This window comes from Pelophylax lessonae (genome assembly GCF_965119305.1).
Source record: "Pelophylax lessonae genome assembly, chromosome: 2".
NCBI lineage: Eukaryota > Metazoa > Chordata > Amphibia > Anura > Ranidae > Pelophylax > Pelophylax lessonae.
In genome coordinates this window covers 722,715,742-722,787,830 of record NC_138769.1, presented here as the reverse complement: position 1 = coordinate 722,787,830, position 72,089 = coordinate 722,715,742, and the positions used below count along the sequence as shown (strand labels likewise).

Below are 72,089 nucleotides of genomic sequence, written 5' to 3'. Positions count from 1 at the left end.
GGAGGGGCGGTGTCTGAAAGAGAAAAAAAAAAAAGGCAGCTTGGTTGCGATGAGAGAGTGCGGACGCCACGTTACTTGCTGGCACTTCCGGGTGACATCATGGGGATCTTTGCTCCGAGATGTGCCTTCATCAGCAGTGGGCGGGGTCTGAGGGGAGGGCTGGGGAAAGTCACGTGATATTTGGGTTGTGGAATGCCAGGCTGCGTCTGGAGGGGGCCGATCAGACAGAGACACTACAAGTGTCAGCAGAGCTGCGATCCTAGGGGAGGGGCGGAGTCTTAACTGGCTATACTGTGTATATATACTGTACTAGTATGAATATTACTGATAATACATACATACTCTGTATAATAGTATGTACATACCTTCATGCTACACGTCTATATCCAGTTTAATAATAAAATAGAATATAATAAAATATGTTTATATTTTGAAAATTATTATTAAAATAATAAAAATAAATAATAATAATGCATATATATATATAAATACATTTAATACAATAATGCTGCACATTATTATGGTCCTGTATTATAATAGTGTGCAGAATTATTGTATTAAATGTATTATAATAAAAAAATCTATATATATATATATTTAAAATAAAAAAACATACACACACATATATATTATATATATTATTTATTTACCCTGGGTGATAATGTATGCATACAGTATATATGCTATAAATTATTATTAATATACTGAAAAATAGTAATAATAATACATACATATCCTGTACAAAAATATACTGTATTTCTCTAATTTAAAATAATAATGATAAACAAATATCCTGTATAAAAATAATAAAATATACATATCCTGTAAATTATTATTATTAATATGCTGAAAAATAATAATACACATGAATAAACATATATATATATATATATATATATATATATATATATATATATATATATATATACATACTGTACATGTATTGTGTATTATAATAATGAAAATAATATTATATCCTGTGAAATAGTATTAGCAATAATATAAAAATACATATATAGCCTGTATAAAATAGTAATAATAATACATACATATCCTGTACAAAAATATACTGTATTTCTCCAATTTAAAATAATAATGATAAACAAATATCCTGTATGATAATAATAAAATATACATATCCTGTAAACTATTATTATTATTAATGTACTGAAAAATAATAATACACATGAATAAACATATATATATATATATATATATATATATATATATATATATATACATACTGTACATGTATTGTGTATTATAATAATGAAAATAATATTATATCCTGTGAAATAGTATTAGCAATAATATAAAAATACATATATAGCCTGTATAAAATAGTAATAATAATACATACATATCCTGTACAAAAATATACTGTATTTCTCCAATTTAAAATAATAATGATAAACAAATATCCTGTATGATAATAATAAAATATACATATCCTGTAAACTATTATTATTATTAATGTACTGAAAAATAATAATACACATGAATAAACATATATATATATATATATATATATATATATATATATATATATACTGTACATGTATTGTGTATTATAATAATAATAATGAAAATAATATTATATCCTGTGAAATAGTATTAGCAATAATATAAAAATACATATATATCCTGTATTAAAATAGATACACATATATATTTAAATATATATATATATATATATATATATATATACAGTATATATATATATAGTGGGTGCAGTATCGCACTCTGGCTGCCAGATGGTGCCCTTTCTGGTAATCTATCATTGTATTATAGAAGCATTGTAATACTGCTGTGTGGCCGCTCAGGCAATGTACATAGTATCTCTTGTGCTTTGCAGGAGGTACAGTACTACATTTGGGCAATGAGTGGCACATGGCACACCTTGGGCAATGATACATAGTAGATATCATTGTTTTATAAAGAAGGTGCAGTACTGGACTTTGGCCACCAGGTGGCACACCTTGGGCAATGATACCTAGTAGATGACGTATTATATAGAAGGTGCAATATTGCTCTATGGCCGCTAAGTCAAATTACAGTGATGTGGTTCAGCTTGCACCAATGCTTCTGACATTCGTACAACAAATGTTTTATAAAAAGACCGCTTAGTATGACTTTTCTGTTTGAACAAGCCTGCTCATTCCCAAGCTTTTTTTTTTTTTTTACATAAAGTTCCACCTTAATTAATTAGGCCCCCATCCAGCATCTCTACCACTATAAAAACAAAAATTCCCCCAACAGCTGTGCTGCAGGGGTGACATCAGCATCCTTCCAGTAATTTTCCATTGGAGCTTAGTACCCCAAACCTTGTGAGATGATGCTGCAGCACAATGCAGAATTGTCTTCTTACAGGATTTGGGCTACTCGCTATTCCCCAGAATATCACCTGAGGGACACTAACAACACTATCACCTAGGATTTAGAAGAAGCGGAGAGATGGTAGTATATTCCCCTCCCCCAACCAACTTTTTTTTTTTTTGCAGCAGCATTATAAGCAGGGGGAGGGGGGGGGTAACTAAATAAGCGGACTCTGCAATTTTAGTGGTTTTGTACCTTTTCCCCCGTTGACTCCAATTCAATAAAGCAAAAATGCTAAATTTTAATAATTTTTTAAAATTTATAAAAAGTAATTTTTTTTTTTAGTTAGACAAATATGATATATACATATACTATATACTGTATAATAACATATACATATACTTTATATCCTGTAAAATAATATATGCTATATATTCTATATATCCTGTGGAAAAAATTGGTAATAATAAAAATACATAAATATTCTGTATAATAACAATATATATATATATATATATATATATATATATATATATATATATATATATAAATATAAATAATTTACAGGATATATGCAGCATACATATTTTATCACACAGGGTATATATGTATTTTCTATTATAATACAATAATTATTCACATTGATATAATACAGGCTATATATAGTACTTTACTATACTTACTTTACTACATAGTGTCTGTTGTTCTAGTTTATAGAGGTGCAGTACTGCTCTGTGGCCAGTAGGTGGCGCTATCCTCCGGCAATGATTCATTGTATCTGTCTTTATATTAAACAGCCAGTGTAGTACTGATTTGAGGCATCCAGGCGGCGCCCCCTCAGGCAATCATGCATTGAATCTGTCACTGCATTTCATACAGGGTGCAGTACTATGCTGTGGCAGCCAGGTAGCGCCCCATCAGGCAATAATATATAGTATCTGTTGCACTTTACAGTGGGTGCAGTACTGTACTATGGCCACCAGGTGGCACCCCATCAGACAATATTTTATAGTATCTGTTGCACTTTACAGTAGGTGCAGTACTGTACTGTGGCTGCCAGGTGGTCAGACAATAATACATAGTATCTGTTGTAATTATTAGTGGGTGCAGTACACTATGTGGCCGCCAGGTGGCGCTCCATCAGGCAATAATACATAGTATCTGTTGAACTTTACAGTGGGAGCAGTACTGCACTGTGGCCGCCAGGTGGCACCCCATCAGACAATAATTTATAGTATCTGTTGCACTTTACAGTAGGTGCAGTATTGCACTGTGGCCGCCAGGTGGCGCCCCATCAGGCAATAATACATAGTATCTGTTGCACTTTACAGTGGGAGCAGTACTGCACTGTGGCTGCCAGATGGCGCCCCATCAGACAAAAGTTTATAGTATTTGTTTCCACCTTACAGTAGGTGCAGTACTGCACTGTGCCCGCCAGGTGGCACCCCATCAGACAATAATTTATAGTATCTGTTGCACTTTACAGTAGGTGCAGTATTGCACTGTGGCCGCCAGGTGGCGCCCCATCAGGCAATAATACATAGTATCATAGTACATAGCCATCGGTGATCTTCGTACACTGCAGAATAGGGATGGTCCTGCTGTTCGAGTCGAACGTATATCGGGTTTTCGTGGAACAATAGGGGCGTTCGTCCGGCTGTTCGCCCGCCTGAGTGCCCCACAGTGCATTGGTTGCTGATTGGCCAAAGCATGCACCTGACCTGTATGCTTTGGCCAAATACAGCACAATGTACTGTGAGAGCCAAGTCCACCCCCCCACACTGCCGAAAACTTCAGCTCGCCAACATCTCCAACCATGTCACTTCCGGTATTGTACATACAATATATCCAGCAGGGATAATTGGAGATTTGGATGAGTTTCTGTTTACACAGACCACCGGCGGCCTATACAGAACATCCAGAAGGGAGGAAAAAAAGTTGTCTCCGCCCTGGAGGCGGCCATGTTGTTGGTTAGTAGCGGGCATAATTAATTATGTGCAGTTATTATAGTGTGTATCGTACTGCATAGGCTGCCGGTGGTCTATAAAAACACCAACTCATCGAAATCTCCAATTATTGCTGCTGTAGTCACCGGAAGTGCGGTGGTTGGCGAGTTGGAGTTTTCGGCAGAACTACGTGTGTAGTGTGTTAGTGGAGATCACACAGGTAGTCAGTGGATTGTGTGCTCAGTCAGTTTAGTGCAGTCAGTATAGCGTTGTTGTGAATAACACAGTGTAGTGGTGCCACTGAAGTGTTGGTGCCTACAACACATCTGTGTCACCACTGATCCCAGTTTTTATTTTTTCATTGATCATTTTTGTTTTTTTTTGCAGCAGCATCAGGTTCTGTTGCTGCATTATCAGTACTCCCCATTCTGTGTCGCAGGTGCTATTCCTTCTGCGTCAGAAGTGGTTTCATTTTTTTTATTTATTTATTTTTTTTAAATATTTTTTTTAAATATTTTCTTTTATTGATCTTTTTTTTGCAGCAGCATCAGGTTCTGTTGCTGCATTATTAGTACTACCCCTTCTGTGTCGCAGATGCTATTCCTTCTGCGTCAGAAGTGGTTTCATTTTTTTTTTCTATATTGTTTTTTTAAATATTTTTTTTAAATATATTTTTTTTAATGATCTTTTTTTTTTGCAGCATCAGGTTCTGTTGTTGCATTATTAGTACTCCCCTTTCTGTGTCACAGGTTCTATTCCTTCTGCGTCAGAAGTGGTTTAATTTTTTTTTTATTTCTTTTTTTCTTAAACATTTTTTTTGAAATATTTTTTTTTATTGATCTTTTTTTTGCAGCATCAGGTTCTGTTGCTGCATTATTAGTACTCCCCCTTCTGTGTCGCAGGTGCTATTCCTTCTGCATCAGAAGTGGTTTCATTTTTTTTTATTTATTTTTTATTAAATATTTATTTAAAATATTCTTTTATTTTTTATTGATCTTTTTTTTTTTTTTTTTTGCAGCATCAGGTTCTGTTGCTGCATTATTAGTACTCCCCCTTCTGTGTTGCAGGTGCTATTCCTTCTGCGTCAGAAGTGGTTTCATTTTTTTTATTTATTTATTTTTTTAAAATATTTTTTTTAAATATTTTCTTTTATTGATCTTTTTTTGCAGCAGCATCAGGTTCTGTTGCTGCATTATTAGTACTCCCCCTTCTGTGTCGCAGGTGCTATTCCTTCTGCGTCAGAAGTGGTTTCATTTTTTTTTCTATATTGTTTTTTTAAATATTTTTTTTAAATATTTTTTTTTTATTGATCTTTTTTTTTGCAGCATCAGGTTCTGTTGCTGCATTATTAGTACTCCCCCTTCTGTGTCGCAGGTGCTATTCCTTCTGCATCAGAAGTGGTTTCATTTTTTTTATTTATTTTTTATTAAATATTTATTTAAAATATTCTTTTATTTTTTATTGATCTTTTTTTTTTTTTTTTGCAGCATCAGGTTCTGTTGCTGCATTATTAGTACCCCCCTTTCTGTATCACAGGTGCTAGTCCTTTTTTTTAATTATTTTTTTAAAAAATATCCAAAGAGTATGTTTGCCAGGTGTCAAGTAGTTTGACGCACCACATCCCTTGGTCTATAATATATATGTTTGAAAAGTGAAATTTTAACAGTGCAAGGAGACCCAAGGTTAAAAAATATAACAAAATTTTATTGAAAACATTTCTAGTCAAAATGTAACATATGATAAAAACATGGCACAATAGTCATACGATTAGTATGTGTATGCAGTGACTCCCGCTCTACATATTTCGCCAACCAATGGCTTCTTCAGGAGACTTTAAAGTGGTAGTATACAGTACTCCGCTTTTTAATTTTTATCTACAGGTATGCCAATAATAAGGCCTATAATAAGGCTTACCTGTAGGTAAAATTAATATCTCCTAAACCTGCACGTTTTAGGAGATATTCACCCTGCATGCAGCCACTGACCACAGTGGCGTGTCTTGCCGGACCTTCAGAGCTCCTTGCCGGAAAATGACGTCATCACGGCTCCGACCACTCTCAGCGCCGGAGCTGCCGAAACCAGAAGAGACGCCAAGGGAAGATGTCAGCTCTCTCAGCTAGGGCTGAACGATATTCGATGTAACATCGAATATCATTCTGCGGGCGTGGGCGATGTACACATCGCCGGATCAGCCGATATTGGGGAGGACTTACAGTTTAGGAATACAGCCCGAGCGTCCCACACGTTATGTCCGTCCTGCAGCTCTCCCTGACTGAGCTGTGAACAGCGCGCCGTGAGCAGCGGCACAGGGAACCAATCAGGCGTGCCTGCACACCTGATTGGTTCCCTGTGCCGCTACTCGCGACGTGATTGGTTCGCTCTGCCGCTACTCACCGCTCGGTCATGAGAGCTGCACGGGTAGACTTAACATGAGGGACGGATGTTCGGGCTGTACTACTACCTTCTACCACACGGTCTGTGAGTCCCGATTTCTATTCAGTGCACACTAGTCACACACTGTGCGGCACATCACGTTAACCTGTCCTGGAGTGTCCAGTCCACCATTAACCCTGGCCTGCCCTGTATGATGCAGCAACTGCAATAAAATTTAGAAGAAGGTTGCTGCTGCAGTGCTGCACTACTTGTATTTCGCAAATCCGGCTACTACAGTAAAATTAACCCTGGCTGGCCCTGTGTATGGTACAATCAAAAGAAGGTTGCTGCACTGAATCCCTACAGTAACATTAACCCTGTATGGTACAACTACAATAAGAAGGCTGCTGCAGTGGTGCACTACTTCCCAATCCCTACTACAGTAAAATTAACCCTGGCTGGCCCTGTAGTACAATCAGAAGAAGGCTGCTCAGCTGCTGCACTACTTCCAATCCCTACAGTAACATTAACCCTGGCTGGCCGATCTGAACAAGTGGACCAGACTACAGTGCTTCGGCCACAGACTACATCTTGCAGTTGGTGAGTAATGACCATGATCTAAATAAATCTAAATTTTTTTTGCCGTTTTACTTAAAGTGTTCCTGCTGAAAAAAAAAAAAAAATGTTGATAAAAATACCCCCGGGACAGTCAGGGCTAGTACATTCCACAATGGATAGCCTCTGATCTGTCCCGGGTCGCACTTACCTTTTAGATGAAATACTTACCTTGAAAATTTCTTCTCCAGCGCTGTCATCAGGTCTGGGCCGCTGAAGCGTCCCCTTGTGTCCTCTTCTGTCCTAGAATGCCCTGCACCGGCCCCGATGTCCCTTCCGGTGCAGACTCGTCATCCCTGCACAGCTTCTGGGCATGCCCAGAAGCTGTTTAGCAGGGAATGACGCGCCTGCACCAGAACTGACGTGCGGGGCGGTGCAGGCGCATTGATTCCTGGGAGCGATGACGTAAGAAAAAAATACACTAAACATTTAAACAACTTATTATTGAATCAGTGGCAAAAAATAGTTTTAGGAGCATATTTTTCCAAAATGCGATAACTCCATTTCAATAGTTTTCAGGGAAAATTTTAATTTTTACCTAGACCCACACATTGAGAATATTCAATTTATCCTGTTAAAATATTTTAAACAAGGAAATTATTATTGGTGTTTATCGAGTTTTGGAAAAGAGCTCTTCATTTATGGTTTCAAATAAAACAGTGTGCTTCAATAATTAAAGTTCACATTCACAATGTTTTGTTTGTTTTCTCCGCTTAGAAAATGCAGTGAAAAAGGATGGCCACATTGATCGTGCTATAGGAGTCTGCAAGAAGCTGGTGAGCCACTTCTCTCACAGCTGGAAGGCCAGCGATGCCCTGGCAAAAGTCCAGAAGGAACTCAATCTTCCATCACATTGCCTCATCTCAGAATGCCAAACAAGATGGGGTTCCAGACAGATGATGATCAGCAGGATATTAGAGCAGCAGCAGGCTTTAACTCAGGTCCTGTCTGCAGACAAGAAGCTGCGACATCTAATTCCAACCTGGCAAGATATAGATGTCCTGGAATCACTAAGCAAGTCACTGGGCCCAATCCTGGATTTCACTGATGCACTTTCAGGGGATGAATATGTAAGTGTCTCCTTTGTAAAGCCAGTTCTTCAGCTCTTCAACAATTCACTACTGGAAATGCGAGAGGAAGACACAGACTTGACCAAGAACATAAAGAAGAAGATGCTGGACTACCTCAACGAGAAATATGAAGATGAGGATACTCAGAAGCTGCTAGATATGGCATCTTTTTTGGACCCCCGGTTCAAGATGGACTTCATCAGTGCAGACAAGAAGACCCAAGTTAAGGCCAGAGTGGCATCACAGATGATGGAATGCCAGGAGAAAGCAAGCTGCAGCACTGACGTGATGCCCAACGTTACCAGTGAAGTTGAACCCCAGGCGAAGAAAGCAAAGAAGTCATTGGCAAGCTTCTTTAAACAGAGTGAAACTGCAGCAAAGGGTGATTCCTCTCTGGCCCTAAAGGATGCTTTGGAAGCAGAGTTAAACACCTACCTGCTAACACCTCCAATAGACAAAGAAGAGGATCCACTTGCATGGTGGAAAGTACACAAAATAAGCTTTCCTCGTCTCGCCAGACTTGCCCGCAGATACCTGTGTATTCCTGCGACAAGCTCGCCGTCAGAGAGACTTTTCAGTACTAGTGGCAACATTGTCACTTGCCAACGCACCTGTCTCAAGCCTGCAAAGGTTAATAGACTTGTGTTCTTAGCTAAAAACCTTGAATAAGCAAAGCATACAGCATACATAAGCAGCTAGCATGCATGATCATGCTAAAGAATACTCAGTTTAGAAGTTTTATTTCATTTTGTTTAGCCATGATTATGATGACCAACACTGTTTAACTTTGGCACTTTTGCTAAGAAAAGTTGACTTAAAAACAAAAAAGATTGTGTGAACCAAAAATGCCTATAAGTTGTTTTATAAAAAATATATTAAGTTATATTGTTGTAATGTAAACCAATCAGGGGGGTTGGTGTAAAGCTGCTGTTTTATTTAAACATGTGTTCTGCTTTTGTGTTTTACAAGAAATGTTCTAATTTTGGAATAAAATATTAAGTGACCTTTTTGTCACTTTTAATGAAGCTTGCTTATTTGTGAAATTATTATCAATGTTAAGGTAATTGTTGACTTTAGCCTGGATTGATGGCTCTCTCAATATCGCAATATATATCGTTGGGAAAAAAAATATCGCAATGTACTTTTTTTCCAATATCGTGCAGCCCTACTCTCAGCGGTGTCTGGGCAACCTTGTGGGGGCTTCGTTCTAAAGTAAGTATTTCATAATGAGCTAGTATGCAATGCATATTAGCACATTATACCATTGTCCTGCAGGGTTTTTATATTTTTTCACAGGGGATACAACTGCTTTAAGGAATCCGGTGTTCCGTGAGAATTACCTACCCGTGAGAAAAACCTACCCCTCGTCACTTCCGGTACTCGGCACTGTATGTAATGCAGCGGGTACATTAAAACAGATGGGCTGCAATACAAATCATCTCCGCTCCTGTCACTGTCACTTCCCTGATCTCGGATAGTAAATATAAAAGCGGCAGCGGCTGTATGAAAAGATAAATCACGGAGCCGAAAGCCGCTTTTATATTTACTTGCCGAGAGCAGGGAAGTGACCGGGACAGGAGCGGAGATGACTCGTATTGCCGCACAGCTGTTTTATGTAAGCGCCGCGTCGGTAGGTTTTTCTCACGGTACACCGTGATCTTTTCATACTAGTGCGCTTGCGCACTAGTAAGCTCCTCTGTTCTTCCATCACGTATCCGGGGCTCTGAGCATGCGCAGTGCTGCGCTGCTCAGCTCTTTCTGGCCGGAAGTGACGAGGGGTAGGTAATTCTCACGGGGTAGGTAATTCTCACGGAACACCGGCATACAAAATGGCTATGAAATTGAGAAACAACTAATTATTCACAATCAATATCTATAAATTTTTGTAGTTTGCAGATCATTAATTTCTCAGGCATGCATATGAATCAATAGCCATCATTAAAACACCTTCTTATCTAAACTGTGCAAAAGGTCACATGCTGCATATTAAGTGAGTGGTTAGGAGGAGATATTAGTGAACCGCAGGGAGGGATATAGAATCCACATACAGGTCTGTATATAACAATGCAGGGGTTTTCAAACTATGGCCCTCCAGTTGTTCAGGAACTACAATTCCCATCATGCCCTGGTCTTGTCTGTGAATGTCAGAGTTTTACAATGCCTCATGGGATGTGTAGTTCCGCAACAGCTGGAGGGCCGTAGTTTAAGGATCCTTGCAACAAGGGAAGCACTATATTGAAGATAAAAAATATACATAATGTATGAGGAAGATACATATCTATATATCCTCACTATAATATATGCATAAAGCCAAAATAATGAAAAAAGTCAACCCACCAGATGTGCCTGGTCTGAACCAGGGAGGAGAAATGGAACCAAAGAAGAGCCAGAGGGAGAGTTGCCAAGGATCAATCCTAGAATATAGTCCTCAGCAAGTAACTCTGAAACGATAGATGACTGCAAAGCAAACGTCTCTCCACCCAATCCTGGAGACGAAACACAAACAATACCACTATACAAAAATTATTGGCTCACAATATTTAGGGCATAATTGCTGTCCCCACTTTTGCGTCACAGGTGTTCCTCTTTCCTCATTATAGCAAAAAGTGCAGCGCTATCATAAAAATGGGAAAAACATGCGTTTGAATATAAATATTATAGTGAATCACAATAAAAAAAAAAAAAAAAAAAAAATGTGCAAGAGGATACCAAAAATATCCTAATCATACAATAAAATAAGTGTCCATATCAAAGGTGTAATGAAAGTCCACTCCAGTGATGAAAAAGTGATATCCTTAAAGTAAGAACCACAAATCCCAGCATGCACAAGGAGCCAAGCTTCCTGGTTTTTGGACAGTGAGGAATCACCAATGAGTGAAACAAAAAGATTGGCCGCTTACCAGATGGATATGGCTTCCAAATTATTGGATAAGCCACAAAATGCCTTAGGCTTCATTGGATGGAAACATCAAGATGTTACGTTCAGTAGGAAGGTGATAGATAGCCATGAAAATAAATAAGAGGAACCCATAGCGTAATACAGTTAGAGGATTACTATTTATTAAATGGAGATGCACTAACGTGATATGAAGTAAAAACGAGCATAGGTACAACTTCCTAGAGGCGTGGTGACGTCAGGTCTGGTCCCACCCAACGTGTTTCGTCATACGTTTGACAGCGTCAGGGCCAGGTTTTTTTTCTATTGGCCTGTGCAAGCTGCTGATTCATTTATCATTTTTCACTGATTCATTTATTGATGTTTTATAAGCGCAGAATTTTTTTTTTTTTCCTCTTTCCTCATCAGCAGTGGTTTCCTTTTTTTTTTGCTTTCTTTTTTTTTATTTTATTTGAATTATTATTATATTTTTTTGTTGTCGCAGCAGCACTAAAAATATTTACGGCATGATTGCTGTTCCTCCACTCTGCATTGCAGGCATTCCTCCCCTGTGTCAAAAACTGCCTTTTGTCTTTATTTTTTTTAGGTGAACTGGTAGGGCTACTATGTGGGGGGGGGGGGGGGTTTGGATCTGGGGGTCAACTTGTTAAACAGGGTTTTCAGATTCCGATAAGCACCCCGTCTACACCCCCACAACCACCAAGGGTTGTGGGGACAAGGCCCTTGTCGCCATTAACATGGGGATAATGTGCTTTGGGGGCACCCTAAAGCACCCTACCATGTTGACGGCATTATTAAAAGTGAAAAAAAGTAATAGAGCCTGCTGCAGCAATACTGACATTTCTAAAGGAAAAAAATGTCATTTAAACTTGCTCACGGCTGTACTGTGTTGTCAGCTCCCGGCAATACATTACAGCCGCGAGAAAGTTTAAATTACATTTTTTCCTTTAGAAATGTCAGTATTGCTACAGCAGGCTCTATACATCGTACAGATGCGCCACTTTACAGGCACATTAAGAGGACCCCCCCAGGCACGATATTTAGAGGAATTTTTCATTTTTATTGTTTCACTTTAAGCATCACTAAAATCTTTGCTCCTTTAACCACTTACCGACTGCCTAACGACGATTGACGTCGGCAGTCAGCCCCTCACAGGCAAAGTGACGTCGATCTACGTCGCTAGCCTGTGAGGGTCTAGGGAGCGAGCGCGCGCCGCCGGAGGCACGCTCCTGCTCCCGCGTGGTCACGGACCCCCCCCCCCCCCCCGCGCGTGTGACCGGCGGACCCGATGTCCGCCGGTCACTCTGCGATCGCCGCTGCAGAGGGAGAAAGTCAGGAGGCTAGTGTAAACAAGCCGCCTGTCATTCTCCCCTGTGTAGAAACTGTGATCACACGGTTCTACTATGTAGGACCGTTGATCACTGTTTCTACAGCTCAACCCACAGCCAATCACAGTTAGAATCACGCCCCTAGGGACACACACAGCCCCTCCCTCTCAAATAAAGTTAACCCCTTCACTACCAGTGTCATTTTGCAGTAAATATGTATAGCACTGATTACTACAGTAATGTCACTGGTAACCCCAAAAGTGTCAAAAATGTCAGTCAAGGGTCCGATCTGTCTGCCGCAATGTCGCAGTACCGGAAAAAAAAACGCAGATCACCGCCATTACGCGTTAAAAAAAAACAACAAAAATGACAAAAATCTTTCCCTTTGTTAGTAAACGTGATCACTTTTGAGCAAACCAATCAAAATACGCTTTTTGCATTTTTTTTTTACCAAACATAGGTAGCAGAAAACAAATTGGCCAAAATGTTAAAAAATTTTGATTTTTACATTTTTTTTGGGGGGGAATTTCATATAAAAAAATGTGAAAAATATTGCTATTTTTGCAAAATTGACGCTCTTTTTTTGTTTATAGCGCATGATCAAAAAATCACACAGGTGATCAAATACCACCAAAAGAAAGCTCTGTTTGTGGGAAAAAAAGGACGCCAAATTCGTTTAGGTACAGCGTCGCACGACCGCGCAATTGTCCGTTAAAGTCACGCAGTGCCGAATCGCAAAATACCCCCTGGTCAGGAAGGGGGTAAAATCTTCCGGGGCTTAAGTGGTTAAAAACAATTGTTTAAAAAAAATGTTTGCATTGAAACATGTCCCCCAGGGCAGTACCCGGGTCCCTATACATTTTTTATGGCATTAACTTGCATATAAGCCTTTAAAATGAGGACTTTTGATTTTTTATCTTCCTGTCCCATAGACTTTAATAGAGTTTGCATGGTCACTAGAACTTTTTCCCTGTTTGAGATGTTCTGGTCCGAATCGAACAGGGGGGCGTTCCGCTCATTACTATTGCAGAATATTATTGTGATCTTACCTTTTGTTTATCATGTCCTGCTTCTGGCGTGACTAGGTTGTTTCATTAGGCACCTTGTGAAATGTCAGAGCCTTGGTCGGGGAAACTGCAGTATTAGGCTCCCTTTAGCAGTAGTTACCCCTTAGGGGGTATTGCCAAACAAGCTAATTCCTATTGCATTGAATTTGTTCTGAACTGCTTGTTTGCTGGGCTATAATTTGAAGTAGATGGGTAACTTTTAATATCTTTTAATATATATATGAATCTTGCACCTAAAAGGTTGTCACATTCATTGAACATGTAGGCAATACACTCTAAAGGAGTGATTTCCACTCACACTCAGAGCCTTCCTAAGAGCATTATAGCCCCCCCCCCCCCCCCCCAGGCAATGCAGCACAATCACCACGAGAATAAAAATGCAAATGATCGATAACGCTATATTTATTGGTACCTCCAGCAAAATCAGTGTTTAAACATTAAATTAATAAATAAATAATAAATCATTTTAAAAAGGCAAAAAAAAAAAAAAATAATTTAATTAATTAATAAATAATTAAAAAAAGGCTAAAAATAAAATTAATAAATAATTTAAAAAAAAAAGTGAAATAAAGAAAATATACTGATATCCTTATTAATTTGGGCATCAATTGTATAAAAAATGAAAAGTGACATGCAGATGTTTTGGCTTTCTGAACATACAAAGGCAATATTAATTTCTGCACATAAAAGAAAAGTTAGTACTTACCCTTTCTGTCTTTCTTTCCTTTCTGCCATGCTGGCTTCCCTTTTAGGCTTCTACAGCAGTGCCCCCACCCTTGCAGGTTGCGCTGCAGCTGTCTTGGTGTGTGCCTGTCTCCCGGCGGACCTTGGAAGCAGGCAGGCACTCCTGCTGCTGTGGGCACCTCTCCATGGCCCGTTTAGCCTGACAGCAGTGCCAGGCTAATGGCAGCTTCCAAGTTCGGCAGCTGGGTCCGGTGAACACACACACGGACAGGAATCAGACTCAACTGTCCTGTGTGTGCCTGTTCTCGTGCAGGCAGACAGGCATTCCTGCAGTTGTGGGCTCCCCCTCCACGGCCCAAGTGGCCTGACAGCAGCGCAGGGCCGACAGGCGCTTGCCACCTGCTAAGTTCGGCAGCGGGATGCACACAGGAGTCTGGACTAATGCAGACATCCAAACCTGCAAAAACTAATTTCAGGGAAGTGGCACTCTGCGCCCCCATCCCCTCCCCCACCAATATAACACAACTAGAGGATGAGCAAATGAAATGGAATCAGTATACAGAGGTTTACTTCTTCAACACTCTAACCACCATGACCAGTTTCGTGATTTGAAGTGGTCATGGTGGTAGGAGTCAGAAACACTGCACATGCTGGGATATTTACAATTATGTGCTGGGGGCTAGTTGCACCCCTAGCACATGTGACTTACTCCTGGTGGGTACTGCTGGTGGGTGCTGCTGACTGGTACTGCTGGTGGCTACTGCTGGCTGGTACTGCTGACGGGTACTGCTGGCGGGCACTGCTGGTGGGTACTGCTAATGGGTACTACTGGTGGGTACTGCTGTTGGGTACTGCTGGTGTGTACTGCTGATGGGTACTGCTGGCTGATATTGCAGATGGGTACTGCTGGCTGGTACTGCTGATGGGTACTGCTGGCTGGTACTGCTGGTGGGTATAGCTTGCTGGTACTGCTGGTGGGTACTGCTGGCTGGTACTGCTGATAAGTACTGCTGGCTGGTACTGCTGGCTGGTACTACTGATGGGTACTGCTAAAGAGTACTGCTGGTGGTTACTGCTAGCTGGTACTGCTGGTGGGTACTGCTGGCTGATACTGCTGGCTGATACTGTTGGCTGGTACTGCTGGTGGGTACTGCTGGCTGGTACTGCTGGCGGGCACTGCTGGTGGGTACTGCTGGCTGGTACTGCTGGTGTGTACTGCTGATGAGTACTGCTGGCTGGTACTGCTAGTGGGTACTGCTGATGGGTACTGCGGGCTGGTACTGCTGGTGGGTACAGCTTGCTGGTACTGCTGGCTGGTACTGCTGGCGGGTACTGCTGGCTGGTACTGCTGGTGGGTACAGCTTGCTGGTACTGCTGGCTGGTACTGCTGATGGGTACTGCTGGTGTGTACTGCTCATGGGTACTACTGGCTGATACTGCTAGTGGGTACTGCTGGCTGGTACTACTGATGGGTACTGCTGGCTGGTACTTCTGGTGGGTACAGCTTGCTGGTACTGCTGGTGGGTACAGCTTGCTGGTACTGCTGATGGGTACTGCTGACTGGTACTGCTGGCTGGTACTGCTGGTGGGTACTGCTGGCTGGTACTGCTGGTGGTTACTGCTAGCTGGTACTGCTGGTGGGTAATGCTGGCTGGTGCTGCTGGTGGGTACTGTTGGCTGGTACTGCCGGTGGGTACTGCTGGTGGGCACTTCTGGTGGGTATTGCTGGTTGGTACTGTTGATGGGTACTACTGGTGGGTACTGCTGATGGGTACTGCTGGTGTGTACTGCTGATGAGTACTGCTGGCTGGTACTGCTAGTGGGTACTGCTGATGGGTACTGCTGGCTGTTACTGCTGATGGGTACTGCTGGCTGGTACTGCTGGTGGGTACAGCTTGCTGGCACTGCTGATAGGTACTGCTGGCTGGTTCTGCTGGCGGGTTCTGCTGGCTGGTACTGCTGATGGGTACTGCTGGCAGGTACTGCTGGTGATTACTGCTAGCTGGTACTGCTGGTGGTTACTGCTAGCTGGTACTGCTGGTGGGTCCTGCTGGCTGGTACTGCTGGTGGTTACTGCTGGCTTGAGATACATGACATCAAAGGAGCGAGTGTAAAGATCGGTACCGCACTGGAGGAAGCATGCAGAGCCAATGCTTCCTGTATCCCTCCTCTCACAGGCGGAGTGCATTTGATATCACTCTGCCTGTGACTGTCAGGATGGAGCCGGAACCATACAGGAAGCATCAGCTCCATTCTGACAGCTCAGCTGACACAGACAGCCAGGATATCGCATGGCACTTGCGGGTGACAGGGAGCCGCAGGCCGCATGCGGGAGACACCTGCACATCGCGGGAGACTTGGGATGTCTGCTAAAGCTTGGCTGTGGCTGGGTCACTGGGCAGGTGGGGCTCCTCGGGCAAGTGGGGCCCCCGGGCAACTGCCCAGCATGCTCATGTGGTAAGACGGCCCTGCTTAAACAGCAGGCAAATCAACTCTCTCCAGAATCTTCCAAGAGGCGATGCAGATGAATATGACTGTATGAATCCTGCTGGTTCGAGCAACCAAGGATAAAGATGACGACACCTAACAGGCTATCACATTCATTCTAAAGGAGTGTTTCCCCTCGCCCTGTGAAGGAATTACCTATTCCGGAAATGAACAGTCTGCATGCCTTTCCCGGTAAACAAGCCTCTTCAGACTTTTCCTAAGAGAAGATACAGATGAGCATGATTGCAAAAAATACTTCAAGCAACCAAGGATAAAGATGACGAAATGTTTGAAAATGTTTGCCCTGGGTCCAATCAATAATAAAGATGGCCCTGCTGCCAGCAGTACATATACTGCGGAAGGTCGGCTCTGTACGTCGCTTTGCGGGACCACGAGTGGGGGTGCGCACAGGGGAGCCAATCAGTGGGTCCGGCAGCTGGGATTGCCACCGGGCACCCATGATTTTGCATTCACAGTGTAGTACTGCACCCACTATAAATTACAACAGATACTATGTATTATTTCCTGATGTATTATTGCCTATATATATTTTATTATTATTATTATTATTGCCCACTGTATATTACAACAGATACTATGTGTTATTGCCTGTAGGGGGGGAAAGCAATAATTTAGTATCTCTTGTATATTATAGTGGGTTCAGTGCCACACTGTGGCCAGAAGGTGGTGCCCCATCACACAATAATTTATAGTATCTGTTGTAATTGATACCACTATCAATTACAACATGCTACAAATTATTGCAGTACCGAACTGTGACCGCAAGGTGGTGCCCCATTATGCAATTATATAGTATCTGTAGGAATTTATAGTGTGCGCAGTACTGCACTGTGGCCGCAAGGTGGCGCCCCACAGGCAATATTTATAGTACAGTTTCTTTAGAAATTTATAGAGGGTGCAGTACCGCAGTGTGGCGCCCCGTCAGAAAATAATACATAGTATCTGCTGTAATTTTATAGAGGGTGCAGTACCGCACTGTGGCCGCAAGGTAGCGCCCCACAGGCAATATTTATAGTACCGTTTCTGTAGTAATTTATAGAGGGTGCAGTACCGCAGTGTGGCCAAAGGGTGGCGCCCCGTCAGAAAATAATACATAGTATCTGCTGTGATTTTATAGAGGGTGCAGTACCGCACTGTGGCCGCAAGGTGGCGCCCCGCAGGTAATATTTGTATCTGTTGTAAAGTATGGTGTGTGCAGTGTGGCCACAAGGTGGCGCCGCACAAGACACAATCACTTTACTAATAACCACATAATAATATACTCATAACTTATAACACCGAGGAATGACCCCGCCGCCTGCTGGCCACATCCAGTATCGCCCCCTCTTTCCAATACAATGACAGAAGCTCCGTGACACAGAGAGGGCGCCACCTGCCGGCTGCCAAGCGAAGGGTGTGGGGGGGGTGATAGTTGGGGGGGAGGGGGATGATGGGTGACATTGATGATCAGGGGTGACTCCGCTCATGTCTGGGGGGGAAGAGGAGGATCTCTCAGGGTCAGTGTCTCCTCCCCTCAGTCAGGCCACGCCTCCCGGTGCACACACTCCGCCCCCATGTGTCTCGGGGTGAGGCGGAACGTTGTGTGCGGGGCGGGAATTGTCGGTGCACGCAGAGTGCGCGGCTCTATTCCGTCCCCCGTGCGGTGAGAAGGAGAAGGTAGGATAGAATGAATGTCATGGGTGGAAGGGGGATGGGAGTATTGGGGGGCCGGGATCTCATCTCTCTCTGTCCCCCCAGATGTTGGCGGTCGGAGGGGAGACTCTGATCAGACACATGGCTGCCCTGAGCTGGTAAGAGAACCACTGACAACTACAACTCCCAGCATGTCCTCATCTACCCTCCTACAGGACACTACAACTCCCAGCATGTCCTTACATATCCTCCTATAGGACACTACAACTCCCAGCATGTCCTCATCTATCCTACAGGACACTACAACTCCCAGCATGTCCTCATCTATCCTATAGGACACTACAACTCCCAGCATGTCCTCATCTATCCTCCTATAGGACACTACAACTCCCAGCATGTCCTCATCTACCCTCCTACAGGACACTACAACTCCCAGCATGTCCTTACATATCCTCCTATAGGACACTACAACTCCCAGCATGTCCTCATCTATCCTCCTACAGGACACTACAACTCCCAGCATGTCCTTACATATCCTCCTATAGGACACTACAACTCCCAGCATGTCCTCATCTATCCTACAGGACACTACAACTCCCAGCATGTCCTCCATCTATCCTCCTACAGGACACTACAACTCCCAGCATGTCCTTACATATCCTCCTATAGGACACTACAACTCCCAGCATGTCCTCATCTATCCTATAGGACACTACAACTCCCAGCATGTCCTCATCTATCCTCCTATAGGACACTACAACTCCCAGCATGTCCTCATCTATCCTCCTATAGGACACTACAACTCCCAGCATGTCCTCATCTACCCTCCTACAGGACACTACAACTCCCAGCATGTCCTTACATATCCTCCTATAGGACACTACAACTCCCAGCATGTCCTCATCTATCCTATAGGACACTACAACTCCCAGCATGTCCTCATCTATCCTCCTATAGGACACTACAACTCCCAGCATGTCCTCATCTATCCTCCTATAGGACACTACAACTCCCAGCATGTCCTCCATCTATCCTCCTATAGGACACTACAACTCCCAGCATGTCCTCATCTATCCTCCTATAGGACACTACAACTCCCAGCATGTCCTCATCTATCCTCCTATAGGACACTACAACTCCCAGCATGTCCTCATCTATCCTCCTACAGGACACTACAACTCCCAGCATGTCCTAATCTATCCTCCTATAGGACACTACAACTCCCAGCATGTCCTCATCTATCCTATAGGACACTACAACTCCCAGCATGTCCTCATCTATCCTCCTACAGGACACTACAACTCCCAGCATGTCCTCATCTATCCTACAGAACACTACAACTCCCAGCATGTCCTAATCTATCCTCCTACATTACACTACAACTCCCAGCATGTCCACCATCTATCCTCCTACATTACACTACAACTCCCAGCATGTCCTCATCTATCCTCCTACAGGACACTACAACTCCCAGCATGTCCTCCATCTATCCTCCTACATTACACTACAACTCCCAGCATGTCCTCCATCTATCCTCCTATAGGACACTACAACTCCCAGCATGTCCTCATCTACCCTCCTATAGGACACTACAACTCCCAGCATGTCCTCATCTATCCTACAGGACACTACAACTCCCAGCATGTCCTCCATCTATCCTCCTACAGGACAATACAACTCCCAGCATGTCCTTACATATCCTCCTATAGGACACTACAACTCCCAGCATGTCCTCATCTATCCTATAGGACACTACAACTCCCAGCATGTCCTCATCTATCCTCCTATAGGACACTACAACTCCCAGCATGTCCTCATCTATCCTCCTATAGGACACTACAACTCCCAGCATGTCCTCCATCTATCCTCCTATAGGACACTACAACTCCCAGCATGTCCTCATCTATCCTCCTATAGGACACTACAACTCCCAGCATGTCCTCATCTATCCTCCTATAGGACACTACAACTCCCAGCATGTCCTCATCTATCCTCCTATAGGACACTACAACTCCCAGCATGTCCTCATCTATCCTCCTATAGGACACTACAACTCCCAGCATGTCCTCATCTATCCTCCTATAGGACACTACAACTCCCAGCATGTCCTCATCTATCCTCCTACAGGACACTACAACTCCCAGCATGTCCTCATCTATCCTCCTATAGGACACTACAACTCCCAGCATGTCCTCATCTATCCTATAGGACACTACAACTCCCAGCATGTCCTCATCTATCCTCCTACAGGACACTACAACTCCCAGCATGTCCTAATCTATCCTCCTATAGGACACTACAACTCCCAGCATGTCCTCATCTATCCTATAGGACACTACAACTCCCAGCATGTCCTCATCTATCCTACAGGACACTACAACTCCCAGCATGTCCTCATCTATCCTATAGGACACTACAACTCCCAGCATGTCCTCATCTATCCTCCTATAGGACACTACAACTCCCAGCATGTCCTCATCTATCCTCCTATAGGACACTACAACTCCCAGCATGTCCTCATCTACCCTCCTACAGGACACTACAACTCCCAGCATGTCCTTACATATCCTCCTATAGGACACTACAACTCCCAGCATGTCCTCATCTATCCTACAGGACACTACAACTCCCAGCATGTCCTCCATCTATCCTCCTACAGGACACTACAACTCCCAGCATGTCCTTACATATCCTCCTATAGGACACTACAACTCCCAGCATGTCCTCATCTATCCTATAGGACACTACAACTCCCAGCATGTCCTCATCTATCCTCCTATAGGACACTACAACTCCCAGCATGTCCTCATCTATCCTCCTATAGGACACTACAACTCCCAGCATGTCCTCATCTACCCTCCTACAGGACACTACAACTCCCAGCATGTCCTTACATATCCTCCTATAGGACACTACAACTCCCAGCATGTCCTCATCTATCCTCCTATAGGACACTACAACTCCCAGCATGTCCTCATCTATCCTCCTATAGGACACTACAACTCCCAGCATGTCCTCCATCTATCCTCCTATAGGACACTACAACTCCCAGCATGTCCTCATCTATCCTCCTATAGGACACTACAACTCCCAGCATGTCCTCATCTATCCTCCTATAGGACACTACAACTCCCAGCATGTCCTTACATATCCTCCTATAGGACACTACAACTCCCAGCATGTCCTCATCTATCCTATAGGACACTACAACTCCCAGCATGTCCTCATCTATCCTCCTATAGGACACTACAACTCCCAGCATGTCCTCATCTATCCTCCTATAGGACACTACAACTCCCAGCATGTCCTCCATCTATCCTCCTATAGGACACTACAACTCCCAGCATGTCCTCATCTATCCTCCTATAGGACACTACAACTCCCAGCATGTCCTCATCTATCCTCCTATAGGACACTACAACTCCCAGCATGTCCTCATCTATCCTCCTACAGGACACTACAACTCCCAGCATGTCCTAATCTATCCTCCTATAGGACACTACAACTCCCAGCATGTCCTAATCTATCCTCCTATAGGACACTACAACTCCCAGCATGTCCTCATCTATCCTATAGGACACTACAACTCCCAGCATGTCCTCATCTATCCTCCTACAGGACACTACAACTCCCAGCATGTCCTCATCTATCCTACAGAACACTACAACTCCCAGCATGTCCTAATCTATCCTCCTACATTACACTACAACCCCAGCATGTCCACCATCTATCCTCCTACATTACACTACAACTCCCAGCATGTCCTCATCTATCCTCCTACAGGACACTACAACTCCCAGCATGTCCTCCATCTATCCTCCTACATTACACTACAACTCCCAGCATGTCCTCCATCTATCCTCCTATAGGACACTACAACTCCCAGCATGTCCTCATCTACCCTCCTATAGGACACTACAACTCCCAGCATGTCCTCATCTATCCTACAGGACACTACAACTCCCAGCATGTCCTCCATCTATCCTCCTACAGGACAATACAACTCCCAGCATGTCCTTACATATCCTCCTATAGGACACTACAACTCCCAGCATGTCCTCATCTATCCTATAGGACACTACAACTCCCAGCATGTCCTCATCTATCCTCCTATAGGACACTACAACTCCCAGCATGTCCTCATCTATCCTCCTATAGGACACTACAACTCCCAGCATGTCCTCCATCTATCCTCCTATAGGACACTACAACTCCCAGCATGTCCTCATCTATCCTCCTATAGGACACTACAACTCCCAGCATGTCCTCATCTATCCTCCTATAGGACACTACAACTCCCAGCATGTCCTCATCTATCCTCCTATAGGACACTACAACTCCCAGCATGTCCTCATCTATCCTCCTATAGGACACTACAACTCCCAGCATGTCCTCATCTATCCTCCTATAGGACACTACAACTCCCAGCATGTCCTCATCTATCCTCCTACAGGACACTACAACTCCCAGCATGTCCTCATCTATCCTCCTATAGGACACTACAACTCCCAGCATGTCCTCATCTATCCTCCTATAGGACACTACAACTCCCAGCATGTCCTCATCTATCCTCCTACAGGACACTACAACTCCCAGCATGTCCTAATCTATCCTCCTATAGGACACTACAACTCCCAGCATGTCCTCATCTATCCTATAGGACACTACAACTCCCAGCATGTCCTCATCTATCCTCCTACAGGACACTACAACTCCCAGCATGTCCTCATCTATCCTACAGAACACTACAACTCCCAGCATGTCCTAATCTATCCTCCTACATTACACTACAACTCCCAGCATGTCCTAATCTATCCTCCTACATTACACTACAACTCCCAGCATGTCCACCATCTATCCTCCTACATTACACTACAACTCCCAGCATGTCCTCATCTATCCTCCTACAGGACACTACAACTCCCAGCATGTCCTCCATCTATCCTCCTACATTACACTACAACTCCCAGCATGTCCTCCATCTATCCTCCTACAGGACACTACAACTCCCAGCATGTCCTCCATCTATCCTCCTACAGGACACTACAACTCCCAGCATGTCCTCATCTATCCTCCTACAGGACACTACAACTCCCAGCATGTCCTCATCTATCCTACAGAACACTACAACTCCCAGCATGTCCTCATCTATCCTCCTACAGGACACTACATCTCCCAGCATGTCCTCATCTATCCTACAGAACACTACAACTCCCAGCATGTCCTCATCTATCCTCCTACAGGACACTACAACTCCCAGCATGTCCTCCATCTATCCTCCTACATTACACTACAACTCCCAGCATGTCCTCCATCTATCCTCCTACAGGACACTACAACTCCCAGCATGTCCTCATCTATCCTCCTACAGGACACTACAACTCCCAGCATGTCCTCATCTATCCTACAGAACACTACAACTCCCAGCATGTCCTCATCTATCCTCCTACAGGACACTACAACTCCCAGCATGTCCTCATCTATCCTCCTACAGGACACTACAACTCCCAGCATGTCCTCATCTATCCTCCTACAGGACACTACAACTCCCTGCATGTCGTCCTCTATCCTCCTACATTACACTACAACTCCCAGCATGTCCACCATCTATCCTCCTACATTACACTACAACTCCCAGCATGTCCTCATCTATCCTCCTACAGGACACTACAACTCCCAGCATGTCCTCCATCTATCCTCCTACATTACACTACAACTCCCAGCATGTCCTCCATCTATCCTCCTACATTACACTACAACTCCCAGCATGTCCTCCATCTATCCTCCTACAGGACACTACAACTCCCAGCATGTCCTCATCTATCCTCCTACAGGACACTACAACTCCCAGCATGTCCTCATCTATCCTACAGAACACTACAACTCCCAGCATGTCCTCATCTATCCTCCTACAGGACACTACAACTCCCAGAATGTCCTCATCTATCCTCCTACATTACACTACAACTCCCAGCATGTCCTCATCTATCCTACAGAACACTACAACTCCCAGCATGTCCTCATCTATCCTCCTACAGGACACTACAACACCCAGCATGTCCTCCATCTATCCTCCTACAGGACACTACAACACCCAGCATGTCCTCATCTATCCTACAGAACACTACAACTCCCAGCATGTCCTCATCTATCCTCCTACAGGACACTACAACTCCCAGCATGTCCTCCATCTATCCTCCTACATTACACTACAACTCCCAGCATGCCCTCCATCTATCCTCCTACAGGACACTACAACTCCCAGCATGTCCTCATCTATCCTACAGAACACTACAACTCCCAGCATGTCCTCATCTATCCTCCTCCATTACACTACAACTCCCAGCATGTCCTCCTCTATCCTCCTACATTACACTACAACTCCCAGCATGTCCTCATCTATCCTACAGAACACTACAACTCCCAGCATGTCCTCATCTATCCTCCTACAGGACACTACATCTCCCAGCATGTCCTCATCTATCCTACAGAACACTACAACTCCCAGCATGTCCTCATCTATCCTCCTACAGGACACTACAACTCCCAGCATGTCCTCCATCTATCCTCCTACATTACACTACAACTCCCAGCATGTCCTCCATCTATCCTCCTACAGGACACTACAACTCCCAGCATGTCCTCATCTATCCTCCTACAGTACACTACAACTCCCAGCATGTCCTCATCTATCCTACAGAACACTACAACTCCCAGCATGTCCTCATCTATCCTCCTACAGGACACTACAACTCCCAGCATGTCCTCATCTATCCTACAGAACACTACAACTCCCAGCATGTCCTCATCTATCCTCCTACAGGACACTACAACTCCCTGCATGTCGTCCTCTATCCTCCTACATTACACTACAACTCCCAGCATGTCCACCATCTATCCTCCTACATTACACTACAACTCCCAGCATGTCCTCATCTATCCTCCTACAGGACACTACAACTCCCAGCATGTCCTCCATCTATCCTCCTACATTACACTACAACTCCCAGCATGTCCTCCATCTATCCTCCTACAGGACACTACAACTCCCAGCATGTCCTCATCTATCCTCCTACAGGACACTACAACTCCCAGCATGTCCTCATCTATCCTACAGAACACTACAACTCCCAGCATGTCCTCATCTATCCTCCTACAGGACACTGCAACTCCCAGAATGTCCTCATCTATCCTCCTACATTACACTACAACTCCCAGCATGTCCTCATCTATCCTACAGAACACTACAACTCCCAGCATGTCCTCATCTATCCTCCTACAGGACACTACAACACCCAGCATGTCCTCCATCTATCCTACAGAACACTACAACTCCCAGCATGTCCTCATCTATCCTCCTACAGGACACTACAACACCCAGCATGTCCTCCATCTATCCTCCTACAGGACACTACAACACCCAGCATGTCCTCATCTATCCTACAGAACACTACAACTCCCAGCATGTCCTCATCTATCCTCCTACAGGACACTACAACTCCCAGCATGTCCTCCATCTATCCTCCTACATTACACTACAACTCCCAGCATGCCCTCCATCTATCCTCCTACAGGACACTACAACTCCCAGCATGTCCTCATCTATCCTACAGAACACTACAACTCCCAGCATGTCCTCATCTATCCTCCTACAGGACACTACAACTCCCAGCATGTCCTCATCTATCCTACAGAACACTACAACTCCCAGCATGTCCTCATCTATCCTCCTCCATTACACTACAACTCCCAGCATGTCCTCATCTATCCTCCTACATTACACTACAACTCCCAGCATGTCCTCATCTATCCTCCTACATTACACTACAACTCCCAGCATGTCCACCATCTATCCTCCTACATTACACTACAACTCCCAGCATGTCCTCATCTATCCTACAGAACACTACAACTCCCAGCATGTCCTCATCTATCCTCCTCCATTACACTACAACTCCCAGCATGTCCTCCTCTATCCTCCTACATTACACTACAACTTCCAGCATGTCCTCCATCTATCCTCCTACATCACACTACAACTCCCAGCATGTCCTCAACTATCCTCCTACAGAACACTACAACTCCCAGCAGGCCCTCCATTTATCCTACAGTAGACTACAACTCCCAGCATGTCCTCATCTCTCCTCCTACAGGACACAACGCCCAGCATGTCCTCCATCTATCCTCCTACATTACACTACAACTCCCAGCATGTCCTCATCTATCCTCCTACATTACACTACAACTCCCAGCATGTCCACCATCTATCCTCCTACAGGACACTACAACTCCCAGCATGTCCTCCATTTATCCTCCTACAGGACACTACAACTCCCAGCATGTCCTCATCTATCCTCCTATAGGACACTACAACACCCAGCATGTCCTCATCTATCCTCCTACAGGACACTACAACTCCCAGCATGTCCTCATCTATCCTCCTACAGGACACTACAACTCCCAGCATGTCCTCATCTATCCTCCTACATTACACTACACCTCCCAGCATGTCCTCATCTATCCTCCTACATTACACTACAACTCCCAGCAGGCCCTCCATTTATCCTACAGAAGACTACAACTCCCAGCATGTCCTCATCTTTCCTCCTACAGGACACTACAACGCCCAGCATGTCCTCCATCTATCCTCCTACAGGACACTACAACTCCCAGCATGTCCTCATTTATCCTCCTACAGGACACTACAACTCCCAGCATGTCCTCCATCTATCCTCCTACAGGACACTACAACTCCCAGCATGTCCTCCATCTATCCTCCTACAGGACACTACAACTCCCAGCATGTCCTCATGTATCCTCCTACAGGACACTACAACTCCCAGCATGTGCTCCATCTATCCTTCTACAGAACACTACAACTCCCAGCAGGTCCTCCATTTATCCTCCTACAGAAGACTACAACTCCCAGCATGTCCTCATCTATCCTCCTACAGGACACTACAACTCCCAGCATGTTCTCATCTATCCTCCTACTGGACACTACAACTCCCAGCATGTCCTCCATCTATCCTCCTACAGGACACTACAACTCCCAGCATGTCCTCCATCTATCCTCCTACAGGACACTACAACTCCCAGCATGTCCTCATGTATCCTCCTACAGGACACTACAACTCCCAGCATGTCCTCCATCTATCCTCCTACAGGACACTACAACTCCCAGCATGTGCTCCATCTATCCTTCTACAGAACACTACAACTCCCAGCAGGTCCTCCATTTATCCTCCTACAGAAGACTACAACTCCCAGCAGGTCCTCATCTATCCTCCTACAGGACACTACAACTCCCAGCATGTCCTCCATCTATCCTCCTACATTACACTACAACTCCCAGCATGTCCTCATGTATCCTCCTACAGGACACTACAACTCCCAGCATGTCCTCCATCTATCCTCCTACAGGACACTACAACTCCCAGCATGTGCTCCATCTATCCTTCTACAGAACACTACAACTCCCAGCAGGTCCTCCATTTATCCTCCTACAGAAGACTACAACTCCCAGCATGTCCTCATCTATCCTCCTACAGGATACTACAACTCCCAGCATGTTCTCATCTATCCTCCTACTGGACACTACAACTCCCAGCATGTCCTCATGTATCCTCCTACAGGACACTACAACTCCCAGCATGTCCTCCATCTATCCTCCTACAGGACACTACAACTCCCAGCATGTCCTCCATCTATCCTCCTACAGGACACTACAACTCTCAGCATGTCCTCATGTATCCTCCTACAGGACACTACAACTCCCAGCATGTCCTCCATCTATCCTCCTACAGGACACTACAACTCCCAGCATGTGCTCCATCTATCCTTCTACAGAACACTACAACTCCCAGCAGGTCCTCCATTTATCCTCCTACAGAAGACTACAACTCCCAGCAGGTCCTCATCTATCCTCCTACAGGACACTACAACTCCCAGCATGTTCTCATCTATCCTCCTACTGGACACTACATATCCCAGCATCTCCTCATCTATCCTCCTAAAGAACACTAAATATCCCAGAATGTTTTCTATGTATTCTTATGTAAAGGAGTAGAATTCCCAGCAATTCTCTTATCTCTACTAATACTAGAGACTGCAACTCCTACAATGGAGCACTACAACTCTCAGCATCTCCTCTATGCCAACTCCTAGAGGCTATTGCATATTCCATGTGTCCTGCTGTAGGCCCTTTTTATGTTTTCTCAGTCACTTCTACTATGAGACAGAATATAAATAGGAGTTCTGACAGAATTCTGTGACCTGTATCTCTGAGGTTAGGATGTCTTGCCTTGCAGCACTGAACCTCGGTTCCAATACCGGTCAGGACACTACCTGCATGGAGCTGGCATTTCCTCCTTCTGTTGTGGGTTTCCTCCTACACTCTGATGACATGCCGGAAGTTTCATTATAGCAAATCTGAAGAGTGTACAAGTAGGCAGTACATGCGCCGCTCCAAGGAGAAGTGCAGAGTCACTTCGCCTATTGGAAGTTTCATCTGTATCTGTAGACCATCAACAGCGTAGAGGAAGGGATGAGGCAACTGGATGGATGATTGAACAGGAGAAGGGACCGAGACTGGAACTTCTGCAGCTCCCGCAGAAGATCTGGGTAGGGTCACCTGAATGTAGAAGAAAACGAACAGCAGGGCGCTGAGGTCAGTATAAAATAAAAAACACTTTATTAAAATAAGCAGCACACTTACATTAAAGTTAGCATGAAACAGCATGGACAGGGAACACCTGAGACCAAGCATGGACAGGGAACACCTGAGACCAGGCATGGATAGGGAACACCTGAGACCAGGCATGGACGGGGAACACCTGAGACCAAGCATGGACAGGGAACACCTGAGACCAAGCATGGACGGGGAACACCTGAGACCAAGCATGGACGGGGAACACCTGAGACCAAGCATGGACGGGGAACACCTGAGACCAAGCATGGACGGGGAACACCTGAGACCAAGCATGGACGGGGAACACCTGAGACCAAGCATGGACGGGGAACACCTGAGACCAAGCATGGACGGGGAACACCTGAGACCAAGCATGGACGGGGAACACCTGAGACCAAGCATGGACGGGGAACACCTGAGACCAAGCATGGACGGGGAACACCTGAGACCAAGCATGGACGGGGAACACCTGAGACCAAGCAGCTGTGATCATTGCGAGGCTGAAGGCATCACTGGGCAAACAGACTGTGGATGACAGAGAGCAAGTCAGCTCAAAGTGTGGATATTCGTGGAGGCTTTCTCAGTTGCACACGAGGATGACGGCTGTCAAAATGCCTTGTGAGTGTCAGGTGAATGTCCTCCCTCTCCTGACATTCACCAGGCATTTTGACAGCTGTCATCCTTGTGTGCAACTGAGAAAGCCGCCGCTAATCCTTGGGCTCTGTTTGCCCAGTGATGCCCACAGCCTCACACTGATCACAGCTGCTTGGTCTCTGGTGTTCCCTACTAATGCTGTTTCATGTTAACTTCAATGTAAGTGTAGCGCCCTCCTAGGTAGGTGCTAGTGAGAGAGTATAGTTTTTGGCTATCAGAGGAGCAGCAGGCAAATCTATATTGCTTTCTGCCTACCTGAGCGCAGGATCTGTGAGTTAGGTCTGCTCAGTGTGTGATTCATTGGGTCTAGAGAGTGTTTCACACTGGTCCGATAGGGAGGCATGTTGGACAGTGGGAGGAAATCTGACCAATGGATACATAGGCTTTTATACAATCCTGGTAATTGGTAGAGACAGGCTGTCTTGGTGCATTCTGGGATACTGTATAAACGCCAGGAACACATGTGCTGCGGGGTCTTTGGCTGGAGAGCAGAGTCCCAGAGGGAGGGTGGCAGCTGCCTCCTCCTCTGTAGCAGTGCCATGTGGTCGCAGGCGGTTGGCCTTGGGACCAGAGGAATGGAGCTGAACCCAGAGGTCCAGGAAAGCTGACTGAGTGGGGAGACACTGGAAACTCTCTAAAAAACAGTATCGTGATTACAGTTGATTGTGTCAAGGGGCCTGACCTGAGGGGGGGGGCACCCCAACAGTAGGATAGTCAGTGGATGGGTGTCACTGTCAGCATTCAAGAAAGGAGATACTGTGGAGAGCGTCCCGAAGATAAATGTAGTTCACCAAGTCTTCTAGCAAGAGACTTAAATTCAAATCTACCTAAGTGGCAAGGTGGATCAGCAGCCTGGCTACATCATCAGACGGGAGTCCTCACATCTTGTGACTAGTTAATCTGTAGTATCCCACTATTCCCTTCTCCAATCCCTGCTTAAAATAAAGCACCAAAAACAACTACATACGCCTGGACTGATCATTGACTGAGCCAAGAAGTAAAGTGTTCAATTAGCAATTCAGGCATTCATAACGGTAACCCAGGGGGACCCGAAAGTGTAATATCCAGCAGTCCTCAAGGGGGCAGTGCTACATAAGAGTGCTGCTTATTTTAATTTGATCCTGACCTCAGCCCCCCTGCTGTTCGTTTTCTTCTACATGGAAGTTTCATTGGCTGCTGTTTAAATTGGCCCTAATCCGGGAACGATGTGAACTTTAAAACATGTAAATTGTTTGCACTATAAATACTTGTAGTAGTGATAATGATGATAATATGTATTTTATTTGTTTTGCAGTCGGATTGCAGGCAGCAGTGGTCTCCTCTGCCGGGATCTGGGTGAGTTCCATGATGTATTGCAGGGACTTTCAGCCAGAATAATAATGTTGGACCTTCCCCCTGACCTCTGAAGGATGTGGTGTTGTGGCATCTCTGATGCCCATGTCACACTACCAGTGGTGGCTGGTGTATATGGGGCGCAGGGGCGACCCCCCCCCCCCCCCTATCCATGCGTCCGGCCCCCTAATCTACATGCGGGGCGCCAGACGCATGGAGTTCAATGGGGCTTTTTTTTTTTTTTTTAACCATGTGACTAGAGCCAAAGGCTCTAAAAGGCTAAAAAAAAGGGCAGGCTCGGGGTACAGAGCACTGCGCCCCAAGCCAACCCAGTTGTGTGATAATAGCGAATGAAATTTCGCTATTATCACACGGATCCTCCTCCTGGCCAATCGGGAAGCGGGTTTTGAGACCCGATTCCCGATTGGCCAAAAGGAGAAGCCATGCCATTGGGCATGAAGGAGGAGACGCACAAGACAGGGGGAAGAAGCCTAAGCCGCCGTCTGCTGCATCCAGGCAGGGTGAGTGAGGGGGGGGGGTCCTGTCCGGTCTCCCCTTTCTCCTGTCTCACTGTGGTCCAGGGGGGGGGGGGGGTTATTTTGTACGACCTGGGGGGGGGGGTATGGTGCGGTCCATCTGCCGCCCCCGCCCTGGCCCATGGAGCACCAGCCGCCGCTGCACACCACACATCTGGTTGCTGGTAGCAACTTGCCAATCACCAGCAAAGACCACTGAGTCACTTCGACTATTGCTCGCCCTTCTAAAAATATCTGTTCCGGGGCATCTGAAATGTCAATACCGAGTCACTGACCAGGAACAAGCATGCAGCTAGTGAAGTCAGTGATACCATGAACTATTCATCCTCATGCTTGCTTGTGGGATAGTTAAACTGTCATTATGATACAAAGAGAAGTCACATTTTTACAGTGACGGGTCAGTACAGATCTCCCGTAACCACTTCTGGACCGGAAGGATTTGTCCCCTTAATGACCAGGCCATTTTTTGCGATTCGGCACTGCGTTACTTTAACAGACAATTGCGCGGTCGTGCGACGCTGTACCCAAATAAAATTGATGTCCTTTTTTCCCCACAAACAGAGCTTTCTTTTGGTGGTATTTGATCACCTCTGCGATTTCTTTTTTTTTTTTTTTTTTTTTTTGCGCTATAAACAAAAATAGAGCGACAATTCTGAAAATAAAAAAAAACAATATTTTTCACTTTCTGCTATTTCCCAACAAAAAATGTAAAAATCAAAATTTTTTAACATTTTAGGCCAATTTGTATTTTGCTACATATTTTTGGTAAAAAAAAAAAAATTGCAATAAGATAATTTTGATTGGTTTTCACAAAAGTTATCGCGTCTACTAACTACAGGAAAGATTTGTCTTTTTTTTTTTTTTTTTTTACTAGTAATGGCGGCAAACTGCGATTTTTAGCGGGACTGCGACATTGCGGCGGACAGATCGGACCCCTAACCGACACTTTTGGGGGGACCAATGACATTACTACAGTAATCAGTGCTAAAAATTTGCAGTTGCACTGTTACTGTAATAATGACACTGGCAGGGAAGGGGTAAGGCAGAGTAAACACGTCTCTTGTCTTTTTGGTTAAAAAAAAAAAATCCCAAACTTCTCTTTTAAGAATCATACTTACCTAGGTGGATGCTGCATCTGTCCCTTGCCGGTGTCCTGCCGAAAACTCCAACCTGCCAAAATCTCCAACCACGTTATTTCCGGTGAGTGTACACTGGGAATAATTGGAGATTTCGAGCACTTGGTGTTCTCACACACCACCGGCAGCGTATACACCCGAGTACATGGTATAATTAGTGCAGATTCTTACACCCGCTAGTTGTCACCGCCTTGGAGGCGGCCATGTTTTTGGTTACTAGCGGGCGGTGTAAGAATCTGCACTAATTATACCATGTACTCGGGTGTATAGGCTGCCGGTGTTGTAAAATTTTGTCGGACCCGTGAAAAAATCGGACCTCGTCACTTCCGGTGATAGAGCATCACAAAACAGCGGATGGGAGTCGTCCGTGCGTATGCGCAGAAGACATTTTTCGAGGTTTGGCAAAATTATAACAGAGAGCGGACAGCTGATTGAGAGGAGGCGGGGCTGAGGTGCGACGGAGGACACATATGCAGAGCTGGTGGAGGAGGCGGGACGGAGGTGCGGCCGTGTAATATATGCAGGACTTTAGCGACTCCTTATGTTTTATTATCTTTAGCAATTATCGTATTATTTATCCTTAGGATTTCATTACATTTAGTATTTCTTATTTTGTATTATATAAATAGTAAATGTAATGAAATCCTAAGGATAAATAATACGATAATTGCTAAAGATAATAAAACAAGGAGTCGCTAAAGTCCTGCATTTATTACACGGCCGCACCTCCGTCCCGTCTCCTCTCCCGCCTCCTCTATTCAGCTCTGCAGATGACGCGGCGGTGTCTTCCATCCCACCTCAGCCCCGCCTTCTCTCATTCAGCTGCCCGCTATGTGTTATAAGTTTACCAAACCAAGATAATGTCTTATGCGCATGCGCACTTGAGACTCCTATCACCGGAAGTGACGAGGTCCGATTTTTTTTTCACGGGTCCGAGAAAATTTTAGAACACCGGTGTTGTGTGAGAACACCAAGTGCTTCCTGGTGTACATTCACTGGAAATAACGTGGTTGGAGATTTCGGCAGGTTGGAGTTTTTGGCAGGACACCGGCAAGGGACAGATGCAGCATCCACCTAGGTAAGTATGATTCTTAAAGGAGAAGTTTGGGATTTTATTTTTTTAAAAGACAGAAACGTGTTTACTCTTTTGGCCTTTAGTCCAGAATTGCAGCAAAGAACAACCATAGGCTACACAGCAAACTGGATAAATGTGTGATTTTTGTATTGTGTTACATGGATTTTTTATTTACTTGCCACTGTTTCACCTAAAGTCATTCTGTTTCAGATAAATTTATAATAAATGTAAGTAAACCTTCCTTTTTTTTTTTTTTTTTTTTTTTTCAGGATTTCTGAATCAGGACAGTAAAAGATGTTACCGGTCACACCCTGCGCATGGTATCGGCAGATACAAACACTTGCTGCCGCCTGAAGTTGTAAGGAGCTTAATGGTTTTCTTACAGGAGAGAACAGCATTATGTTTACTAAACATTAAAGCGGAGTTCCTGCCTCGGGGGTAAATTTTAGATAAAAATACCCCCGGGACAGTCGGGGCTAGTACATTCCACAATGGATAGCCTCTGTACTGTCCCAGGTCTCACTTACCTTTTAGAAGAAATACTTACCTTGAAAATTTCTTCTCCAGCGTTGCCATGTCAGGTGTGGGCAGCTGAAGCCTCTTCTGCGTCCTCTTCTCCCAGAATGCCCTGCACCGGCCCCGCTCGTCACTTCTGGTGCAGGCGTGTCACCCCTGCACAGCTTCTGGGCATGCCCAGAAGCTGTTTAGCAGGGAATGACGCGCCAGCACCGGAAGTGACGAGCGGGGCCGGTGCAGGCGCATTGACACCTGGGAGTGATGACTTTCAGCTCCCAGGAGTCATCACAAACAGGAAGACGGCACGGGCCGTGTCCGCAGAGGGAGGAAGTAGAAGGAAGGTAAGTATACTTTCTTCAAAAACAAGGTAAGTAAAGAAAAAAAAATCGGGAGCATCCATTTGTTTTTCAGGGCATTCACAGCAAGCAGATGGGCCAAACTTGTTTTTCAGCCCGGAACTCCACTTTAAAGAGCAGCTCCAGCCTATACCCCCCCCCCCCCCCCACCAAAAAAATAAAAAAGTCAGCAGCTACAAATACTGTAGCTGCAGCCTTTTTTATTAGGACACTTACCTGTACAGGGATCCCACAATTTCGGCACCCCAGCCGATTTTTTTAATAGGCTTTCGGGTGCTGCCGCAGTTTGTGAATGGCCAGGCGGAGGGGGGAAGGAGGAGGGTGCGAACTTCTGGGGGACCTTGCCGTGGCGAGGTCACCTGGAAGTGGAGAAGGGTACCTGTCAAAAACGTACAGAGAGTAACGCCGCTCAGGTGAGTCTGTGTCTACAATCTAAGCAGGGTGCTGGACCTCGGCTCGCCACAGCAAACAGCATATATGAAGAAATTGGTCGCACGCCACCAGGAGATTCAGTGAAGAAGATGATCTTGTAAAGGCACAGCAGGATGGATATGGTAGACGTGTTCCACAGGAATTCCCTAGGAACAAGCATGTGGAATCCGTGTGAAACACGTCTACCATATCCATCCTGCTACACCTTTACATGTACAATAAAGATCTTCTTCTTCACTGAATCTCCTGGTGGTGTGCAACCAATTTCTTCATATTTGTCAAAAACATGTACCCTTCCCCCCCGCCCGAAAGGTGCCAAATGTGGCAGCGGAGGGGGAGGAAGCAAACAAGCAGGGCTTTCCCGTTTGGGTAGAGCTCCACTTTAAATTACAAAGCAGATTGAGGCCATATTTACATAACGATTTAGCAGCAATTAGGGGCAGCCGCTGGCAATAATCTACTGATTTTATTCTTTTCCTGCAAACATCTGCATCTGTCAGCCATGGCTGTGAGATTTGTATTCTGTAATGGCCGATGCTGCAGCTGTTCATATGTAAATGTTCTGCTGATGTGGATAGAGCCTCCAGCCGACCCAGGGTTCAGGGTTTGCATTTCTGCAGAGTTATGGCTGTGCACAAACTGGCCCTGGTAATCGGTATTATGTATGCTACTGTAGCACAGAGTGTTGTTGCGTCCAAAGGAAACGTTTAGCCGTCTCTGAAAGCAGCAGATTATCTGCTTCTAAACTGCTGTGTGTACCTAAAGCCTAAGGTATGCGATATTCCAGTCAATTTCATACATGCGTTAAAGTGGAGTTCTGGCCTCAAAATCGACTTTGGGCCATCCGCTTGCTGAGTGTCACCTAAAAAAGAATTGGATAATCACGATTTTATTTTTGTTTACTTACCTTGTTATTGAAGAGAATATACTCGCCTTTTTTTCCTCTTCCTCCCTCTGCGGCCGCGGCCCGCGCCGTCACGTCCTCCTTGCATTGACTCCTGGGAGCTGAACGTCATCGCTCCCAGAAGTCAATGCGCCTGCACCGGCCCTGCTCGTCACTTCCAGTGCAGGCGCGTCATTCCCTGCTAAACGGCTTCTGGGCATGCTTAGAAGCTGTGCAGGGATGACGTGCCTGCCCCGGAAGTGACGGCGACGGCGGGGCCGGTGCAGTACATTGTGGGACCGAAGAGGACACGGAAGAAGACCCAGAAGAGGATGCTCCGGCTTCAGCTGCCCACACCTCAGATGGCAGCGCTGGACAAGAAATTTTCAAGGTAAGTATTTCTTCTAAAAGGTAAGTGCAACCCGGGACAGATTAGAGGCTATCCATTGTGGAATGTACTAGCCCTGACTGTCCCGGGGGTATTTTTATTAACCACTTAAGCCCTGGAGGATTTGGCTGCTAAAAGACCAGGGGGTATTTTGCGATTCGGCACTGCGTGACTTTAACGGACAATTGCGCGGTCGTGCGACGCTGTACCTAAACGAATTTGACGTCCTTTTTTTCCCACAAACAGAGCTTTCTTTTGGTGGTATTTGATCACCTGTGCGATTTTTTTTTTTTTTTTTTTTTTTTTTTTTTTTTTTTTTGATCACGCGCTATAAACAAAAAAAGAGCGTCAATTTTGCAAAAATAACAATATTTTTCACATTTTTTTTATATGAAATTCCCAAAAAAAAAAAAAAGTAAAAATCAAAATTTTTTTAACATTTTCGGCCAATTTGTTTTATGCTACATATGTTTGGTAAAAAAAATCGCAAAAAGCGTATTTTGATTGGTTTGCGCAAAAGTTATCGCGTTTACTAACAAAGGGAAAGATTTTTGTCATTTTTGTTGTGTTTTTTTTTTTTTTTTTTTTTAACGCGTAATGGTGGCGATCTGCGATTTTTTTTTTTTTTTTTTTTTTTTTTTTTTTGCGGTACTGCGACATTGCGGCGGACAGATCGGACCCCTGACTGAAATTTTTGACACTTTTGGGGTTACCAGTGACATTTCTACAGTAATCAGTGCTATACATATGCACTGTTACTGTAAAATTACACTGGCAGTGAAGGGGTTAACTTTATTTGAGAGGGGGGGTCTGTGTGTCCCTAGGGGCGTGATTCTAACTGTGATTGGCTGTGGCTTGAGGTGTAGGGACACTGATCAACGGTCCTACATAGTAGAACCGTATGATCAGTGTCTCTACACAGGGAGAACTGACAGGCAGCTTGTTTACACAAGCTGGGAAGCGCAGCGCCTTCTAAGTGCAGCAAGACATTTATTGAAGTATGTGCAGCAGTATTACACTCACATTTAGTCGGTGAATAAGATGCAGTTTGTCAAGTAATGTTGATCATCAGGAGCATCACTGGAGCAGGTCCTGGTGGTGGAGGCAGTGGATCCCGGTGAGAGCGGCAGGGGGTTCCTCCGTGTGTACAGGGATGGCCTCGGTGGTGTCCGTGGGCTCCTCGTCAACTGGTGGAACGCTGGCACTCGTGGGTCCTGGGATCCTGGAGTTCACTCCTGGCGGTGATGCGGGATGCTACGGCGACGCGTTATCGGAGCATGCGCTCCTTCCTCAGGCCGTGGATGCACCATGTTTGGACAGGGCATTTATGCAGTGATAAGGACGGTGGCTCAGGGGAGGCAAAAAGCATGGCTTGAAAGTCTGCAATAGGTGGAATATAGGTGTTTGGCCACTAGGTGGGGTGTGTGGGTACACAAACTGATGTGGTTAACTGCATGGGGAGGGGAATAACAGACCATGTGGGAAACTATAGTGTAATAGGACCGTAGTTGAAAACTAAAAATGGGAGGGGGTTTTGTTTTGTGGGTTTTTTTCACTGGGAGGGATGGAGATGACAAGGGAGGGGGGGGGGTTTGGGGGGATTATGTGTATAAGTGTCATGGATATGTGTTGCTGTGTGTATGGTGCTATGGGATAAGAATAGGGTACATGGTTTGGGCACGGGGACATATTGGGGGGGGGGGGGGGGAGGACATGTTGGGTGTTGGGGGGGGTGGAGGAGGGGAAGATGTGATGTGAAAAAAAAAAAAAAAAACGCATGTACAATAACTGGGGATGGTTTTGGTTGGTTGTAGCTGTTTTGGGGGGGGGGGGTTGTGGGGGTTTTTGTTTTCACGGGCAGTTTGATCCATTGATCCGGGGGGGGGAATGGAAGGGTGTTGTGTTGTCTTAACAAAAAAAAAAAAAAAACGCACAAATCAATTAGTAACAAATCAATTAGTATCAAATCCGAACTTTTGCAACAGGCGATGGGGGGGGTATGGCTGGGGATGGTTTTGGTTGTGGTTGTTTGGGGGGAGGGAAGGGTTGTGGGGGTTTTTTGTTTTCACGGGCGGTTTAATCCGTGGGGGGGTTTAGTGGGGGGCGTGGAAAGAAGGTGGGTGGGGTGCATGGAGAAGCATTACAGTAAGGTGTTGGTTTCTATTTCCTCGTTAAGGCCTCCAGGCGCGAGGGTGTCAAGTGTGTAGATCCAGAACGTTTCTCTGCGACAAAGTCGCTTGTAACGTTCAGTTTGTGGGAATGAGTTGGGGATGGACTCGATGACCCAGACACGCAGACCTGTGGACGATTTCTCATGGTGTTCGGCAAAATGTCTGGGCACACTATGTTTGTCTTTTCCGGCCTCGACTAGGCGGCGGTGTTCGCCAAACCGCTTTCTTACGGTCCGGATGGTTCTCCCTACATAGAACTGGCCACAAGGGCAGGTGAGGCAGTAGATCACGTATTCGGATGAGCAGTTGTGGAAGTGTTTGATGGTGTATGTTTTGCCTTTTACGTTGAATTCTTTTTGTCCATGTTGTATGTGCTTGCAGGTGAGGCAAAGGGCTTTGCGGCATTGATACATCCCAACAAGCGGGATGAGGCATAGGGTGGCTGTGGGGGTTTTTTATTGTAAAAGGTAACTGATGCTAAAAAACGTCAACCACCCGCCCGGCGCTAAAATATATATATAAATCAGTGTAAGGTATAAAGAAATAAATATATCTACTCAAATCATGAATAAATAGTAAATAAAATCATGTAGATAAAATCATGTAAAACATGTCACTCTGTGCATCCTTTTAATGCACTAGCTGCCACTGTAAACGTAAAACTTGCAAAATCAAATGTATAATAATAGCCCAATCTGTGCGTCTCAGTTCGTTATATCATACATTCAGCGGCGCTTCAGCACACACAATGTATGTGTGCAAGTATATTAGTCAGTTCCTGCAGTGCTTCAGAGCCTGCAATTGCAAACTAGTCCCAACTCCACAGGATGTGCAGTCACAGCCAGCAAAAAGATTTCTCCTCTGATGTTCAGCACCAGTGATTGTACACACAGTATCACTAATCCTTCACCACACCGACTGTGCACCCCTATGAAGTGGCCACTCACCGAATTGCCCTTGAAATATCGCCTTTATGCATAAGCTGCATGAGCCCTTGCTTCTAGTCGGTCTGTCGTCGCTTAGGCACGTCCAGATCCTATCCGTCCACCAGGGGTCACTATCAGGCTGTATATCTCCTCAGTGCAATTTGTAAGCAAACGACATGAAGCAAGAGAGTAGTGTAATACTGTTTCGACTTTATTAATTAAATAAAACTTCCCTCCCCTTCAGCGTATATGCTTACATTTCAATCACCCTTTGCACGCATATCATAAACACAGAGGCTTTGAAAGGTACCGCCGCTCGCCGACCGCGAGCTAGTCCCTGCTGTGGATTACAGCGCTCCTGCGGCTAACAGGCGAGATCCAGAACAACAGCGGTATCCTCCCTTCGTCTCCTCAGCAGCAGCGTACGTGCATCCTGACCGGTTTCGTCTGGTAGACTTCAACAGAGGACTCTGTTAGCCGCAGGAGCGCTGTAATCCACAGCAGGGACTAGCTCGCGGTCGGCGAGCGGCGGTACCTTTCAAAGCCTCTGTGTTTATGATATGCGTGCAAAGGGTGATTGAAATGTAAGCATATACGCTGAAGGGGAGGGAAGTTTTATTTAATTAATAAAGTCGAAACAGTATTACACTACTCTCTTGCTTCATGTCGTTTGCTTACAAATTGCACTGAGGAGATATACAGCCTGATAGTGACCCCTGGTGGACGGATAGGATCTGGACGTGCCTAAGCGACGACAGACCGACTAGAAGCAAGGGCTCATGCAGCTTATGCATAAAGGCGATATTTCAAGGGCAATTCGGTGAGTGGCCACTTCATAGGGGTGCACAGTCGGTGTGGTGAAGGATTAGTGATACTGTGTGTACAATCACTGGTGCTGAACATCAGAGGAGAAATCTTTTTGCTGGCTGTGACTGCACATCCTGTGGAGTTGGGACTAGTTTGCAATTGCAGGCTCTGAAGCACTGCAGGAACTGACTAATATACTTGCACACATACATTGTGTGTGCTGAAGCGCCGCTGAATGTATGATATAACGAACTGAGACGCACAGATTGGGCTATTATTATACATTTGATTTTGTGGGGGTTTTTTGTTCTTGTTTTAGTTTGCTCGGTGCTGCAAGAGTTTTGATGCTTCTGGCCTTTCGGTAGGATACCTTAGGCTTTGGGGGGATGGTGGATTTTAGGTGGGGATCTTCCAATAGGATGGGCCAGTGTTTGGTGAGGATCTGTTCCATTCTGCGAAATTTGACATGGAATTGGGTGGTGAAGCGTATGGGCTGTGTTGTGGATGCGTCTTTGGGGGTGGGGGCAGGGATGTTTGTGTACTGGGAGTAAGCTTCATTGATGAGGGGTTGGGGGTAACCTTTTTCAACAAATTTTTGGGTTAGCAGGCCGCTCTGTTCGGTGTAGTCATGTTCTTTGGTGCAATTTCTTCTGAGTCGGCAGAATTGGCTTTTGGGGATATTTGAGATCCATCTTGGGTGGTGGCAGCTTTGGAAGTGTAGGAACGAATTGCCCGCAGTGGGCTTGGTGTAATTCTTGGCCAATATGTGTTTGTCTTGGTGGTATAATAGGAGGTCTAGAAAGGCGAGTTCTGTGGGGTCGCATACTGAGGTGAATGAGAGGTTGTAAGTGTTGTTATTGCAGTGGTTGACGAACAGTTGGAAGAGAGGCTCGGGGCCGTCCCAGATGACAATGATGTCATCTATGTATCGACCGTAGTAGATGATGTTAGCGGCGAACGGATTATTGTGCCAAATGTGGTTGGTTTCCCAATAACCCATGGTGAGGTTGGCATAGCTGGGGGCAAAATTAGCCCCCATAGCTGTGCCATTGACCTGGAGGAAAAACTCACCATTGAATTCAAAGTAGTTTTTTTGGAGGCAGAATTCTGTGGCTTTGCTGATGAAGTTGGCTTGTTGAGGGTTGATGGTGGGATCGTCCATGAGGAAGTGGGTAATGGCTCTGAGGCCTATGTCATGGGGGATGGAGGTATATAGAGAGTTGACATCAAGGGATGCCCACATGTAGGATGATTCCCAGGAGTAGTGGGAGAGTTGTTCAAGAAGGTACACTCCGTCTCTGATGTATGCTGGGAGGTTTTGGGCTAGGTGTTGGAGGAATTGGTCAACGTATTGGGAGAAGGGGCTGGTTAGGCTGTCCATGGCGGCTACTATGGGCCTGCCAGGGGGGTTGGTGGAATTTTTGTGAATCTTGGGAATGTGGTAAAAATATGGTGTGGCAAAAAAATCCTTATTGAAAAATGCCAGTTCATGTTTATTGATTATGCCGGCCTCGTGTGCCTGCATAGCCAGGGACCGAGCCTCAGCTTGAAATGGAATCAGGGGATCTTGGTGGAGCTTATGGTAGGTAGAGGTATCGGAGAGGAGCCTGTGGGCTTCATCTAGGTAGTCAGTTTTGTTTTGTATTACTATACCTCCACCCTTGTCGGCCGTCTTAATGACAAGGTTGGGGTTTTGGGTGAGATGCTTGAGGGCTTGTTTTTCACCGGTGGAAAGGTTGGAATGTTTGGAATGGGTGGGGGTAGCCGGTTGACAAAGTTTGATGATGTCGGAGTAAACCACTTGGTATAAGGTTTGAAGGTATGGGCCCTTGGAATGAACTGGGTTGAAGACAGATTTGGGCTTGAAGGAGGAATGTTTAACTGGGGGTGAGGAGGATGGGTGTTGTGTGAACAGGGAGAGGTCTTCATCGAACCATGAAGAACCATCCGGACCCTAAGAAAGCGGTTTGGCGAACACCGCCGCCTAGTCGAGGCCGGAAAAGACAAACATAGTGTGCCCAGACATTTTGCCGAACACCATGAGAAATCGTCCACAGGTCTGCGTGTCTGGGTCATCGAGTCCATCCCCAACTCATTCCCACAAACTGAACGTTACAAGCGACTTTGTCGCAGAGAAACGTTCTGGATCTACACACTTGACACCCTCGCGCCTGGAGGCCTTAACGAGGAAATAGAAACCAACACCTTACTGTAATGCTTCTCCATGCACCCCACCCACCTTCTTTCCACGCCCCCCACTAAACCCCCCCACGGATTAAACCGCCCGTGAAAACAAAAAACCCCCACAACCCTTCCCTCCCCCCCAAACAACCACAACCAAAACCATCCCCAGCCATACCCCCCCCATCGCCTGTTGCAAAAGTTCGGATTTGATACTAATTGATTTGTTACTAATTGATTTGTGCGTTTTTTTTTTTTTTTTTTGTTAAGACAACACAACACCCTTCCATCCCCCCCCCCCCCCCGGATCAATGGATCAAACTGCCCGTGAAAACAAAAACCCCCACAACCCCCCCCCCCCCCCCCCAAAACAGCTACAACCAACCAAAACCATCCCCAGTTATTGTACATGCGTTTTTTTTTTTTTTTTTTATACATCACATCTTCCCCTCCTCCACCCCCCCCCCAACACCCAACATGTCCTCCCCCCCCCCCCCCCCCCCAATATGTCCCCGTGCCCAAACCATGTACCCTATTCTTATCCCATAGCACCATACACACAGCAACACATATCCATGACACTTATACACATAATCCCCCCAAAACCCCCCCCCCCCCTCCCTTGTCATCTCCATCCCTCCCAGTGAAAAAAACCCCCAAAACAAAACCCCCTCCCATTTTTAGTTTTCAACTACGGTCCTATTACACTATAGTTTCCCACATGGTCTGTTATTCCCCTCCCCATGCATTTAACCACATCAGTTTGTGTACCCACACACCCCACCTAGTGGCCAAACACCTATATTCCACCTATTGCAGACTTTCAAGCCATGCTTTTTGCCTCCCCTGAGCCACCGTCCTTATCACTGCATAAATGCCCTGTCCAAACATGGTGCATCCACGGCCTGAGGAAGGAGCGCATGCTCCGATAACGTGTCGCCGTAGCATCCCGCATCACCGCCAGGAGTGACTCCAGGATCCCAGGACCCACGAGTGCCAGCGTTCCACCAGTTGACGAGGAGCCCACGGACACCACCGAGGCCATCCCTGTACACACGGAGGAACCCCCTGCCGCTCTCACCGGGATCCACTGCCTCCACCACCAGGACCTGCTCCAGTGATGCTCCTGATGATCAACATTACTTGACAAACTGCATCTTATTCACCGACTAAATGTGAGTGTAATACTGCTGCACATACTTCAATAAATGTCTTGCTGCACTTAGAAGGCGCTGCGCTGTCTTCCCTCTTGTCTCCCCCCAGAGATCTCTTCTGTCTCTTCCGCCGGCAGCCGCTACAGTGGACAGCTACCCCCTGAACTGTTTGGGGGTCCCCCCACCCCTGGTGTTTCCCTTCTCCCCCTCTACCGGGTCCCCAGGACCAGACTTTTTTTTTTTTTTTTTTTTGAGACCTCTTCTTGCGCCAATTCACCACCAAACCATTGTTTACACAAGCTGCCTGCCTTTCTCCCTCTCCCCCGCCGATCGCAGAGTGACCGGCGGACATCGGGTCCGCCGGTCACACGCGCGCGCGGGGGGAGGGGGGGGGGGTCCGTGACCGCCGCTGCCGGACCCTCCCAGGCTAGTGACGTATATACATGTCACTTTGCCTGTGAGGGGCTGACCGCCGCAGTATATTTACTTGCGGCGGTCAGCAAGTGGTTAAGAAATCATGTCCGAGGTCGGAGCTCCGCTTTAATTGCTAATTCCATCTTTCATATGTTTCATGTTTTTTTTTTTTTTTTTTTTTTTTTTTTTTTTTAAATCAGTTTTTATTGAAAAAAATAAACGGTACATTGAGATGAATACAAGAGACACATAGTGAAGAAGTGGTTATCTAACGGGTATCCACCGGGCCTAGAGCCAGTTATATTTATACAAAGATACGGTCTTCAAATTAAACAAGTATAGCGAACACAACTATGACCTAGAAAGTCCAAGCATTTAGACCTTGTAACAGTAGGCAGCCTATATAGTTCCTTCAACAACCTTCTCAGCCTATGCCCTGTCTCTCCTGTACTTGACCTACCACACCATCCGTAGTGTCAGCCAGAATTGTCAAGTGTGTAGGACATAGGTGGTAACCTCCGGTGCTAAGTAAGACAAGTCATCTCATCATATACAGTATATAGATATAGATAGATGTATATATGTGTGTGTGTGTGTGTGTATATGTATAATATATATATATATATATATATATATATATATATATATATATATATATATATATATATATATATATATATATATATATATATATATATATATATATATATATATAAATATGTATGATTATATGTATGTATGTATGATATATATAATTAGTGATTGACCGATTTAATGTTTTTTTTTTACCACCGATTTTTATTTTTATTTTTTTTTCCTTTTTTTTATGTCTACAGGTACTGTTGTGGAGGGATCTGGGGGTCTGAAAGACCCCCAAACCCCTCCTCTGCACTTAAAAGCATTCAAAACGCCAAGTTTGGCTTTTTTGAATGCTGTAAGTTTTTGAATTTGGCGCCGCCAGTACATGACATCACTTCCGGGTACTTGGCGGCGCCAAATTCAAAGAAATGGAGACCCGGTCAGACGGCGGCGGTGAAGGTAGGATGCCCGGGTCTCCTAGCATAAGGAACAAACTTTTTAGAGAAAGGGAATACAATAAGACACGTGGCCACTCACTAAAACTAGAGGAAAGGCGGTTTAACCTTAACCTCCCTGGCGGTATGATTATGTCAGGAATTACATACCAAAAGCGGTACAATTCTTTTCATGGAAATTTGGCGTTATGTATTATAGGCCTACAATTCTTAGTAATTACTGACTTAAACCTGACCAAAATAAGAGTCTAGTAGACATCCCAGATGTGATAAATTTGAAACACAAACGCATGAATTATAATCGAATCAATAATATTATTTTATTATTTAATATATAATAAAATTATATTGATTAGATTATAATTCATGCATTATATATTATATATAGATATATGTGTGTGTGTGTGTGTGTATATATATATATATATATATATATATATATGTGTATGTATGTGTATGTATATATATACATACATACATACATACATACATACATACATACATACAATATAAAATGTGTTTTGTGCAACGTGGTTTTTTTTTTTTTTTTTAATTTCCCTCCCTAGTTCCGCTCCCATGCAGCATTGCTGCTGCAGGGAACGGAACTAGGAAGTGATCATACCGACGGAGGGACGGAGGAGTGGCGGGACTCTCGGCTGGCGATCTCAGCAATGAGAGATCATCGCTGGATCGCCAGGATAAGGTAAGAGAACACCGCTGCGCTCTCTGCAATCCACCCCGAGCGTGACTCGGGGTTACCGATCCTGATATGAAAAATCAACCCCGAGTCACGCTCGGGATCACCGCTAAGGAGGTTAAAATACGTAAGGGGTTCTTTATTGTAAGAGCGGTAAGGATGTTGAATTCTCTTCCACAAGCAGTGGTATCAGCAGGGAGCATCAATAGTTTCAAAAAATTATTAGATGGGCACCTTAAAGACCACAACATACAGGGGTATACAATGTACAACATACAGGGGTATACAATGTACAACATACAGGGGTATACAATGTACAACATACAGGGGTATACAATGTACAACATACAGGGGTATACAATGTACAACATACAGGGGTATACAATGTACAACATACAGGGGTATACAATTTACAACATACAGGGGTATACAATGTACAACATACAGGGGTATACAATGTACGGTTAACAGCAAACACACACATCATAGGTTGAACTGGATGGACGGATGTCTTTTTTCAACCTCACTTTGTAACTATGGTGATGTCACTGCACCTGTAATTCATTGACACTTTCTGCAGCCCTTTTATTGAACGTCCGCAGTGAGGTATGGACCTATGTGTCAGCAGCTTCAGGAAGAGTACAGGAGCCTGTGCATTGCGTTGATTGTGGAATCCACTTTTTTTGGGTGCAAGGCTTTTCATGCTATGTAAAGAAAATTAATAACTAAAAAAAAAGTGCATTTTTTTTGTTAAATGAATATGGGCGCATTTATTTTTTCCCAAAAGGTGGACTTTTAACAAATTTAAAGCAATTTCATAAGTTATCAGTCTGTTGAAAATATGCAGCTTTTATTACAATAATCCCTGGTGATCCTTTGTCACCTGTTATATGGTGATAAAACTCTCTCCATGTCTTCCAGTTGAGCTCCTGCTTTGTCACCCTGTCAGGTACACTTCAGATGAGGACTACTAGAGTGGTAGTTTCAACACACATTACACGGGCATTGTCAGCTGTATCAGCTTCAAACTCGTCCGGAGAAATGCCTTGCAACCATCGCTGGACGGCTTGTAGTCACAAAGTAGCGATGCTGAGGTGCAATAAAAAGCTTTCCAGGACAGGGAACCCGATATGCAATGCCAAGCTGCTGTTTCCAAAGCAAGCAAAGTCCTTTCTTGTATTAACAGAGGCATGGACTCCAGAGAGAGAGATATAATTTTGCCCCTGTACAAATCATTAGTAAGACCTCATCTGGAATATACAGTTCAGTTTTGGGCACCAGTTCTTAAAAAGGATATCAGGGAACTGGAGAAAGTGTAGAGAAGGGCAACCAAACTGATAAGAGACATGGAGGAGCTCCGCTATGAGGAAAGATTAGAGGAACTGAATTTATTCTCTCTTGAGAAGAGGAGATTGAGGGGGGATATGATCAACATGTATAAATACATAAGGGGTCCATATAGTGACCTTGGTGTCGAGTTTTTCACTTGAAGGTCAACACAGAGGACAAGGGGGCACTCTTTACGTCTAGAGGAAAACAGATTTCGTCTCCAAATACGGAAAGGTTTCTTCACCGTAAGAGCTGTGAAAATGTGGAATAGACTTCCTCCAGAGGTGGTTCTGGCCAGCTCACTAGATTGCTTTAAAAAAGGCCTGGATTCTTTCCTGGGTGTACATAATAATATAAATAGGTACTAATATTTATAGGTAAAGTTGATCCAGGAATATCCGATTGCCTCTCGGGGGATCAGGAAGGAATTTTTTTTCCCCTGCTGTAGCAAATTGGATCATGCTTTGCTGGGGGTTTTTTCGCCTTCCTCTGAATCAACAGCGGGTATAGGATTGTGTATATGGGATTGTATGGTTGGGTTTTCATTACTGTTTTTTGGGGTTTTTTTTGGTTGAACCGGATGGACTTGTGTCTTTTTTACAACCTGACTAACTATGTAACCATGCTGTAGAGCCGGGGTCTCCAAACTTTCTAAACAAATGACCAGTTTACTGTCCTTCAGATTTTAGCGTGGGGGGGGGACATACATTGGTGTCAGAGGAATAATGCTATCATTGGAAGTGGGAGGAATTGTAGCCCATTGTTGGTGTCAGTGGGAGCATTAGTGTCCCATCCATGTCAGTGGGAGGAATAGCGCCCCATCATTGGTGTCAGTGGGAGGAATAGTGCCCCATCATTGGTGTCAGTGGGAGGAATAGTGCCCCATCATTGGTGTCAGTGGGAGGAGTAGTGCCCCATCGTTGGTGTCAGTGGGAGGAATAGTGCCCCATCGTTGGTGTCAGTGGGAGGAATAGTGCCCCATCATTGGTGCCAGTGGGAGGAATAGTGCCCAATCATTGGTGCCAGTGGTAGGAATAGTGCCCCATCATTGATGTCAGTGGGAGGAATAATGCCCCATCGTTGGTGTCAGTGGGAGGAATAGTGCCCCATTGATGGTGCCAGTGGGAGGAATAATGCCCCATTGATGGTGCCAGTGGGAGGAATAATGCCCCATTGATGGTGCCAGTGGGAGGAATAGTGCCCCATCGTTGGTGCCAGTGGGAGGAATAGTGCCCCATCGTTGGTACCAGTGGGAGGAATAATGCCCCATCGTTGGTGCCAGTGGGAGGAATAATGCCCCATCGTTGGTGCCAGTGGGAGGAATAGTGCCCCATCGTTGGTTCCAGTGGGAGGAATAGTGCCCCATCGTTGATGCCAGTGGGAGGAATAGTGCCCCATCGTTGGTGCCAGTGGGAGGAATAGTGCCCCATCGTTGGTGCCAGTGGGAGGAATAGTGCCCCATCGTTGGTGCCAGTGGGAGGAATAGTGCCCCATCGTTGGTGCCAGTGGGAGGAATAGTGCCCTATTATTGGTATCAGTGGGAGGAATAGTGCCCCATCGTTGGTGTTAGTGGGAGGAATAGCACCCCATTGTTGGTGTTAGTGGGAGGAATAGCGCCCTATCGTTGGTGTCAGTGGGAGGAATAGCACCCTGTCATTTGTAGTGGGAGAAATAGTGCCCCATCATTGGTGTCAGTGGGAGGAATAGCACCTCGTCATTGGTGTCAGTGGGAGGAATAGCACCCCGTCATTGGTGTCAGTGGGAGGAATGGTACCCCTTCTTTGGTGCCAGTGGGAGGAATATTGTCTTCTATCAGTGAGAGGAACACTGCCTCAAGGGCTAGATAAGGGCAAGCAAAGGGCCACATCCGGGCCACAGTTTGGAGACCACTGCTGTAGAGTGTCCTGGACTCTGTAAAGCAGTCCATGGGATCCAAGACATTTACTAATTCTTGGCTTGCTGCTACTCCTAGCAGTAATGGCACCCCAAGGCCTTGGCCTAGTGCAAATCTGACCTTGTGGGCAGCTGCCCATCCCCACATGTAGTAGTCTGATGAAATCTGGCTGTGGTGGATTATTTGTAACTTAGATTCAATTTATTCAGGGGGTCCTTTCAGACTTTATCAGGGTTTTAAAACTAAACTCCAGCTTTCCCTTCAATCTTTCACAGTTGTAAAGCCTCCTATACTGAAATAGCTTACTCTGATTTCACTGCACAATGCAAGCTTCTCACAATGTGCATTAGAAGCTGCAGCAAGTCAGACAGATCCCTTTTCATTTCCTATCAGGAGCATTTTCTAGCCCTTTCCATCCTAGCTTAATTGTCTCTGGTCCACCCCTTTCAGTCATTTGACTTCATTTCTTTCAATCATGGGGGCTCGGCATGATCTGTGTGTTTTGTAAAACAAAAAATTAATAAATGCACATTTTTTTGTTCCTGCAAAAATATCTGCATTTATTTATTTATTTTTCAGATAAGTCTTGCCTAGTCCAGGTGGCCTTTCAGACATAAGCAGGCTTTTTAGGCTACGTTCACACCGGTGGGGTTGCCGGCCCCGTTCACTATGACAGGTTGCTGGCGGCCCTAGCTATTCGCGGCTCTCTGCACAGCCAGCATTTACGTACAGCGATCGCTGATGGACGCATGCAAAGTGTGCAGAGAGCCGTGAATAGCTAAGGCCACCAGCGACCTGTTGTTAAAGTGAACGGCACGGCGGCTGCACCTAGAGAGCTGCAGCAGGAACTGCCGCTACAATTCGCACAGGCCTTAATCGCTGGTATAAATGTAGCCTTAATGTTTTCTGGCATTCTCCATTCAATGATTGAATTCAATGATTAACTTCAATGCAGCAAGGGCAGTGTTGTCAGCTTACTAGAGGAAGATAGAAGCTGACTGGGTTTCTAGCACATCATTGGGTATTTTTCTGTACTTGCAGCATTTTTAAGGGATAAAACACAGGAAATGTGCTTGCAGTGCACAGATGTACGGAATTTTTTGTCTTGTTCAAACATACATTTTAATGTTAACAATTTTCCCATCAGGATAAAAGAAAAAGTAAACTGCAGAAGGAGATTAAACAAGGCACAGACCATGAATACGGCACCCTGAACTTCCAGGTGACCGGGCACAACATGCTCTACGTAGAAAGATTTGCGCGGTATATTCATAAATTCTTTAACCAGATGTCCGTCACTGTGGAAGAGAGGTGAGTCACTCCCACCGCTCACATAGAGCAAAATCACATAGGTATCCACCATCTCTATACATGTGTGGGGATGCAAACTGTGTAACACTTATGGATATTCATTTTCACCATCTCTGTACACGTGTTGGGTTCAAATTTGAGACTCCTATAGATATTCATGATCACGAACTCTGTACGGGTGTCAGATCCACTTTGTATTTTATTTAGATATCCATGCTCATCGTCTCTTTACTGATGTCAGAATTATGTTGGTGATTATGGAAATCTAAATAAGATACAAACGTAATTCTGACATCAGTAAAGAGATGATGAGCATGGATATCTAAATAAGATTCTAAATAAGATACAAATGTGGTTCTGACACCTATACAGTGAATGGTGATCATGGATAAATAAAATACAAAAGTAATTCTGACACCCGTAAAGACGTGGTGATCATGGATATCTAAAAGAGATACAAAAGTGGTTCTGACAAAAGTGGTTCTGACACCAGTACAGAGATGGTGATCATGGATATCTAAAAGAGATACAAAAGTGGTTCTGACAGTACAGAGATTGTATCTTATTTAGATTTCCATATTCACCATCTCTGTACTGGTGTCAGAACCACTTTTGTATCTCTTTCAGATATCCATGCTCATCATCTCTTTACAGGTGTCAGATCCACTTTTGTATTTTATTTAGATATCCATGATCACCATCTCTGTATAGGTGTCCGAATTACTTATGTATCTTATTTAGATATCCATGCTCATCATCTCTTTACGGATGTCAGAATTGCATTGGTGATTATGGAAATCCAAATAAGATACAAACGTAATTCTGACATCCGTAAAGAGATGATGAGATAGGATATCTACATAAGATACAATCGTGGTTCTGACACCCATACAGTGATGGTGATCATGGATATATAAATAAAATACAAAAGTAATTCTGACACCTGTAAAGAGATGGTGATCATGGATATCTAAAAGAGATACAAAAGTGGTTCTGACACCCATACAGAGACGGTTATCATGTAAATCTAAATCAGATACAATCTCTGTACTGTCAGAACCACTTTTGTATCTCTTTTAGATATCCATGATCACCACGTCTTTACAGATGTCAGAATTACTTTTGTATTTTATTTATTTATCCATGATCACCATTCACTGTATGGGTGTCAGAACCACATTTTTATCTTATTTAGATTTCCATAATCACCAACGTAATTCTGACATCCGTAAAGAGATGCTGAGCATGGATATCTAAATAAGATACAAAAGTAATTCGGACACCTATACAGAGATGGTAATCATGGATATCTAAATAAAATACAAAAGTGGATCTGACACCTGTAAGGTCCGGTTCACATTTATGCGATGCGGGAAGGCTGCGAATCCGCAGCCTGTTCCCGCATCGCACACGCACCCCCGGCAGTTCACACTGCCATATGCGATACGCTGGGGGTGTCAATGTAATCTTAACGACACCCCCAGGTTGATCGCATATCGCAGTGCGATCGTGCAGCTCGCACAGGATCGGATCGCACAAGTGTGAACCGCTGTGCGATCCGATCCTGATTCGGCTTCCAAAAAGGGTCCCTGTGCGTGTTTGCTGCGGCTGCGGTACGAATATAGCCATACAAACTGTATGGCTAAACTCGCACCGCACAGCCGATCGCATGTAATGTCGGAGCAGTGCGCTCCGACATTACATGCGAACCCCGCACACGCACAAGTGTGAACCGGGGCTAAAGAGATGGTGATCATGGATATCTAAATAAGATACAAATGTGGTTCTGACACCCATACAGTGATGGTGATCATGGTTATCTAAAAGAGATACAAAAGTGGTTCTGACACCAGAACAGAGACGGAGATCATAGAAATCTAAATCCGATACAATCTCTGTACTGTCAGAACTCAGAACCACTTATGTATCTCTTTTAGATATCCATGATCACCATCTCTTTACTGGTGTCAGAATTACTTTTGTATTTTATTTTTATATCCATGATCACCATCTCTGTATGGGTGTCAGAACCACGATTGTATCTTATTTAGAGATCCATGCTCATCATCTCTTTACGGATGCCAGAATTGCGTTGGTGATCATGGAAATTGAAATAAGATGCAAACATAATTCTGACATCCATAAAGAGATGATGTGGATATCTACATAAGATACAATCGTGGTAAACGAATTTACAAAAAAAAAAAAGATACAATCGTGGTTCTTACACCCATACAGTGAAAGTAAAGAAAAATCACTTTTTGTATTTTATTTATATATCCATTATCACCATCATTGTACGGGTGTCAGAATCACTTTTGTATCTTTTAGGCCTCATGCACACTTCAGCTCTCAAATGCCTGTTTTACAGGTGTTTGACATTTTAAATGCCCCTCTGTGTTAGTCTATGTGTCTATGCACACGTAGGTGTTTGAAGAAGGCGTTTAGGGGCAGAAGTCAGAAAGCAACCAAAATCGTATTGAAGAGAGACAATCAAAAAATTGTGCAGAAAATATCGCTTGCGAAGCGATCGTATGATAATCTGATCAGTAGTACACAACTTTCGAGAGCCGATCACTCCAGTACTTCCGATTTATTATCCGATGGAACAAACACAAACATTTTTCTTTAATCAGTACAGTTTTCAAACTAGAATAAAATACAAATGCGATAGAATACATTACATCACTGCTACATTTTTGTTCCGTTATGTGAGAATTTTTTGTAATTTTAGTAACCTCTTAATTTTCGATATGGGACTAGCATGCAAAAAGAAAAAAAAAAGGATGATCATTCATCCAATAATCTCATTGTGTGTACAAGATCCATGATACCCATCTATGTACAGGTATGGGGATCTGATTTGTAGTTATAGATATCCATGATCATCATCTCTGTACAGGTATGGGGATCTGATTTGTAGTTATAGATATCCATGATCACCATCTATGTACAGGTATAGGAATCTGTTTTGTAGCTTTTCTAAATATCTATGATCACCATCTCTGTACAGGTGTGGGGATCTGATTTGTAGTTATAGATATCCATGATCACCATCTCTGTACAGGTGTGGGGATCAGATTTGTAGCTCTTATAAATCTCTATAATCACCATCTCTGTATGGGTGTGAGGATCACTTTTGTATCTCTGAGAGACCTGTGATTACCATTTCTCTACAGGTATGGAGATCACATTCGTAGATCCAATGTGTCAGAGGCTTTAAAGCTGATCTTTAGCTTTTAGTGAAGTTTTAAATTGTTCATTTCGATCAAGCTGGTCCAAACAAACAATTTCCTTCACTACTAGATGTGCCTGCTGTGTGGGATGTATAAACTGTATATAGCCACAGCTACTGTACATACAGTATATAGCGCTGTGTTCTGGCAGTGGGAAAGGGAGTCTTATTTTTCAGTTCTCAAAACAAAATCGAGTCGGGCTGAGTGCTGCTCATCCATTCACAGGGTGACTTGTATTATATGAATTGAAGTTTCTTCATCTTGGCTGAGGCGGAGAGGCCTGCTGCTGATGTCACAATCTCTGACTTCATTCATAGAATACAAAACACCCTGTAAATGGCGGAGACCAATGCAATTTTTTATTTTATTTATTTTTTTCTGAGATTGAGACCGGAAGTCCCCATCTTGCTCCCAGAACACAGCACTGTATACAATAAGGCGAGTCTGTATACTGTTTATACAGTTTATACAGTGGGCACATCTCATTGTGATTGTGAAGGTAATGGACCAGCTTGGTCCTAATGATCTATTTAAAGTTCACTAAAAGCTAGAGATCAGCTTAAAGCTAACCTCATGCTTGCGCAAAAAACAAAAAAAAAGAGAGAATCCAGCCAACAACATCTTTTTAAAGCGGAGTTCCAGCCTAAAAATAAACTTTGCAGCATCAGTTGGCTTAACAAAATCTGAAAAAGAATTGGATAATTGATATATATATATTTTTTTTTGTTTCACTTACCTTGTTTTTAATGAAAATATACTTGCCTTCCTTCCTCTTCCTCCCTCTGTGGCCCGCGGCCCCCAACGTCACTTCCTCCTTTGCATTGCCTCCTGGGTGATGAGCGTCATCAATCCCAGGATGCAATGGGAACGGCCGGCCGCTACTCTGATTGCCAATCGCAATCTACAGCGCATGCGCGAGATTGCGATCGGCATTCTGGGTAACCAGGAAGAAGGGACACAGCGGGGGGACACCACGGCTTCAGATGCCCACACCGGAGATGGCCGCGCTCTGCAACCAACTTTAAAGGTAAGTATTTATCTTTATTCAGTAAATGTAATGTACTGTAATGTGGGGCTAGTGTTAGGGTAATTGGGGATAGCTTAGAATTAGGGGGGTATTTTTAGCTCAAAAATGTGTATGGTGCCGGAACTCCGCTTTAAGTGTTGTTTTTTTATGTGTAAATTGCTGGCAGTTGGGCTTTGTGTGTCTACTCTGCAATAAAAGCTCCTTTTTATTGATGTGTTTCACCAGCTATGCCCTGCAGACCAGGAGCACAGAGGTTCTTCTGCTGCAGGATTCGGGAAGCAGGATGTCCGTTGACTACATACTCTCCACCCACGAGAGAGTCGTCCAGGTGAGCCCAGACATTTCTTTCCATTTTCATTGTACAGTACTTGGCTTTAAAGGCTCAGGGCAGCCAGAAATCTTGTTTAACCACTTCTGGACCAGGCGCATTTCTGACACTAGTTGTTTACAAGTTGAAATCAGTTTTTTTTATGCTAGAAAATTTATTAGAATCCCTAAACATTCTATAAAAATACAACAAAAATATTGCAAAGAACGCCATTTTATTCTCCAGAGTCTTTGCTAACTATATATATATAATAATAAAATGCAAGTGTCCCTGCATCCAGTTTCCCTGTGTCCGTGAAATTGCGCTACTGCGCATGTGCACCACGGACAGCCGTTGGGACTGGGAGCGGGCACCATGTCAGGGGCCCCAGAAGTAAGTCACACTGACCTGTGTAGGACGGGGAGCTCCTCTGTGTCGGAGGCCGGGTCCCCGGTGTTGGGGGTAACCCCGATAATGGTATAAAAGAGATGGGATATCTGCGCTCAGACAATTGGACTCACAAATAAATCAAATTAGTCACATAAATATATAAATATACACATATATGTGAATAAAAAAGTGTAGGCAGCCAACTAGAAAGTAGATAAAACTTTGATAGGCATATAAAGAAATGTAGTAGCGCCAGACACTATATACAAATATAATCATCCATAAAAGTCCAAATAGAGTCCATAAAGGGAAAAAAAAGGGCAAGATCCCAGATCCAGATTGTGCAGGTAAAGGAAAGCCAGCACCCAATTGTGATGTGCACTCTTATGCGCTTACCAGAGATCAATAAAATCAGAGCGATGTATGAATCCAAGAGGAGCAAGATGGACCACCAAATTGTTTCAGGGATTCCGACTCAAACTGATCTGATATGCTGACACCAGTAGGGTATAGATAGCCTGATATGGGAAGTATCACCTGGGCTTGCTGCAAGTTGATCCCAACTCCAGTACCTCAACACAAAGGGGAGGACAATAGTGCAGACTGTACAGGATAACATTTATTTACATAAAGAATGGTACTCACACATAACGAAATGTGAAGGAGCATATAACATAACAAGATTCCGCGGTGTAGGGTGGCGTGCTAATCGTTCCCGGGTCGCCTGACGCGTGTCGTCAAAGAAAATGACATCATCAGAGGCAGACCCGGCTGGAACGTCAGCACGCATATAAAAGACTTAGCCGGAAGTGACGAATGCGGAACTACACGCATATGCGTTCCACTCGGCTCTAACCGGAAGCCGGATGTTAATCGTCAGAGGAAGCCGGAAGTGGATGCGGTGAACTGCAAACAAGAACCGGACATCCTCAAACCACAGACATACAGTCCGGAGACCGGGAGAAGAACCGAGCGGAGCAATCACAGACCGGAACAATTTCTATACAAAAACTGATATGACACAAATATTGCACATAAGAATAAAAACATATATAAAATGAATGAAAAAGAAACTGTGCTAAAAGCCAGACGGATTATGGCTTCAGAACCTGATTCCACAGTACAATCATCAGTCATATAACACAAGATATAGAAAAATTAATATGTAAAAGTCGGTGCGATCAGTATAACAAATTAATGATAAGAAAGCTGATGGCAACAAACGACTCGCATAAAAATGTCAATGCTTGAACAATTTAAAAAATATATATAAAAATTACAAAACAGATATATCACCAGAATTCAACTATTGCTAATATAACAATTCACGTCCCACTCTATATTTAGTCCCCAAGGGGCATATGTCTTCATATTAAAAATCCACCGGGTTTCCAAACGGGAAATCTCGCGGCGTATATGACTCCCTCTCCAGTGGGGGGTAAATTTGTCAATCCCCCAAATTTTGGTGCCAGCGGGATTTTTATCGTGACAGCTGGCATAATGTCTCGAGACACTATGATTGGGGAAAGCTTTCCTAATATTCTTAATGTGTTCCCTCACCCTTACTGTCAGTGTACGCTTAGTGCGGCCAATATACTGAAGGCCGCAAGGGCACTGCAGTAAGTACACAACATTGGTGGAGGAACAACCTATGAATGGTTTAATAGAATGTGTTTGGGACGTGGCTGTAGATGTAACCTCACAAAACTTCCTACCAACAAGCGAATTAACTTTACACACCGAACATCTTCTGCATGGGTAGAAGCCTGTTAAAGTGTGAAAAAAAGGGAAGCTGATTTGGTTTATCTAAGACATTTGGAGCGATCTGGAGACGTAAGGGTTCAACCCCTCTAAAAACAACCGGGGGAACCTCAGGTAGAGAAGGGCCTAGTACTTTATCATTCTGAAGGACCTTCCAGTGCCTTTTGAAAATCCGCTTAACGTCTCCAAACTGCTTAGAGTAGTTAGTAATAAACGAAAAACTAAAGCGATTTGAATCTGCTTCAACTTTAGGCCGTTTCTGTAATAAGGTAGACCTGTCGTGTTCGCCACTTCATGAAGTACTACATTCAGGTTGGCCTCATCGTATCCCTTATCAAGAAACTTGCCCTTCAACATCTCAGCCTGACTCATGTAGTCCCCCTGTTTGGTACAATTACGCCGGAGTCTTAAAAATTGACTCCTTGGCACCGACCGCAACCAAGAGGGGTGATGACAACTTCCCTGTTCGATGTACCCGTTGCGGTTGGTGGGCTTAAAGAAGGTACTTGTTACCAATGTACCCTCTTTAACCTCAATCGTCAGGTCAAGGAAATTAATCCTTTCACTACTGGCTTCATGCTGGAGGACAATGCCCAACTCATTGGAATTAAGGTCATTCATGAAACAATCAAGTGACAACCTATCGCCATCCCACAGGAGGAGGACATCATCTATGTAACGCCGCCAAAAGACCACCTCTGGTCTGGGGCGGCCATAGATTACATCCTCCTCCCATTTGGCCATAAAGAGATTGGCCATACTTGGTGCATATTTGGCACCCATGGCGACTCCTCTTTTTTTGTAGAAAGAAGGAGCCGCCGAACCAAAAATAATTATGACGCATGGCATACGTAAGCAAGGAAAGAATGAAATCTCTTTGTAATGAAACAAGCGAGTCATCTCTCTCCAGAAAAGTTTGGACGGCCTGTTGTCCATGCTCATGCGAAATAATAGTGTAGAGCGAGGTGACGTCTGCTGTAACCAGCAGATATCCCTCCCTCCACACTATTTGGTCCAATAGATTCAGCACCTAGGTGGAATCCTTGAGGTAGGATGGAGTATTGGTAACAAGTGGTTGTAGGTACCCGTCTATATACCTCCCAATTCTACTAGTGACAGAATCAATTCCGCTCACTATCGGACGTCCCGGTGGATTCAGGGGGTCCTTGTGAACCTTTGGGAGGTAATACAGAACGGGTACCCTTGGAGCCACTGGGACCAAAAATGATCTCTCCTTCTTATTAAGGATGTGCTCCTGATAGCCGTAATCAATAAGGGCTGTTCAATCCTTTTTGAACCTTGTGGGATTATATGGGAGGGGGCTATATGTGTCCGTGTCCGAGAGTAATCTATTCATCTCAGTATAGTATGAAGATTTGTCCAGGACCACAATCCCCCCCCCCTTTATCCGCGGGTCTAACCACAATGTCATTCCTCTTTTTGAGGGATTTTTTTGTGTTATATGACTGATGATTGTACTGTGGAATCAGGTTCTGAAGCCATAATCCGTCTGGCTTTTAGCACCATTTCTTTTTTATTCATTTTATATATGTTTTTATTCTTATGTGCAATATTTGTGTCATATCAGTTTTTGTATAAAAATTGTTCCGGTCTGTGATTGCTCCGCTCGGTTCTTCTCCCGGTCTCTGGACTGTATGTCTGTGATTTGAGGATGTCCGGTTCTTGTTTGCGGTTCACCGCATCCACTTCCGGGGTCCGCTGACGATTAACATCCGGCTTCCGGTTAGAGCCGAGTGGAACGCATATGCGTGTAGTTCCGCATTCGTCACTTCCGGCTAAGTCTTTTATATGCGTGCTGACGTTCCAGCCGGGTCTGCCTCTGATGATGTCATTTTCTTTGACGAATCTTGTTATGTTATATGCTCCTTCACATTTCGTTATGTGTGAGTACCATTCTTTATGTAAATAAATGTTATCCTGTACAGTCTGCACTATTGTCCTCCCCTTTGTGTTGAGGTACTGGAGTTGGGATCAACTTGCAGCAAGCCCAGGTGATACTTCCCATATCAGGCTATCTATACCCTACTGGTGTCAGCATATCAGATCAGTTTGAGTCGGAATCCCTGAAACAATTTGGTGGTCCATCTTGCTCCTCTTGGATTCATACATCGCTCTGATTTTATTGATCTCTGGTAAGCGCATAAGAGTGCACATCACAATTGGGTGCTGGCTTTCCTTTACCTGCACAATCTGGATCTGGGATCTTGCCCTTTTTTTTCCCCTTTATGGACTCTATTTGGACTTTTATGGATGATTATACTTGTATATAGTGTCTGGCGCTACTACATTTCTTTATATAACCCCGATAATGGTGCTCTTCAGGGAAGTTCCTCTCAGCAGGCGGCTCCAGACCAGATCCATATTCCCTGGAGAGTCTACACTCACCCGTATGCTGGAGCCGGGCAGGAGCACCCCGTTATGGGTCAGGAGAAGAGGCAGGCGCCGGGGGATCTGGATAGAGGCCATGACCGGCCACACAGGGCAACAGGGACGCTATGCGCAGAGCTGGCTACGTCATGCGGCTCTCGTGTTGTTAGAAAAAAAAAAAGAGCTAAGCGAGAGACGCTCAGTCAGCCATATGTTCTAGCGCCCGTTAATTTAACGGGCTTAATGTTTAGTATATATATATATATTAGTTAGCAAAGACTCTGGAGAATAAAATGGCGTTCTTTGCAATATTTTTTTTGTCACGCGGTATTTGCGCAGCGGTCTTTCAAACGCAGTTTTTTTTTTTTTTTATTAGAAAAAATTCATGTAAAAAAACTAAACAGTAAAGTTAGCCCAAGATGGCGGCACCCTTTATCAGTCTTGGGGCTTTTGGATGTCTACACAAGGGAGGCTTTTACAGGTGTATATCTTTGATGTTAAAAGTGTTAATGGTACCGGCTATTCATGGTGGTCTTTTTTTAGGTGAGTGGCCTCAAAGCTACACTGGCCCCTATTATCCTGGAGGTCCTCATGATGAATCAGCCAGAAGGGGTCCAGCTTCAGGTCAAGGAGGTAAGAGAACTGATCTCAGATAATAAACAGATGGAATGGCTATGACCTCTCCACTGACCTTTCTACCCGTATGAATTCAGAGCATGCAGCTTGCAGATGCCGATCCTTTTTAGGTTGCTTTGCTCCACTCCCATTCCTGGGCGCACGCTGTAACCGTGGAACTAAATTCCTCTACTTTTGGTGCGACGCCACGGACGCACAGTTGACCAATCATATGGTAGCTGCCAGTAACAGGAGCTGGAGAAGGCGGCAGTTAGTTGGTGGGGCTGAGATAGGTTCAGTTTTTATATCCAACTATTGAGAGGGCTGAGATGAACATTTTAGGCTTGGTGTACAGGGCTACTGAAAGAAATCATGGGGCCCTATACAGCCCACCTGACCAGGCCCCTCTCCTCTGAAAATAACAAATGATATCTGCACCTCCACAGTGAGTGATTGGTACTGATTGCTCACTGTGTTCATTCAGGGTGTCCCTCCCCCCCACTCACCATTCTGAAATAACCCACCTGTGTGCTCTTAGCAGCTACTGGCAGGAGAGGAGGGCAGTCCGCAGCACTGCGATGGAAAGGGGCACCCTGGGGTCCCAGATAGCAGGGAGAAGGGGGCGCAGATACTAGAGCCGATCCCCCTGCAGTGCAGAAAGAGGTTGAAAAGAAAAGTAGTCACAAGTGTCAGCAATAAGGCACAACTGCTGGCCCTCCCGCTTGGCTGGTCCCCTCTTTTGAACTGATGAGGCCTGGGCCTGGTACTGGAGGGCGGGCTGTACTGCCTTATCCAGCAGCCCTGTTGGTGTAGGTGACCTCTGACCTTGCAGTTGAGGATATTCATCCAAGTTTAACATGCCAAGTACTTCCACACTCCGGGACTTGCAGTTCCTTTCCGTTTAAAGCAGGGATCCTCAAACTATGGCCCTCCAGCTGTTGCGGAACTACACATCCCATGAGGCATTGTAAAACTCTGACATTCATAGACATGACCAGGCATGATGGGAATTGTATTTCCTGAACAACTGGAGGGCCATAGTTTGAGGACCTCTGGTTTAAAGGGTCGGAGATTGTCTCAGTCCTGCCTATCCTACAAGAGGCTAAAGCCAGGCTCTGTTTTAGTTGTAAAAAGCAAAAAAAGTGTCTGGCGCTAGAGTAACGAAACCTGCGCCCCCCCCTCTATGATGAAAGGAAAAAACATATGGGGGTCATAGAGCAGCTATGTGGGAATGGTGCACCAGGATGGGAGCTCAAAGTATACAGTCACACAAGCAATAGCCACAAAGAAGCGCTGAATGGACCCACCAGATGGGGAGTGATGGCAGCAAAAAATGTCGTAAATGGTAGAAAATTCTGTGTAATTGAAAAAGCATTAAAGAGTGTATTGGGGATAAATCCATAAATATGCATGCATGATATAAGGCAGTGGTAAGCCCTGTGCAAGTACCCCAGACCTGTGTTATGAAACCCAAATGGGTAAAAGTCTCACAGGATGGTTCCCATCTGACAAGCTGCTGAATAGACAAGACCAGGCAGGACGGTGCAGTAGTACAGGCGGCCATGTTGTGTTCCAAACCGTAGATTGGTGGTGAAGGAGGGTCCTAGGGGGTCATGGAGAAGAACAGGGAAGATCCCGTAGTGCTAGGTGGAAGAAAGGCAGGAGAGGTACAGACTGAGAGAGCCTGCTCGCGGCTGGTGCACAACGGTAAAGCAACTCGGACGTGACATCAGACCCTCAGGGAGTAGCCATCCAAAGCGAGGCTTGAGCAGCCGGTGGAACGCAGATGAGAAGGGGAAATCACTGTTGTCTCTGGTTGTCCTGACAACACGTTTGGGGCATAGCCGCCCTTTCTCAAGTGACTTGAGAAAGGGCTATGCCCGAAATGCATTGTCACGACAACCGGAGACAACAGTTAGTCCCCCTGCCTCCCCTTCTCATCTGCGTTCCACCAGTAGATCCGGCCACCTACCACTGGCGGCTCAAACCTTGCTTTAGACGGCTACTCCCTGAGGGTCGGACGTCCCGTCCAGGTTGCTTTCCCGTTGTGCATCCGCCGCGAGCGGGCTCTCTAGGTTTCTCCGGCGACCCCACCGGTCTGTACCTCTCCTACCTTTCTTCCACCTGGCAACACGGGATCTTCTCTGTGACCCGCTGGGACCCTCCTTCACAACCAGTCTACGGCTTGGAACACGACACGGTCTTCTGCACTACTGCACCGTCCTGCCTGGTCTTGTCTTTTCAGCAGCTTGTCAGATGGGAACCATTCTGTGAGTCTTTTACCCATTTGGGTTTCATAACGCAGGTCTGGGGTACTTGCACGGGGCTTACCACTGCCTTATATCATGGATGCATATTTATGTTTTTATCCCCAATAAACTCCTTAATGCTTTTTCAATTACACAGTGTCTTCTACATTTATGACATTTGTTGCTGCCATCACTCTCCATCTGGTGGGTCCATTCAGCGCTTCTTTGTGGCTATTGCTTGTGTGACTGCCTGTTTTAGTTGTGCAGCCACAAGTCCACCCCAGACTCACTCACTGGTTTCCAGGACTGTGTCTCTTCCCCCTTCCCCCACCAATACAATATTTCTGGTTGGCTTTAGGCCTAAAGGTCCCAATAAAGTCCCAGTCTCACTACATTGGACAGCTGCCGCACAGTTAAAGCGGAGTTCCAGCCATTTCACTCACCTGTCCAACGGTCCAGCGATGCGGCCGCCCGAAGCCTCGATCCTCTCCCTCTGCGCCGGCATCACTGCTGTGGGCACCTGGCTGTGACAGTTTGCGGCTTCACAGCCGGGTACCCACTGCGCATGCGCAAGTCGCGCTGCGCGTCTTGATTGGCCGGCAATCTTCTGGGACCTCTGACGTGTCCCAGAAGATTGCAGGGAGGGAGGGGGAGAGGAGAACTTCCGCTCAGGGCGCCGCGGCGCTCCGAGCGGAAGTGGGAGCAGGTACCTTTTCAAAACTAGGTACCCGCTCCCCCCCCAAAAAAAATGACATGCCAAATGTGGCATGTCAGGGGGTTAGAATACCTAAAGCGGAAGTTCCACTTTTGGGCGGAACTCCGCTTTAAATCATAGCTGTTTACCTGTCCAGCAGCTGTCCGTTCCTGCAGCAGTGAGCTGGCAGTAGGGGGCGGTGTGGTGCACAATTCAGCGCATCACACAGCTCTCTTTTAAAGATTTTATCTACTGTAAGTGTACAAAAAGTGACACTTTGTTTATATTGCTGGACAGCAGCGCGATTCGCTGCTTTGCTGTACGGCACACAATCCCGTCCAATGCACTGTGATAAAATCCAGCATATCTGCATTTTAGCACAGCTCCATGCTGCATTTCAGTGTGAAAAAGCGGCATAGAAAACAATTGTTGTGACTGGCATTTTACAGTGAAAACACCGGTAACCACACTAGTGTGAATTCTGCCTAGGGCCAGTTGAGCTACAGAATGGGTACAGACTCTTCCCATAAGAGTCCCAAAGGGTGGTGAGCAGGGGAATGCGACTGCAATTGGTATGGGTGCCCTGTAAAGTGGATCTAAACCTAAAGTATAAAACATTAAAAGGAAAAGTTTTATGGCTAAAGATTTATTTTTTTCGGAAATAGTAAATTTGCTGCTTGACATACCAGCTCCGTGTACAATGAGTAGAGCCGAGCGTCAGAATGATGTATGTCCTGTGCACATGATTAACATCAGTGACCGAACAATGTCTTAAGCCCCGTACAGACGATCAGATTATCGAACGATCTGTCGTCTGTTTTTTGTTGCATGCTGGTCTCATGTGGAAAGTGAAGAGGTTATTTTCATACGAAAATTCCCGTACGACAGAATTCTACTTCAGAAGTGATGTCGTGTTGAATTGCTTTGTATGTGTTCTTTCGTTTCTGAGCATGCCTAGTCTTGCTCTTACGATTTTTTCCGGACGAAAACTGTACTAATGAGACGAAAATCGGACATTGTATTGAGGTACAATATAAATTTTATAGCCTGCACATCCAGTTTTTGTTGTCCGTAAATTCGTAATCGGCTGTCGAAGGCACTATACTAACAACCCGAAAATCGGCGGATCGTTTGTCGGTCGAAATTTCCCTTCCGATTTTCGTATCGTGTGTACATCATGGCAGGAGTTGGGGATATCCTGCAGACACATTCATAGTTAGGATAAAGAAAGACACAACTCCATCTAGTTCAGCCAATAAAAATAAATCCTACAATCCCATATACACAATCCTATACCCGCAGTTGATCCAGAAGAAGGTGAAAACCCCCAGCAAAGCATGATCCAATTTGCTACAGCAGGGGAAAAAAAATCCTTCCTGATCCCCCGGGAGGCAATCGGATATTCTCTGGATCAACTTTACCTATAAATATTAGTACCTATTTATATTATGTACACCCAGGAAAGAATCCAGGCCTTTTTTTAAAGCAATCTACTGAGCTGTGCAGAACCACCTCTGGAGGGAGTCTATTCCACAATGATGAACTTTTCTTATAAAGTAACGCTGTGACAGGTTCTCTTGAAGAAACAAAACCTCCTCCCAATGCTAAAGCCACTTGGTCACAGCCCTTGGTGAATACTTGGTGCTTCTGGGGTTTAAAGCGGTTGTATCCTCGCCCAAAAAAACAAAAACAAACCCTGCAGGACAAAGGCATAATGAGCTAGTATGCATCGTATACTAGCTCATTCTGAAATACTTACCTTAAAATGAAGCCTGGATACCACTGAGGGAGCTGTCATGTTCCCTCGGCGTCTCTTCCGGGTTCGGCGCTGTGAGTGGCCGGAGCCGTGATGACGTCACTCCCGCGCATGCACACGGGAGTTCATATTCCGGCACCTTATTCGCCGAACCTTCAGAGCGCATGTGCCGCTAGTGTCAGCGGCTGCATGTAGGGTGAATATCTCCTAAACTGTGCAGGTTTTGGAGATATTGTACCTACAGGTAAGCCTTATTATAGGCTTTATTATAGGCTTACCTGTAGGTAAAAGTTAAAGAGGAAGTAAACCCTCCTCTGTAACTTGTACCTATAGGTAAGCCTATAATAAGGCTTACCTATAGGTACTGTAAATATCTCCTAAACATGTACCGTTTAGGAGATATTTACCTTACATGCAGCCAGTGACGTCACTGGCGCATGCGCTCTGAAGGAACGGCCGCTGGTGCCGTTTCTTCAGAGACCCGTGCCGTGACTATCGGCTCCCGCGGCTCCGGCCAATCAGATGGCCGGATGCTGCGATCCAGGAAGACGGGCGACAGGACATGTCGCCCGTCATAGAGGTGAGCGGACGGCACGGCGGGGGCTCGTTCTAAGGTAAGTATTTCATAATGAGCTAGTATACGATGCATACTAGCTCATTATGTCTTTCTCTTTCAGCTTGTAAAAAAAAAAAAAAAAAAAATTAACGGAGTTTACAACCTCTTTAACCACTTAAGCCCCGGAGGATTTTCCTGCTAAACGACCAGGGGGTATTTTGCGATTCGGCACTGCGTGACTTTAACGGACAATTGCGCGGTCTTGCGACGCTGTACCTAAACGAATTTGACGTCCTTTTTTTCCCACAAACAGAGCTTTCTTTTGGTGGTATTTGATCACCCGTGCGATTTTTACTTTTTGCGCTATAAACAAAAAAAGAGCGTACATTTTGCAAAAATAACAATATTTTTCACATTTTTTTTATATGAAATTCCCCCCAAAAAAATGTAAAAATCCAAATTTTTTAACATTTTCGGCCAATTTGTTTTATGCTACCTATGTTAGGTAAAAAAAAATCGCAAAAAGCGTATTTTGATTGGTTTGCGCAAAAGTTATCGCGTTTACTAACAAAGGGAAAGATTTTTGTCATTTTTGTTGTTTTTTTTTTTTTTAAAGTGTAATGGCGGCGATCTGCGTTTTTTTTTTTTTTTTTTTTTTTTTTTATTTGCGGTACTGCGACATTGGGGCGGACAGACCGGACCCTTGACTGACATTTTTGACACTTTTGGGGTTACCAGTGACATTTCTACAGTAATCAGTGCTATACATATGCACTGTTACTGTAAAAATACACTGGTAGTGAAGGGGTTAACTTTATTTGGGAGGGAGGGGCTGTGTGTATCCCTAGGGGCGTGCTTTCTACTGTGATTGGCTGTGGCTTGAGCTGTAAGGACACTGATCAACGGATCTACATACTAGATCCGAGTGATCAGTGTTTTTACAGCGAGGAGAATGACAGGTGGCTTGTTTACACAAGCTGCCTGACATTCTCCCTCTCCCCCGCCGATCGCCGAGTGACCGGCGGACATCGGGTCCGCTGGTCACACGCGCGGGGGGGGGGGGGGTCCGCGGGCGCGCGCTCGCTCCCCAGAGCCTCACAGGCAAGCGACGTAGACCTACGTCACTCTGCCCGTGAGGGGCTGACTGCCGCAGTAAATATACTGTGAGCAGTCGGCAAGCGGTTAAGTATACTATGATACTACCGCTTCAAAAGCGGTCACATGACTGGGAAGGAGGATTTAACCTCTGATAGATGGGGGGGGCGGCTAGTTCTTACAAGAGACCTGGTCACTGCCTTGAATGGACAAAGTAACAGTCTCTTTAACCACTTAAGCCCTGGAAGATTTTACCCCCTTCCTGACCAGGGGGTATTTTGCGATTCGGCACTGCGTGACTTTAACGGACAATTGCGCGGTCGTGCGACGCTGTACCTAAACTAATTTGACGTCCTTTTTTTCCCACAAACAGAGCTTTCTTTTGGTGGTATTTGATCACCTGTGCGATTTTTTTTTTTTTTTTTTTTTTTTTTTTTTTTTTTTTTTTTTTTTTTGATCATGCGCTATAAACAAAAAAAATAGCGTAAATTTTGCAAAAATAACAATATTTTTCACATTTTTTTTTATATGAAATTCCCCAAAAAAATGTAAAAATCAAATTTTTTTTTCTGTTTCAAGTATTTTATTGAATAATGCAAGTAAGTAACAACGTTTGACATACAGAATAATGCAATGTAATGTAAACAAAGCTCGGTAACAGAGCATGACCAATAACTGTAACTACAGCAAATCGTGAGGGTTAGTAGACAAGGGGTGGTAAATGGGTTGTCACGAGAGAGTAGTGATTGGCATTACCAACCCACCGGCACCCCATATAGGGATCCCACTGTGCCTAGGTGGGGAGGCAAAACCAACCAATTGTTAAACTAAAAGGGAACAGTACCCAAATCTACCGTATCGTGTGGGAAGAGGCAGGGGGATGAGAGGAACCTCACGGGTATTTACCAAACAGGAAAAACATAGGCTACAGTCAGCCAGAATGAGGGAGCAAGTCGAACGGGTAACCTGTTAACTGTAGTTAAAATGACAAGGTAGAACAAACTCAGACGTTGTAGGAGCTACAACATATGTATGCAGAAGCAAGGAAGCAGGGCGAGGGGGGACAGGGAGAAGGGGGTAACAAGAGGGGACAAGGATATAAGGGGGAGGGGTAGAAAGAGGGGGGAAGAGGAAGGATCGCCGGGGGGAGCCAGTACATAAGGAGTGGGGGTTTTGGGTCCCCAGGTTTGGTTCAGGGCAGCAGTAGGGAGCTATCAAAATTGGGGGGCAGAAAATTGTCAACCCAAGGTTGCCAGATTCTATCATATTTCTCGACTGTATCCGTCAAAACAGCATCGATTTTTGGCGTGAATCATAGCGTTGGTGATTCAGTATTTCACTTCAGTCAACGGCAGGTGTGGGGATTTCCACGCTTTCGCAATGGTTTGTTTAGCCGCTGTTGTGACCTGTAGGAACAGTTTGTGGCGGAATTTGGACACATTATCCGGTTTTACATTCAAGAGAGCCAGTAGAGGGTCAGACGAGATCGGAACGTCCATCAGGGTGGAGAGAATATGGAAGACGGCCTGCCAAAACTTTTGCACCAATGGGCAAGTCCACCAAATGTGCAAGTGTGTGCCTGTCTCCAGGCAACCTCGAAAGCATGTTGCAGAGTAGGAGGGTGAAAATTTTGCAATGCGTGCGGGTACTAAATACCACCGCATCAGCACTTTGTAGTTTGTTTCCGAGGCTACTATATTTTGTGAGGCTGTCTTCGTTGATTGCCAGATTTTGGACCAATCTTCAACATCTATGGCGGACCAAAGATCCTGTTCCCACTTAGTAGTATACGCGGGTGGAGTGCGGTCGGGGGAGTCAGTGAGTCTGGTGTATAACGAGGATATGAGGCCCCGGGCATGTGGGTCATGGAGGCAAGTGTGTTCAAAAGAAGTCATGTTGGGTAAGGAAGAGTCAGTGTGGATACATTTGGCCAGGAAGTGCTTAATTTGTAGGTAGCGAAAGATTTCCGAGTTCGGTATATTGTGAGGTTCACAAAGCGTTGGAAAAGGCTTAAAGGAGTTGAACGTGATCATGGAATGTGCTCTGAGAAGGCCAGCGGTCACCCAATTACGGAATGCCGATGGGGTTTCCCAGGCTGGGGGGAAGGATGGGTTGTGTAGAAATGAAAGCAGGGGGTTGTGGGGGGATTGGAGCTGATACTTAAATTTAAGGGTATCCCAAAGACGCAGGGAATGACATAGGATAGGATTCGAGACAGACCGACGGTGTCAGCCATAATAAATTAGCCACAGAGAGGGGATCAAAAATCAAAATTTTTTTAACATTTTCGGCCAATTTGTTTTATGCTACATATGTTTGGTAAAAAATCACAATAAGCGTATTTTGATTGGTTTGTGCAAAAGTTATCGCGTTTACTAACTAAGGGAAAGATTTTTGTCATTTTTGTTTTTTTTTTTTTTTTAACGCGGCGATCTGCGATTTTTTTTTTTTTTTTGCGGGATTGCGGCGGACAGATAGGACCCTTGACTGACATTTTTGACACTTTTGGGGTTACCAGTGACATTACTACAGTAATCAGTGCTATACATATGCACTGTTACTGTAAAATGACACTGGTAGTGAAGGGGTTAACTTTTTTTGAGAGGGAGGGGTGGTGTGTCCCTAGGGGCGTGATTCTAACTGTGATTGGATGTGGCTGTGTGGGTAAGAACAGTGATCAACGTCCTACATAGTAAAATCGTATGATCACCATTCATACACAGGGGAGAATGACAGGCGGCTTGTTTACATTAGCCACCTGCCTTTCTCCCGCTGTCATGGACGATCGCGAGTGCCCGGCGGACATCGGGTCGCTCCCCAGAGCCTCACAGGCTAGTGACGTACCGGTACGTCACTAGCCTGTGAGGGGCTGACCACCGCAGTATATGTACTTGCGGCGGTCGGCAAGTGGTTAAAATGGAATTCCCTTTTTATTAGGCCTTCTTTACCTTCCTTTTCTGTACATCTCAGATGTTGTTTTATTGTATCTCCGCAGCATACAGAAGCGGATTACCTGAAAAGATTCAAAGTTCGGCCAGATGTGGAAAAGATGAAAGCTGCCATTAATTGAGACTCTACTAATGGAGATGATTGGAGAATCCTAGAACCACCAATGAACCTCTCTGGATACACCGGGCAACTGAAAATCCGCTGAGCAGCTGTGAAATGGAGAAATTGGGCCAGGCTAATACCAGTGTGTGTGATGTTGGGCACTGGTCAGAGCTGGTAAAGGGTGGGATGAAGGTTATGGATGACTGTCATTTTTTTATTTTGTACAATACTTGTAATATTTAAAAATAAAAGTGAATAACTCAAAATAAATTGATCTGTTTAACTAGAATGCGACCCACAACACCTCGTCATCACTTAACATTTAAAGCTGAACTCCAGTCTGGTTATTAATTTTTACCCATACTTCCTGTCCCTATATACAGTGCAAACTTCTGGGCCGGAAGGATTTTCCCCCTTAATGACCAGGCCATTTTTTGCGATTCGGCACTGCGTTACTTTAATGGACAATTGCGCGGTCGTGCGACGCTGTACCCAAATAAAATTGATGTCCTTTTGTTCCCACAAATAGAGCTTTCTTTTGGTGGTATTTGATCACCTGTGCGATTTTATTTTATTTTTTGCGCTATAAACAAAAAAACAGCGACAATTCTGAAAAAAAAACAATAATTTTTACTTTCTGCTATATAACATTCTCCAAAAAAAATTTGAAAATTAACATTATAGGCCAATTCAGTTTTCTGCTACATATTTTTAGTAAAAAAAATTTGCAATAAGTGTTTTTTAGTATATAGAGGGGGATTAACCGCGCTTAAAGAAAATAATATTGAACAGCAGCAACTTCAAGTGTGACCACACCCTGTAGAATATTTGTAAATTAAGTTGCGCTAAGTGTGATAAATGGAGATGTAAAGTCCATAAAGTCCCAATAGTAAATGATGATGACAAAATCCTAGATGTAATCCTGGACCAGACTCCCTTAAGGGTATAGGCTTACCAGATTCAGGTAAGAGAAAAGCAGATGCTCAATGAATCTTGTCACCTTGATAGAAGATCCAGGCCCACGTGAGCGGTAGACTCAATGGTCATTGGATCATGAAAAAAATGTAAAATACGCAATAGCGTAAAACCCAACAACTAGGTAAATATCACCAATGTGACTTGAGAATAACGTGTGTAAAAATTAGACCACCACCAAAGATTCTTATTATCAGTGGACAAGTGTAAATTAAAGAAATTGGTGTGTGTTAAATACCCCTTACCAAATATAAATAAAGGTAGGTGTATATAAACCAATAAATAATTCCAGCTGAAGTTGCCTCTTACCAGACGACAATAATGGATGTGCCAAAGTGAAAAAAACAAATGATGAAAGATAGGTGTAGAACCATCACCAGCTAGATGAGCCTCTTACCATGTGAACGAAATCAAAATTGTGTAAAATCAGATTCCAATAAGACACCAAGATTCAGTACCGAAAAGGAACCAGTAGGGGTCACCTCTTACCAGATCTTTAGATCAACCACGCTTGTATGATATAATTGGTTGGGGGTCCGGCAACAGACTCGAGCAACTGATCCTCAGATGTTCCCAATGTTCACCATTCGATACAGAATTTCTCCCTCACAGTGGATTCTTCACATCGACACGATACAAGTGAAACCGCAAAAACAAAACGTACCCACAAGCAGACAAGACAGAATGCCTTCACACGTGTGAAGGCATTCTGTCTTGTCTGCTTGTGGGTACGTTTTGTTTTTGCGGTTTCACTTGTATCGTGTCGATGTGAAGAATCCACTGTGAGGGAGAAATTCTGTATCGAATGGTGAACATTGGGAACATCTGAGGATCAGTTGCTCGAGTCTGTTGCCGGACCCCCAACCAATTATATCATACAAGCGTGGTTGATCTAAAGATCTGGTAAGAGGTGACCCCTACTGGTTCCTTTTCGGTACTGAATCTTGGTGTCTTATTGGAATCTGATTTTACACAATTTTGATTTCGTTCACATGGTAAGAGGCTCATCTAGCTGGTGATGGTTCTACACCTATCTTTCATCATTTGTTTTTTTCACTTTGGCACATCCATTATTGTCGTCTGGTAAGAGGCAACTTCAGCTGGAATTATTTATTGGTTTATATACACCTACCTTTATTTATATTTGGTAAGGGGTATTTAACACACACCAATTTCTTTAATTTACACTTGTCCACTGATAATAAGAATCTTTGGTGGTGGTCTAATTTTTACACACGTTATTCTCAAGTCACATTGGTGATATTTACCTAGTTGTTGGGTTTTACGCTATTGCGTATTTTACATTTTTTTCATGATCCAATGACCATTGAGTCTACCGCTCACGTGGGCCTGGATCTTCTATCAAGGTGACAAGATTCATTGAGCATCTGCTTTTCTCTTACCTGAATCTGGTAAGCCTATACCCTTAAGGGAGTCTGGTCCAGGATTACATCTAGGATTTTGTCATCATCATTTACTATTGGGACTTTATGGACTTTACATCTCCATTTATCACACTTAGCGCAACTTAATTTACAAATAAGTGTTTTTTGATTGGTTTGTGCAAAAGTTATCACGTCTACTAATTACGGGAAAGATTTATGTCATTTTTATTATTTTTTTTACTAGCAATGGCGG

The 72,089-nt window shown here is 44.6% G+C and overlaps 1 protein-coding gene across 1 annotated transcript; it reads left to right on the top strand.

Moving 5' to 3' along the window:
* Positions 1-18,511: 18,511 nt before the first annotated feature.
* Positions 18,512-69,746, top strand: MRPL48 (mitochondrial ribosomal protein L48). The gene is made up of 7 exons (XM_082244748.1): positions 18,512-18,593; positions 31,074-31,114; positions 34,128-34,216; positions 50,188-50,351; positions 54,840-54,942; positions 60,004-60,093; positions 69,421-69,746. The coding sequence occupies exons 1-7, from the start codon at positions 18,541-18,543 to the stop codon at positions 69,493-69,495; spliced, it is 615 nt and encodes a 204-aa protein (XP_082100874.1). The 5' UTR covers positions 18,512-18,540; the 3' UTR covers positions 69,496-69,746.
* Positions 69,747-72,089: the final 2,343 nt, after the last annotated feature.

Excerpts from the sequence above, each read along its gene's own strand:
- MRPL48 (XM_082244748.1), top strand. The coding sequence starts at position 18,541 with ATGTTGGCGGTCGGAGGGGAGACTCTGATCAGACACATGGCTGCCCTG. Across the intron at positions 50,352-54,839 it reads TCCGTCACTGTGGAAGAGAG|CTATGCCCTGCAGACCAGGA; the intron begins GTGAGTCACTCC and ends GTGTTTCACCAG. Across the intron at positions 60,094-69,420 it reads TCCAGCTTCAGGTCAAGGAG|CATACAGAAGCGGATTACCT; the intron begins GTAAGAGAACTG and ends GTATCTCCGCAG.